This window comes from Tiliqua scincoides, chromosome 5, assembly GCF_035046505.1.
Source record: "Tiliqua scincoides isolate rTilSci1 chromosome 5, rTilSci1.hap2, whole genome shotgun sequence".
NCBI classification, from domain to species: Eukaryota; Metazoa; Chordata; class Lepidosauria; order Squamata; family Scincidae; genus Tiliqua; species Tiliqua scincoides.
In genome coordinates, this window is record NC_089825.1 from 123,511,821 (window position 1) to 123,571,956 (window position 60,136).

The window sequence follows — 60,136 nt, forward strand, 5'->3', positions numbered from 1 at the left end:
AACCATTTGACACGACCTGCAGTAGTAAATGTGTGTGGTTGGGAAGGGGCAATAGCTCAGGACTAGAACGGCTTCTTTACTCATGCGGTGCCAAAGCTGCAACTGTGGGCCTCTCCAGTTAAAAGGTCAGGTAGGAGGTGATGGGAAAGGTCTCTGCTGAACAGCTGATGCCATCAGAGTGGACAGTGCTGGGTTAGATAAGTGAATATCTACTTCCATGAAGGGGAACTGGATATGTGCAGATCCCAGATCCCTAACGATACTTCTCGCTGGACTCCAGACTCATTATGTTACATCTAGCATTCTACAGGTACACATACAATACTTTTGGGTGTATGTGTCTTATAAGGTGCACTGGGTATGAACCTGAGGTGCCAGACCAGGAGTGGGGCAGAGGTAGTCAGCAGCAAGTCAACAGAGGCAGGTTGGAAGAGCACCTAGGGATGACAGACACTACTCTGATGAAAGCCAGAGCCTGTGCCCGGTCCAATGATGCCCCAAGCTGTACCCCTCAGAGGCTCTTCAGAGAGATAGCATCCTGACCCAGAGCCTTTCATTACATGGCCATCGCTATCATCTGCCCGCATTGGAGAGAAGAAACAAGCTGAGTGGTGACTGGTTCAGAAGCTCAGCCAGTGAGGTCCACTGAGTTTCTCTTTTTGCAGATGGGGTGTTTGTAGTTAAGCCAAGCCAGGGTTTAGACTGCCCTGGGTTAACTGTAAAACCAAACAGACACAGAAGATTATGAAGGATTGGACAGAGCAATTTATGGCCACACACAAAGAACCTCAGCATTAAACCCTGCCTCTTGTCAAGACCACTCTCTGTTCCTCATCTTATTCTTACGAGTTCTTGACACTCTACTGCAGATGAGAAGACCTTGAGCATGATGAACAAGCCTCGCTGCTCCCTGCCTGACATTATCGGCACCTCTGAGCTGATGCGTCGCAGGAAGAGGCGTTATGCTCTCAGCGACTCTACCTGGAAAAAGAAGGCCTTGACATGGCAGTAAGTGAGCTCCCATCTGTCCCACCTCCAGTAAAAGATGGGGGCTGAGGGAGCAAAACCACAGTTCATTTCCTGTTACTCTGTCTCCCTGTGGTTTATGTTCCCACAAGCTCATTGTATTGTTCTATCTCATCTTTTCATTCATTTATTCTTTCCTCCTGTGTTACCCCCCTGTTTCTCATGTTGCAATTGGATACCTGGATGTGGTAACGTATCGTCTCCATTCTATCATTTTCCTGGTCTTGCTGCTCCCCTTGTTTGCACTCTCTCATAATTTTGTCTCTAATCCTCTTCTAACCCTTTCCCCTCATCAACTTCAATTTCCCTATGCCCTTTTTACTTTTTCTCATTGTAGTGTTCGTTCCTTCCCCCATTCCTCCCTCCTGAGTGCTGGCCATGTCCGGAACATTCTTTACTATGCCTTTCGGGCCTGGAGCAACGCCTCAGCCTTGACCTTCCATGAAGTGGGCCTCAAAGAAGCTGACATCGTGGTGGACTTTAGCCGCTCATATCATGAGGACAGTTATCCTTTTGATGGGCCTGGAGGCACCCTGGCCCACGCTTTTTTCCCTGGTGAACACCCAATCTCTGGAGACACCCATTTTGATGATGAAGAGACCTGGATCTATGACCCAGGGAATGAGTCACCAGGTATGTTCAGCACCAGAGAATCGGTGCTGGGGTGGGGGATACAGGGAGGCATTGAAGAAAAACTGTCATGGTTGAAATTCTCTTTTTCCTGGCATTAGGTCGTGGCACGGATCTCTTTGCTGTGGCAGTGCATGAGTTTGGCCATGCCTTGGGGTTGGCGCACTCATCTGTCAAGGAGTCCATCATGATGCCGTATTACCAGGGCCCTGTTGGGTTGCCTCATCAGTACCAGCTCCCTCTCGATGACATCATGGGGATTGAGCAAATCTATGGTGAGAGACATCCCTGTCAGGAAAGAGCTCCTTGTCTAATTTTCCTCTTGCCGCCTTTTCCTCTTCCCTTCTGTCAAAGCCTTGTCTTTCCCCAGCCAGATCATAGTGTTATATAACAGCCTGCACCAGTTGTCAGTTGGAGACTGTATGTGTTACAATAAAATAAATCACAAACTTCTTAAATCACCTCAGGAATGTCAGCAGATAAAAGCTGAGGAGGAACCCACACGTAAGGCACAATAGCAGTCTGCACTATTACAGGATTTTCTCCTATGTGCATTTTGGGGGCTTACTCATTCTTCTGCCTGAGGTTCTGCTTCAGTATTTCTGTGCTTGCTCAATTTTGTCAAGTTTTCTTTCAACATTTTAACTATAGAGTTGAAAAAGGCTGGGATGAGAACGCAACTCGGGATGACTCGGCTTGAGTTGCCCAAACGCGTGTTTTTGGATGACATGTGTGGACTTGAGTCATAGACATCACTGACCCTGACTCGACTCGCAACTCAGGGCCAGTGACACTAAAAACACATCTAGACTCAAAATGACTCAAGTACTACCACGAGTCCCTACCTTGTGTGTGCTCCAGCTAACTTTTTTTTCTTCCTTTCTTCCACATCACACCAAAGACCTAATGGCAATCTGGAAGCAAGCGTTCTGAAAGACTGCAGCAGATGTGGTGGGAGGGTAGGTTCCAGGAGGTGGGGGCTGGGATGATTGAGGGGAGGAAGAAGGCTTACATTTGGGGGGGGGGCTGTGAAGTTTTGCTCAGGGAAGTTCTTGACTCATGACTCAAAAGACTCTAAATTTCTCAAGGGTCAAGTCGTGATGGCTGCATGCTATGTCTCGTCTCAAGTTGAGTCGCGGGTCGCTAACTTGGATTGGGACTCGGGCTCAGTGACTCAAGCACTTCCCTGGGAAAAGGCCATTCCTAACTCCGCCTCTCAGTCTTAATTTTCTTGCTCTTTCACCCTTCCACATACATATTTATCTTCTCCAAGTCAGGGTATGTCTTTGGGCTGGGTGGGATTATTTGCTGCTGTTTTGACTTGCTCTTTCCTCATTATTCCTTGGCTGCAGGTAAGCGCCATTCTGATTCCCCTCCAGAGCGAGAGGGCCCGGTACTGCCAATCCCCACAGCACCTCGCATCCCCAGCCTGCCACCAAACAGGCCCACACATGGGTGAGTGCTGTTCTTGGTTGGATGGTTGGTTGGCAACCTTCAGTCTCGAAAGTCTATGGTATAAGCCTACAGCACCTGGTATTCTCAGGCGGTCTCCCATCCAAATACTAACCAGGCCTGACTCTGCTTAGCTTCCAAGATCAGAAAAGATCAGACATGTGAAGCTACCTTCTACAGGCTGACAATTCTGCAAACTCTCTCTCTTGTTAAATGCTTGAGCTGGGGGCTTACTGTATATATATATATATAATGCCAGTCACTGAGCCAAAATGGAAGCAGGGTGCAGGCCCAATCAGGACTAAGGAAACAACACAAGTTAATTAATGGTGAGCTGGTGGGAACTTGACCCCGTGATCAGAGGATCCCACTAGTTCCATCTGAAATAGAGACTCAAAAACCACTCCATCTAGATTGTCAGGAGACTCAGGAAGACGGGGGCACCAACCAATTGGTAAGAGCCTGACTCCTATCAGAAGCGTGTGACAAAATTCACCATAGACCAGTAATTATCTGGAAGGAAGGCTCATAGCCAGGGAGACAGACCAGGGACAGACTGCACTTGCTCCCGGTGTGGAAGGGATTGTCACTCCCGGATTGGCCTTTTCAGCCACACTAGACGCTGTGCCAGAACCACCTTTCAGAGCGCGATACCATAGTCTTTCGAGACTGAAGGTTGCCAATACATAGTAATTATCTGGGTAGTCGAAGATGCTTCAAGATTGACACATTGACAGAAACAAAATCTTGGGCCCCCCCAAATGTTTCTCTTTCTTTTCCTTTCAGGCCACACCTCCCATCACCTGATCGTTGCAAGGCCCAGTTTGATGCCATCGCAAACATCCGTGGGGAAGTTTTCTTCTTCAAGAGTAAGCAAAGCGAGGAAGGCTTTCCTTGTCTAGTGTGCTGGAAATTTGGACTCTGGACTCGTGCACCCAACCTAAACCTACTGATCAATTTTATCCAGCCTTTTGTTTTCTTGCTTTGCCATAAAGGATAGGCACCAGCTGTCACCCCCTCTCACTGTTCTTTGTGAGGCCCTGTTCCATTCTTGCTGTGATTTTTTTTTTAAATCAAATGCTTTGAGATTTATGCTGTAGCAAGATGTGGTAGCCCTCTTCAAATGGTGTCACCATACTGAGATTGCATGGAGGCAGGTGGGCGTACTTCATGTCTTGAGAGCCAAACCATATGTGTCTTGGAGATCTGTGATCTTTCTCTTTTCCTCAGAGCAGCTGTGGGGAGGGAGCTGCCAACTTGATCGGGTTAGAGGCTCCATGAGAGGGTCTGTTTAATAACTTCTCCTGCACCACATTCATGATTTTTAAATCAACCCCTGTAACTACCATTAGCAACAGCAAGGGGAAAGACAGGTACCTGTATTGTATTTGTCTCTTCAGTGAGCCTCATAGAAGCTCTTGGAAGGAAGTTTTTAGACTGGAGAAAGACTTTGTAGCATAATGAGTGGTTTGCATGCAGAGGGGTCCGCCATCAAACTCTGGCAGTAGGTCAGATGGCAGGCAATGGAAACAAAATTTCAGGCGCTGCTTGAAATCTTGGAGAGCATGTACCAGTTGGAGTAGATAACATTAGGCTAGGCTAGAATAATAGATCAGTTGTTTGACTTGGGACTGGCCAAGACTTCCTAGTGCCTGAGGCAGCATACCAAATACTGCTCCCTCTTAACTGGTGATGTTCCAACCTCTAGTCCTCCTACTCCGTGGATTAGAAAGGGAAGAGGGGGAAGGAGTGGAAGAGGAAGTGTGGAGGAGAGGAGAATGGTGGGCTAGAGCATCACACTTCCTGTTTTCAGTCCTCCTTTTCCAATCCAGTCAGTGTGAGGAGGAGAAGTGGGAGGATGGAATGGGGCCCTCCCTGCCAAGCTGCTGCCCAAGGCTGCCACTCACGGTTGGGTCGACCTTGGTGATCTGATTTGGTATGGCAGCTCTTTGTGTTCATAGTGGTTCATAAAAACCTTACAGTTTTGGAGTCCTTCGCCACTAGCAGCTGCCTGAGGTGCAATTGTTTGTTCTCCGTGGCAGGGCATCGTTTGAGTTGAAATTTGTTTCTCATGAGTTTGGGAGGGACAGGGTGTCCTTGAGTTTGGTTCCTGGTCCAGTTCACAAGGCAACGTAACTTTTTCACAGAGAAACACTTCTGGAGAATGCAGCCTGCCGGTAACCTGATTTCACTGGAGCCAGCACAGATCCTGCGGTTCTGGAATGGGCTACCCCCTGATTTCAAGGCCATTGATGCTGTTTATGAGCGCACCAATGACAGCCAGATTGTATTCTTCATTGGTAAGCACAGCAGAGTGGTGATGGTTGGGACTCCTGGCTTCATGGGAAGGAGAGGGCAGAGCACAATGAAAAGCTAATTTTTCCCCCATCAGTGTGATGTATGTGTTATGGACATTCTTTATATCAACCTGCTAGGCTTTCTTCACTTGCTCTTTTGCTCAGTGTCTTCCCTCTTTTTCCTCCTTGCAGGGTCCCACTACTGGGTTTTCACTGATACTCAGGTCAACCAAGGCTACCCCCATCCCATATCAGACCTTGGCCTCCCCCCTGGCACCATCATTGGTGCTGCATTTGTGTGGCCTCACAATGGCAAGACATATTTCTTAGCCAAGGATCAGTACTGGCGCTATGACGATCGGATGGGGCAGGTAGAAGCGGGATACCCCAAGCCTGTCACCCTTTGGAAAGGGGTTCCTAGTGAGCTGGATGACGTCACTCGCTGGAATGATGGTATGTTAGCCTGAAACCTTTTCTCTCTCAGAGAGACTAGATCCTCTCTAGACTTCTTATAACATTTATCAGTGTATAATAGCTCTAATTGTGAAGATTCAACCTAATCTGTGTGCGCATGGCAGAATGCAAAATCCGACACAGAATTCTTGAATCTCAGTTTTTCTAAAGGCAGCTCTCACAGTTGCACAAGGAAGTCTGAAAAGTTATTGCTGAACTTTGAAGAAAAGTTCACAAAAGAGTGGTGGCTACAGCCTTCTTCTGAGGAGCCAGCCTGACACCCACAGAATGACGTTCTAAATGGAATTCTGTGCTGGAATTTGACTTGTCACAGGCAGCCGGGCACATGGACCACTTCAAAGCCAGCCCTTCGGGCTTCACCCAGTCTCCAAAAGCCAGCCCAAAGAAGGTCCCATACCACAAACCTCTGGTAAAAGCAAACCGATCACCGGAAATTTTGTGGTGAAAGGGCTTTAGGGGTTCATTGAAGAGGCTGGCTAGGTGGAAAGTGGGGAAACCAGTGCAGAACAGTCAGACCTTAAAGATGAGGAGTGTGATGTGATAAAGTAATTATATCATGTTACCATGTTGGCAACCTTCAGTCTTGAAAGACTCTGGTATCGCGCTCTGAAAGGTGGTTCTGGAACAGCGTCTAGTGTGGCTGAAAAGGCCAATTTGGGAGTGACAATCCCCTCCACACCGGGAGCAAGTGCAGTCTGTCCCTGGCCTGTCTCCCTGGCTATGGGCCTTCCTTCTTTGCCTCTTAGCCTCAGACTGTTGGCCAAGTGTCTCTTCAAACTGGGAAAGGCCATGCTGCACAGCCTGCCTCCAAGCGGGCCGCTCAGAGGCCAGGGTTTCCCACTTGTTGAGGTCCCCTCCTAAGGCCTTCAGATCCCTCTTGCAGATGTCCTTGTACTGCAGCTGTGGTCTACCTGTCATTCCAATAAACATATAAATGAAAACTTAAATATGTGTTACTGTTTGAGTTTGAATATGTTGCTCATCCGATTTGCTTTTTCAAGATCTTGGACAGAGCACTGTCTGTCAGAGGCCGGTTTATGTCCACACCGAGCCATTGCGTAATTTCTTCCACATTTTTCCTTCTGTTCCCACGTATAAAAAGGCTGAAGTTTACTTTGGAATTTTCACTGAAAAAATCAGGAAAGGGGGTTGGTGTATTTCTGAGGGGGCCTGGCCTCCACCTGCTCCTCTGGGGCTCTGTTGCCAAGTCTAGAGAGGGAAGGGAATTTCGCAACTGAGGGACAGTCACTTACTCCCCAAGGTGGTTAGCTCAGGGACATTTACTATAGATGACTTTATTTTGAAAAGCACTTCACAGAGAGCAGGAGCCCCAATTTCCCAGCCTCTAGTAGTTTCCTTGTTTCCCAGTCTTGCACACATTGAGGATCGGGAATGGAATTTTAGCTTCCCAAATGGCTTTTTGAGGGTTGGGGCTCCCCTATTGGCTGCCACTAAGGCTGGATGCTTTCCTTCCAACTCCTTCGACACTTTGCCCCATACTTAACTTTTGTCTTTGTCTCCTCCTACAGGTAACACTTATTTTTTCAAGGGCACCAAGTACTGGCGTTTTACTGGTGGCAATGTGGAGGCGGATGCTGACTACCCCCGTTCTACCTCCCAGGACTGGATGTATTGCCAAGCCCCTGCTCCTGCCCCTACCCCTTCCTCACCACCTGCTCCTGGGGGGCGCGGAAAAGAAGGCATGTGCCTCTGTCGGGGGTCTGCCCTGAAGTTAGCACCCCTCTTGGCTTGGATTCTGGCTTTCGCGTGGGCCTTGTGCTGACCCCCTTGACCAGCTACAAACGAATGCACTTTATATACCAAAAGGAGAGGACTGGCTGGAAGAGGAATGCCACAGCCCCAGAAACTCCTGCAGAGTTGCCGCTTTCTCTCCTTCCTTTCTTTTTGTCCTCCATGGTGCTCTTCTGAAGTTCCCTCTCCTGCCTACTTGATCCCCTGAACTTTATCTCCCTCAGCCCTTTCTGTGTTTTCTAAAAAGAGAAATGCTGGGGCTTAAGCCTTCTTGCAAGCCATACTCCCATCACCTGGCCATCCCCTCCCAAATCTCAGGTGTGCAGCAGTAGGCTATTTATTTCTCAGGGGTGAAAGAAGGCACTCTGCTCATGTTCAGATGTACTGCCTTCTTTTATTACTGCCTGCATCACCAGACTGGGTCCAAGTCAAGCCTGGTGTGCTTGATAGTGCTTTAGCTATCCTGCATGGAGTACCTTCTTTCCTTAAAGAAATAGAAGGGGAGACCAGAAATTAATCCTGTGGATTTTCAGGAGGCTATCTGGCTAGCTTTTGTGGGAAGCAGGATGCTGAGGTAGCTAATGGGCCTTTCATCTGATCCAGGCCTCAGAACTTCCTCTGTTACAAGCAGATAAGCATTAGTGGAGGATGGGAGACAAGGAGGTCATTCTGTTCTACCTCTGAGTCAAATGTGCCCACACTTGGATACTCTATAACTGATCTGATGTATATTCAGTTGGACCACACAGGATCTTGCCTGGAGCAGCAGAAGGGCCATCAGAAAACCTCCAGGCCCCTTTCAGAGTCATGACTCCCAAGAAGGGACCAGGATGAAGAGACTGGTAACTGGAGTTTGTGTGATGCAGAACCTAGCCATAAGTGCAAATAAGAGGTGTGTTGTCCTTACTGTTTTTATAATGAAAGCCAAATGGAAACAGCCTTCCCTAACTCTCTCTTTTTGTATAGTCTTCTGCCCCTGGCCTTGGGAGTGGGGAAAAAAACAAGTGAAGATGATGTGATCAGCTTCAGCGTTCTATGCCACAACAAGGACTGCTTGTTTGGCCTTGCCTCTGGCCCCATAGACATTTTGTATGTGCCTGCTTAAAAAAAACACCAAACAAAGCCTGGGTGTGCCTTCACCAAGCTGGAAGGGGCACTTTCTTCTCCTGCCCCTTTGGATATCTTGCCTCTCCTTGGAGGCTGGGTTCTTCCCAGCTGCCTCTGCTGTGATTTAGCCGAGTTGTGCTGTTGTTACTAACCAAGATCAGGGTGCAGGCAAGTTTAACTCCCAAAAGAAACTTGCCTGTGTCCTTGCCTCATTTCCCCTGAGAAGGACAGGGCTTGGGAGCTCTGCAAAAATTACTACCTAACAAGCTGCTTATTAGTGACACTTTCATGCAGCCTGTCTTCCAAGGTGCTTGAGGCAGCAGCCAGGGTCTCAGTCCCTTCCCTTTATCCTCAAACAACCCTGTGTTGGTTGGTTGGTTGGCAACCTTCAGTCTCAAAAGACTATGCTATAAGCCTACAGCACCCGGTAATCTCAGGTAGTCTCCCATCCAAATACTAACTAGGCCTGACCCTGCTCAGCTTTCAAGATCAGACAAGATCGGGCATGTGCAGGGTAACAACTGCTGCTACCCTGTGTTAGGCTGACAAATGATGACTGGTTTAATGTCACCCAGTAAGCTTTGTGACTAAGTGAGGATTTGAACCAGAGTGTCCCTAGTCCAACTGCCTTATTTGCCCTTGCAAATATTGTGCAGTAGCCCATCCTCCTGATCTCAGTGGAAGTAGAGAAAGTGATTAACCCATTCCCCCCACCACAGTCCCTGTTCGGCTCACTGTGCATTTGGCTGCTGTTTACTTACATACAACCTGCCTCTGCTTAAGCTTAGCAGTCCCACTGGGTGGGAAGGAAAAGCAAGTCTCCTTGAAACCTGAAGAAAATCAGAGCTTGAAATTCAGCTGTTGAAGCAGGTACTACAAATTACAGGAAGATGTCAACACAAGATTGAATCATGTCCCTATGAATTTATGGGAACATGTTGTCAAGATGTACTGTGGCTCAACTTCCTCTATTTTGAAAGAGCAGCACTAAAATGTCATGGTAAGGAAAGACACTCTCGACTCATCTATTATCCCCCACTCCTACCCCTTCCCATCTTCTTCCTGGCTCAGACAAAAAGTAACTGCCTGCCTCAAATCAATCACACTTCTGCCAACAGTCATTTACGCATCTGACTGATCCATCAGCTAAATGGCCTCGTAGAAAGCTTGACATGCTGCTTTCAACACTAATGGACAGTTCAGGGGCATGATGCAAAATGCGTGAATTTTTGCTTTGAGCAAGAAATTGCATTGCTGCTAGCAAATTTTAGAAAATCCTGTAGCGAATAACTCACTTCCCTCCTTCTGCAAGCACGTATGCACACCCTTCACCGCAAGCCAAATAACGCAGCAAAAAGTGCTCTTTCGTTTCCATGTTAAAATTTGGGGCCATGCTGGGTCAGTACAGACTAGGACTGAGGTGACGGTAGTAGCATGTTTGTGTGGCTGCCCTGCTCATGGATAAAGCAATAGGCTAATTATAATCTGCAGGTAGGAAATCTTACACACCCCAGCCTGTATGGATGTAAACCCTTACATCCATTTATCTGGGCACTTTTCTCCGATATGGGAACTGAGCTGAACAAGAAGTGATGCCTTCCCTCTCTTCTACACCCTTCTTGATGCTAAAATGGGACCCAGCCAACCACTTTTTTCATGAACAGGGCAGGCACATGAATAAACTTGGCTGTGGTGGCCAGGTCTAGTGTGGTCCTTCCATGTAGCTCCCACTGAAGGGATAAACCTGTGTGCAGGCGGTACTATTTCCAGCTGCGGCAGAAGCGGATTGCTCTTCCACATAGAAAATGAAGACAAGCAGAGAAAAGGCTGCGTCAAAACCCTTCTTGACATCTGGTTTTCTATATGCAGGCTTTTGTTGGGGTGGGGGAAAGAGGGGCATCCACACATGCAAGCCCCCACCTACAGTTTTTCCTTGCGAGTCATGGTTTTGATGGGGATAAGGAAAGAAAGAAGACTGCTAGAATACATCTTCCTAGCATTGTATGAGCCTGAACTCAAGCATACAATCCACCTTCATTCAAAAGTGGTGCAGTTTTTTTGTTTATTTTATTTACTATATTACTACCCCACTTTATCTCCTCAAGGGGCAGTTCCAAGAGGACCATGCTGTGTGCTTTACTGGCTGCACAGATAGCCTTAGACAGAGTGGAGGGGGGCTCTCACTTACTTGGGGGGGGGTAAAGTGATGGCAGACTTTTCGATTTTCAGTCCAAAAACCTTTATTTTCATTGTGTGAGCTCCCACCCTCCATGCTGTTCTTTTTACTCACCCCCTCTTCCACTCTCCCTCCCCCCCAGGGAAGCCAGAGGTTGTTTCTCTCAGCCTGCCCTCCTCCACCTTCCTGTGCCGATAACCTTGTTCTCAAACCACCCCACCTCCATGGTTCCTCCTTTCCCATAGGAACTGTTTGGGGAGAGGGAAAAGACTGCCCAGCTGGCTCAATTGGGGGCTGCTGCTGCTGCTCCTGCTGGGTTTGTATCCATTTGGGGCACATGTTTGCGTTTAAAAAATCCAACCTGGGAGGGGGAGAGAGAAGAGGACTACTTAAACATTATGCACTCATATGCTGTTTATGTACAATGTACACAGAATGTTGTGCTGTATGCACATACAGTTATTCACACAATGCTCACTGTTTATGCAGCAGTATGCACTAACTGCATCCTACATTTGAGAGATCCAAACCCCTGGTTCCCTTCTAAAATGACTGCATGTGCAAGCATTCACACAAAAACCCAAGACAACGTAATGTGTGAAAACACACCAAGTGGGGAGAACCGATTGTATCTTCTCACATATTTTTTAGCACTTAGAAGCTGTGGTGGAACCAAATTTGTTTGGAGCAATGGCACCAGGAGGAGGGCTGTTTTTCCCATTAAAATCTACTCCTGAAGGCAGCTAAAAAGACAGCCTTAATTCTGATACCTGCTGTTATTGCCCTGCAAAGCTAATTAAAGCTTTGACTTGGGAGATTTTGATCAAGGAAACAGTGTAATCTCCCCCTCCACTGTTGCTGCCCAGAGCCAATCCCCACCCCCTGTTTCTGTTTTGGTCCTCAGTTTTTCATATAGTAAAAACTTAGAGGTGTTTACCTTATACAAAATTGCTGCCACAATTGCTAAGAGTAGAATGCCTCCGATGACACTACCAGCAATGATGGGAATGGAGTTGAACGGTGATATTAGCTCCACTTCGGTATTGATCTGTAAGGAGAGCGTTGAGGCTCAGGAATTCTTGCCCCTTAACCACTGTCTCCTCCAGTTCCCTTGGCCAAATTTGGCCTAGAAGATCATTTCACTGGCAAATTATATGGGATAAACTGGCAGATTAACAGAATGATTGCTCTCTCAAGAAAAAGAGAGGTGTTGGGGCTCAGGCCAGCCTGGATTCTCCCCCTCTGCATTCCAGAAGCCCATCTCCTGGATCCCAGAGTTAGGGAGGCAGACTGCAGTGAGGAAGTACATTGATGCGCTCAAAAACTTTGATTGCACAGAGGTTCACACAGGTTCTGGGCCCCACTGCAATTCTGTGCTAGGTGCCGACTACAGCATTTGCATAACGAGCTTCCCATAAGCTTTCAGCAACCCAGGAGTCCCACCCTCCAAGTTACCTGCTTGTATTGAAATTCCTCTGGCTCACTCAGGAAAAATTTGGTCTCATCAACCATCAGGGATGCCTCACTACGAAGATAGAGACTCTGGGACCCCAGCTGTAGGATTGACAAGCCAATTAAATGGATCAGTATATTATTCTCTAGGGAAGACAGCTAAACAAACACCTCTGTTTTATTTTCAGGATACTCTGGGAGAAACAAAAGGAAATGCCCTGAATCGATAACCTTTTCTATCAGGACACACAGATTTCTCACGTGTACAAAAGTTTAGACAGGAAAGAAAACACACAGCAGCTGAAAGCTGTAAAAACACACTTGGCACAACAAGAACACACAAACCCTGCTGGATTGGACTAAGGTGCAGCTAGTCCAGCTGGCCCAGCTTCCGGTTTCCCACAGTGACCAACCTGATGCTTCTGGGAAACCCATTAAGCAGGGCATGGCAGTCACAGCCTTCTCTCCACTGTATGCTCCCCAGTAGTGACTATGCAGTGACTGATGACCTCTTAACACAGAGGTTCCATGGAGCCATTGACAGACCTCTGTTCCCTGTGAATATGTCTAATACTCCTAAGTGTCTGCAGAACAGAGGGATTGAAAAAAGAGCATAAATGAGAGAGGCAGACAGGTGGGGAAATCTGAAGCTGAAGATTGCAACAAGAAGCTGATATAAAGAGAAGCAAGGCAGGGAACTAGTGGCAGCTCTTAAGGAAAAGAGCAATGCAGTCAGAGAGATGGGAGAGACAAGGTTTATCTCATGAATCTGCTACCATCAGTATAGTTTGGTTCTTTTCTCCCTGGTCCAGTTCCACAACTAACGCTCAAAATCTGCTGATCAAAAACAAGAGCTCTTCTCACTTTGAGAAGTCTGGAAAATGATAGAAAGATAACACGGGGTGTGGAAAATAATGAAAGAGCTCTTGTTTTTGATCAGCAGATTTTGAGTGTTGGTTGTGGAACTGGACCAGGGAGAAAAGAACCAAACTATACTGATGGTAGCAGATTCATCTTTCTATCATTTTCCAGACTTCTCAAAGTGCTTGCAGATTTCCTCTGTTTTGGAGGATGCTGATCCAAGAACAGAACCCTAAGCTAACTCTTTTATCCAGAGGCACCATCAACCCCATCCAATACACTGCAGTATTCCTTACCACTTACCTTGGGAGCATTTTTTGGTCTGTAAAACTCCCCAGAAAAAGTGAACTTGATTGACTCTCCCTGAGAGAGGCTGGGAATCAGGCACTGAACTCTGGTGCAGGCAGAGGCCCCTCTGCATCCTCTCTGTCAAAAAAACAAAACACAAAAAAAACCCCCAGATACATTGGTGTCAGTGCTCCTGTGTCCAAGAGAGCAGCAGCATTTCTGATTTGGGTTAGAGGAAACTTTACATAAACAAGTACTAAGTGCCCCAGAGATGACCATGTTCTTAATTTGGTTCTTACTGTGATGGGTTCTTTGAGGCCCTTATCCTGGATTCCCATTAGCCTGGATTCCCACTCAGTGCATGCGTACTGGAAGGAAAAATAAGAAACTGTGAGTCTGTGGAGTATATGAATCCTTTCATCATCATTCCCTGTCGCCCAAATCCATGCTTTCCACCTGCCATCCTTTACTTTCTACTCAGCCCCAGCAATCATTGCTCCAAACCACTCCCTGTCAGTGGTTCTACCTCACAGGATCATAGTCTACAAGCCCCTGTTATAGTGTCCCAATGTTGTTTTCACCTTATCATTTGGGTGGCTCGAGAGATTCCAGATGAAGCCCAGTTCAATCTGTGAGGGAAGCTCAAAGGTCACGTTGACTGGTATGACATTTGTGTCCAACTTCTTGACCTACCAGAACAGCAGAAGAGATGAATAAATGGGGTGGGGGGAGACAGACTGTCATGGCAAAAATCATTGATTCCCCTCTATTTTTGGAAATTGGCAGCCAAACCCTAACCTGCACTGGAATAGGCAGACCAACTGGCCTGTGCCATATCCAGCACAGGTTACGAGTTGGAAGGAGTGAAACTCAGAGTAAGGGAACTTTAGTCTGAGTAATGCCCCAGCCACCACAATGGGGCTACTTGGATCTGCACCAGCGAAATCGCACCAATTCAGTGTAATTCTGGGCTGCTCAGGAGGGAGGTTAGTATCCGGCCCAAGTGCTGGTCCCACCCCACCCCCCACCCGGGTCCAGTCTGCCCAGCAGCCTACTCACTGCCCACCCTTCCCTACCCAAAATACCCCCCGCCCAATCCCCTTTTAAAGACATCCAGGCCAGACGCAGCACCACGTCCTGTGGCAAGGAGTTTCACAGACTAACTACACACTGGGTAAAGAAACATTTTGTCTGTTTTTACTCTCCCAACACTCAATTTTAGTGTCCTGTTCTGGTGTTTTGTGAGAGGGAAAAGAAAATCCTTCTATCTATTCCATACAAAATTACCAAAGAGCCACATACCAAGGTTGCACCAACAGAATGTGGATGCCATTTTGTATCTAGAGCTCCCCAGAAACAAAGGATTCTGGCCAACTCTTCTGCTGAGGCTGGCATGTGCCCACCAACTGGCAGCCAAGTCCTCCTGGTAAGTTAAATGGGTGGGATGCAATGCCCAGGTGGTCTTAACGCATCCTATCAGATATGACATCAGCAGCCCTTGGCACTTTAAGTTCATGCACAGGGATGCTCTGGGCTTTTGCCTCTGCTTCTTTATTGATGCATCACATTCATGCATGAATGAAGGGCTCACCCACTTCTCGTAGGAGCAGATCAGGGAGACCGCTCTGAGTGGCTTCCCAGCCTTGGTAATCACAGAGGAGACCTACCAGATCCCCAAAGACCCTCTCAAACCATCTCATGGGAGAGGGAAGGGAAGAGCAGATTGGGTTCGTGTGGGGAGATGCTCCTTTTATGGCATCATGGCAGCAAAACAAACAAAAAAGAGCACCCTTGCGAATACTTTCAGGGGGCCCTACTGGAGGGCACTTTGTTGAGGACTGCCTCCCACTAAGAGCAGCCCTAATTTCACATAAATCAAATGCATCACTTACAAAAAGAGTATCTTGCAACTCCCACAAAAATGACAGCAGCTCATCTCATTCGGGAACTGGCTCCAGGGGGGTGGAATGGGTGTAGAGGGAAGTATCTACATTGGTTTCCCACAACACCTCCTTAAAGAAGGGAATTGATTCCCTCCCTCAGATCTTAAAGGGCCAATAGTCTCATACAGGGAGCAGCATTCCCTTAGCTAAAGCATAGTGGGAGACAATGAATGGAGGGTTTGAGTTGTGGTGTGGGGGGGGGGGCAAGTGAAAGGGGTTTTGTGCACCCAGAAATGGGTGGATAGGACAAGTACATTACCTTATAGGCATGTGTGAGTATCTTCTTCTCTGAGACCTCTGTAGAGAAATTGAGATGTTTTGTGGACGGAAGCCTGGAGAAGGACAAACGTTCATATGGGTCACCATGGGGGCCCAAGTTCCAAAGTTGGCCTTATTTGCTGCAATACATATTAAACTGAACATTTTGCCATTTGAATTGCCAGTGCAAGACATGTAGGGCTTGTGCCATCACAGTGTCAGCAGAAAGGGCAATGGCATCATGGAGAAACACAGCCAGCTGGCAGCTTCCCATTAAAACCAGGCATTCAGGGTATGTGTGACTCCAGTCCTTTCTCTCTCTTTTCAGCTCACTCAGGTTGATACTACACAATCAGCAGCCTCATGTGAAGCCGCCCCCCCCCCCCCACAACTCCCAGGTTTTAGATGGGTTCTATCGTCAGACCAGGGACACACTACACTTGCTCCCAGCGTGGAAGGGATTGTCACTCCCGAATCGGCCTTTTCAGCCACACTAGACGCTGTGCCAGAACCACCATTCAGAGTGTGATACCAGAGCCTTTCGAGACTGAAAGTTGCCAACTATTCTCAGAATAAACTGAGGTGGGAGACTCTCTTGGAATCAGTGGTGTCGCTGGGGGTATGTGGGGTGCAGGCCACACTAGGCGATGCACATGGTGGGGGGGGTGACACTGCTGCTTGCCAAAATTTTTAAAATCTTTGTGTTTTTGAATAGTTCCATCATGTTACATATCAATCAATGCATAAGTCATGCAGATTCAATGAAACAAACCATGTCAAAATATATCTATTCTATCAAAAGTTATAGCCAAAATACCAGCAGGGTGGGACAAAGGTACATTGCCACACCCACAGCCTGGGCGTTGCTCCACCCCACACATGGGAGGAGGTCCATCATAGGGGTGATGCACTGACCCTTGTGACACAAACCCTTGTGACACCACTGCTTGGGATTGGGTGTTGTTCTTTTAATTCCTCTGGCTTCTTTTGTTGATTATGCTTTACTGCATTTTGTAATTAGATTATATACTACTCCATATGGCCATATGGAGGAAAATGGCACATTAATTGAAATTATCTCATCAGGCTGAACCACTTCAGACTAAAGTTAGGGGGGACTAAAATGTTTGAATGGTACTGCACATAGAAAGATTCCTTGTGTTGATTTTTATTCCCCTGGATGTTCTGTTGTGCTGATGTACACCACTTCAGAGGACAGAAATCCAGCCTGGCAACAGTCCTGAGTGCATTGATTCCCTTGTCCTAGGGTGACATGGAGGGGTCTAGGAACTAGAACCTGTTCATCCAAATGGGGAGCCCTGATTGTACAGTCTGTGACCTTTATAACCTTCGCATCTATGGGAAAAGCTATAGATGGCTTGTGGCTAATGGTATAAGGTTCTGCTGTTAGTATAGATGCAGAAGAGCTGGGGCTTGTCAGGTCAGTTGGCTCATGGAATGCTTCTTTAGCAACAGCTTCTGTGCTGAGGGAACATCAGTCATTGGACTCATCCAGGAAGAAGGAAGGGGAGGGTCTCTTTCTGGTGGTAGCAACCACGCTTTCTGGCGGTGTCTGTCACAGCCACCCCAGAAGGCACCTGGACCAAGCTGTGATCCCACTGAAGTGGAGAATTGCCTTGGTCAGGCACACCCCTTGCTCTCCTAGAGCTTACTTTCCCTTTTTGCTCTTTCCAGGGGAGGCTTTGAAGGTACTGCAGTATGCACTGGCTGGGATACCAGCACATCTCCAAAGTCTCTGGCCAAAATTGGTCTTGGCCCTGACATTCTTCAGTGCAGCTGGCAGGGACTGGTCCTTTTTCAGGCAAAGAATGTGCTTTGCCCCTGAGATATGGCTCTACCCCCATACTTCACAGGTTGCTTATTGAGCATTCTTGGGAGAGGGGGCCAAAATTGGTGACTGGTCAATTGTTTTACAGGGCAAATTCCTGGGTATTACCTGGAAGGGGCAGCTGATGGGAATCAAAGAAAGCTAGAAATCTGTTTTAACAGGATGCCATTCAAGTTTGAGGAAGGGGGCAGACATGCATGTAGCAATGTGCGTGTGGTTGGTCTGTGGAACTCTTTGCCACAGGATGTGGTGATGGTGACTGGCCTGGACACCTTTAAAAGGGGATTGGACAAGTTTCTGGAGGAAAAATCCATTACAGGGTACAAGCCATGATGTGTAGGCACAACCTCCTGATTTTAGAAATGGGTTATGTCAGAATGCAAGATGCAAGGGAGGGCACCAGGATGAGGTCTCTTGTTATCTGGTGTGCTCCCTGGGGCATTTGGTGGGCCGCTGTGAGATACAGGAAGCTGGACTAGATGGGCCTGTGGCCTGATCCAGTGGGGCTGTTCTTATGTTCTTATGAGGAATCAGCAGTCTCCAGTCTGAAGTGGAGAGAAAGCTGAAGGGGGCTGAAAGCACCTTTGTAGCAGAGGACCACTTTCTGGGGATTGGACTTAGGGTGGTGGGTCTGCTGCTTTGTAGGAGAATACCCTGCTAGTCTCCACTCATCTTCTGCTTGTGTATTTGTAAATAAAGCAGTTATTACACAAGCCCCAGAATAATTCTCCAGGACACTCTCTCTCATTCAAAGGAACCAAACCCAATGATACTGTCCCTGCAACGCCTCACTGCTCGGGGAAGTGGCTGCACAGAGCAATGGCCCCCTCTTGCTCCCTCATTCTTGGGTTTCCAGGGAAATCAGGCTCTGAAGGAAGAGGATGGAAATGGGAGAGAGAGAAAAAATCAGGGAGGGGTGGGAGTACCTCTCCAGAATGATGTCGACTGGACGCAACACGGGCAGCTGCTCCGTGGCCTCGTTGTCGCTCAGCGTGTCCTTCTCATTTTGACTGGAAGGCAAAGGATGAAAGTGGAGCCAGGGATACTGAGTCCAAAACCACAGAGCCAAATGGAGAAGCTGCAGTTCCCCCTACCTGTGTGCCTGGATAGTGAAGTACACAAAATTGTTGCTCCAATTGCCACTGGAAGAACGGAAGGAGAGCTGAAGGAAGGCCTGGAGGGAACAGACATGAGAAACACTTGAGGCCATCCACTTGGGCTTTCCTGAACACATTCACCCTTTGCTGTCTTGTTCACTCTTATTCACATGCCTTTTTTTAAATTAAAAAACCAACCCAAGAAACAGCAAATGCCTATTTTCACCCTAGTGATAGGCAGGGGAAATTTTGTCGAGATGGCCAACTGAGAGCCCAATCCTACCAACAATGAGCGTTAGTGCAATGACCGCTGTGCTGATGCTGGGTGTCATAAAAGCACTGTAAAGCACTTTTCAACACCCAGAGAGTAAGCAGCACTGGCAGGAAGGCCTGTGCTATCCAGCGGTAAGTGTGGGAGGAGGCGGAAGGGCTGGGGCAGGGTGGTCGGGAGGAGGTGTAACAGGGAAGGTGGGAAGGAGGCACTTCAGACCCAGGAGGGGAGAGGGGATGGCAGAGAAGGCCTCCACTGTTTCCTAACCCCTGTCCTGGGCGTGAAAGCACTACATGGGGCTGCTTAGTTCTGTACCAGCGATTTAGCTGGCATAGATCTGAGTAGCCCCATTGTGCAGGCTGGAGCTCTACACAGGGAAAGGGAAAAAATGTTCCCTTATCCCAAGGAGACCGCCAGCATGTCCCATTTCAGCTCTGGATACAGCAGGGGCCCTGTGGCTCTGCTGCGCCAGCGCTGAATAGAATTGGGCTGTGAGTAAGGCATAGGGAGGGGGAAGAAGCTATGAATGTACTGTATCGCTTCCCTGGGGCCACGAGAGTGGTGTGTGCCCATACACACGAGCATGTGACGTACAGCATTCATGCCACAACCTCTAACAACTGTCCCAAGCATCTCCCTGAGATTTCACTGCACACATCCAGGTGCTTTTGAGCTTATTTTCACAGTCATGTGGACAACAAACTTGTGTTGTTTAAAAAAGCTTCTTTTAAAACTAGTCAGGATGCTGAGCTCATGCTCTGCTTATGTTCTATGAAAGATGCTTTATGAAATTCTGAGCAGAGCCAGGGCACAGTCCTGCTTATGATTTACTTTGTATCACAACCACCACCCCATCCTCACATTTCTCCAGTGGCATTGCTAGAGGGGGCGTAAAGCACTAAGTTTTGTAGGGAGCCTCACTGCGGTGTACAAGCGGCCCCTCCCCACCCCTTTGGGGCCATTCCGGGTGGTGGGAGCAAAATGGAGGCATTCACTTCTGTTTTGCTCCCACTACCCGAAATGGCTCCGAAAGGGAGGGGGAGGGGCCACTTGCACACTGCGGTGAGGCTCCCTGCAAAATTGTGCTCCTACTGCCCAGAATGGCTCCAAAAGGAAGGGTCGCTTGCACACCCTGGTGAGGCTCCTTGCAAAACTTAGTGCTTTGCACCCCCTCTAGCTACACCACTGCATTTCTCTTTCCCATATCTGACTTAGGGCCCAATCCTAACCAATTTTCCAGTGCTGGTGCAGGTGTGCCAATGGGGTGCGCACTGCATCCTGTGGTGGAGGGGCAGTCACTGGGGAGCATGTGTTCCCTTACTATGGGGCTGCATTGTGGCTACACCGGAGCTAGAAAGTTGGATAGGATTAGGCTCTTAGTTGCTCTCATTTTGTCATTCATGTCAAAACTCTGTGCTTTCACTTCCATGCTAATTTCTTAGTCTCTCACTTCCATTTCTTACCTGGGTGCCTCCCTTAAGGACTGGCGGGTTGAACCGGCAGGAGCTGTGATAAACAGATGCATTTCCGGATGCATTTCCTTGGGATCCATGCATTTTACAAGTCGGTGACAGGCGCCAATTGGACTTGAAGGTGTGGGGGGGATATAAAATCACAGGTTGATTGAAATGAATTAATTGAGCTGTTATTTACCCTGAACAAGCAGAAAGCAACTAAAAAATTAACAAAGACTTAAGAGAGGAGATGGTTCCCCCCCCCCAATACAAAGAATGGTTAAGCTGCTGCCTCTGCTTACAGCTCTCTGCTGTAAGTAGTTCTAATGGCCTATTTGTAGAGCCCATTTGTGGTTGGGGCTGCCAACATAACCTGAAAACCTCTGGCTCCAAGCATAGATAGAGACAGAAGCTTGAGTTTTTACACAGACTATTGATCAGATTCCCTTTTTTTCAAAATGGCAATATGACAATACCATTATAAGTCTGCTGGCTGACCCTGCCTTTGTCAGGCAGCTTACTGGCTAACAGTCCAGAATGGCCTGCTGAGGTTTTATTAGTGGGAATGAATGGCTTGGAGATGCTGACTTGATTGCTGGGGGAACCAACCTCTCTGGGTCTGTCAGGGCTTGGGGAAGGTGACACCGCTAAGGGGAGGGTTTGTGCTCTGTGTAGGTAAGAAACAGCAATTTTGGCATTTGGAATGGGACTGGGTGCAAACAGAGAGTTTCCAACTGAAATTGGGGGGCGGGGATGTCAGCTGCCTCTCTCTCTCTCTCTCTCTCTCTCTCTCTCTCATGCAAAGGAAACTAAACTAGTGCTGGCACTGGAATCTCTCATTGAACAAGGAAATGGGGAATGCAACTATGGTATACTGAAATGGAGCAGCACTGGGTACTCTAAATCACTCACTGGGCCCTCGGCCTGACCCAGTTTGGCAGATAAATTAACCTCAGGTGTGCACTTTCCAATCTTTCCTATCCTTCCTCTCCTTACCCTGCCCCCCAAATCATTCCTCCTACTCACCTGAAGCACTGAAGCCCTCCTGAAGGACACAACAGGGGAATAGTGAAAGGAAAGTTCTGAGTTGTTCGCCATCTCTCCCACATTTTCTAGTTTCAATGTTATGTTCAGTATGAAATTTGGACTCAGTTTAAGACCCTTTGACCTGAAATGCAATGAGGGAAGTATTTGCTTCAGGCATACCCTCAGTGGGCCTTGGGCAAGATCCTATCTCTTTACCTCAGTTCCCCACTCTGTAAAATGAGGGTGGTCATCAATACCTACAGCACAGGACTTACAAGAAAAAGGATTTCAAAGCACTTGGTCAATTAACTGGGTAGTCAGCTGCATCAGCGTTCAGAGTGAGTGCTAGCAGCACCAAAACTCTTAAAATGCAGGAAAATTTTTAAACATTAATTAAAGCAATAAAAGCACTTTGGAGTGACATGTGTCAGGAACTACAATACATCATCATCATCCATAAATAACGTTACAAAAACCACACAGTCAAGCAACAGCAACTGATCTACTTACATGAAAAGCTTTCTCAAAAGCCATGTTTCAGCCCAGCAATGAAAGGTTACCAAGTAGGAGCCTGCCTGAACAGGCAAGATGTTCCAAGGAAGCAATACAACCATCAAAGGGGAGAGAAGCTTCTGAAACTGAATGCCAATTGAGGGGAGGTATATACAGGAGATGGTCCTTCACATTCCCAAGTCTACTAGAGACACCAAAGTGTGTATCACAGGAGGGGATCACTCCTTGCGATGTTACAAGGGATTTGGACCCACCACTTGGCTAGCGCAATCCAATCCAGTACCTGCCAATCCATGCCAGTTACACCCCAGAATTCCCTGCCTACAACATCATAATGGGTAACTGCAGAGCACCAATTGTTTCCTGTACCACTTGGCACCTCTGCAAGGGATCGCGGGGCACCACTGATAGGGGCTGCAAAATGTTCTGCAATAGCAATTGTAGGTGTTGAAGACGTTGCTCACCCAGAGAAGTTGAAAGAGACCCGAAGATCAGGCACACAAACATCATCGGGCCCGCAGTTTTGTTTGAAGGGAACCTGAGAACAGAAGAAAGAGCAACAGAAGTCAAATGGAACGTGTAGGAAGGAGTTCACACCTGAGGGACATGTGGAAGGAGACTGATGGAGGCTTGAATGGGTCTATGAACAGACAGGGCCAAATCTGCACTGCAGATCTCAGTATGGTTTTATTGGGGGGGGGGTGTCTTTCATTGTTGTTAAACACAGCACAACATTCAAGTAATTGGTATCTATCACAATGCTGCATCTGGACATATATGAATTGCATTTGTGTTTCACTTTTCCTCTGTGGACCTCAAGGCAGCATACGCAATGTTCCCAGGCACTCTCCGGTCTAGGCATTGACCAGACCTAGGCCCTGTGGTGCCCTGGCAAACCTGAGAGTGCAAAAACCACACACCCCCCATGGCCACGTCCCTACCCCAGTTTTTCTTCCATTTGTCCTTCTGTGCATTGAGTCTGCCCAAATCCAGGTTGGTTTTTTTTTCCACCTCAGTAGACAGAGCCCCAACAGGTTTTCTGTCTGCATCTGATTGTCCTTCTCATCCTGGCTCCCTCCACCCCTGTCCCTTTCTTACTTTTGGACAGTGGCAACAATTGTTGCAGCTTTCACTGAACTCCTCTCTTGGTCATCTGTACTGAAAAGTTGGAGGGCAGGCCAGGGATCAAAACGCAGGAGAAGACGTGGATGGCTTGAGAAGCCGCTTTACTCCTTCCCTGTTCTGATCCCTGGTCCCACTCTCTGCCTGGTCCCACCCTCTGAGCAGCTGAGAGAGGGGATTGGAGAGAGGAGCAGGCAATGGGGGAGGCAGGCCAGTCCTGGGTTGTGGGGAAAGGCATGGATGCTCCTGGGGACAGGACGCTGCCTGATGACATCATCGCTTTGTCACCACTAGTTCTGGCTTCATTACACCACTCAACCTCATTGTCTCTTCAATAAGGCTTAGGTGCCTTCACACCAGGCTCGCAGCCCCAATTTCCTATATTCCTGAGAAATCATTAACCTGCTGCTGTGTGTGGAAAGAGATAGCTCTTTAACAGGTCTTCTCCCAAGCCAAACCAGCTAGGGTTGGGCACAAGCGAAGGAAGTGTGTTATGGTAAACCAGTGTGATGGCTGGGGGAGTAGACAAGGTGTTGGACTGGACTTGCAGAGGCCTGGATTCAGGTCTCTGTTTGGCCACAACACTCACCAGGTGGTTTTGAGCCAATCTCTCTCAGTATCAATAGGTCTTGTGAAACTAGAAATGAGATCACTTGCATATACACACACACACCCCAAGCTGTTGGAGAAAAGATATGATAAAAATGGAGTGGATTCAATTGGTGTGAAACTCCCAACTGCTCAGAGCTGGCCTGTCCCTTTGGTGGAGGAGATGTTTGTCCCAAGTGACGGAATGACAGTAAGAGATTTGGAAGGAATACCTTGATCTCAATGGGCAAGTTAGGTCCAAGGTCATAGTAGGGTCTTAGGTTCCTGGCAGAGGCGATTGGTTGTTCCTGAACTGAGAAGTTTGCTCGCACCACAAGTGGTGAGAATGTGTCATCCAGGCAAAGCTGAAGGACATTAAGAAGTACATTATGTCATAGATTGAAAAAGTACTTTATGTCATAGATTGAGTAGTAGAACTCATGTCTATTCCATGGGTTCAGAGCAGCTTACAGTGCTTTTTCCAAATGCAAAGATGTCTGCCCTAAAGGGGACTCACAAACCCAATTGTGAGCCAAATGAAATTAAAAATGCCTTTTTTAGACATAAGCTTAAAAAAAACCTTTAAAAAAGTTATAAAAAAAAACTAATATGCTGCCCATAACCAGTCCCAACAGGAACTTCCTACAGATGGCCGCTTAACTAGGTTTTTGTCAAAAAGTTGCTGCAGAGTGGAATTGGATAGTGTCATGAATAAGTGCATGTTAGGCCTAGGTTAGCATGTGAAGCCTGAACCAAACTAAGTCAGTAACAGAGAAGTTGCTAGCAGTTCTTAGCTGCAAGAATGTGGGTAAATAAAGCTGCATGTGAGTAAATAAACAAAAGGATTGTTGTCTCTCCTTTGCTGGCCAGAAAGGACAGATAACAAGAATTACAACCCATTGGAATGTTTAGCACCTTAGTAGACAGAGAGGCGCCTGATCAAGTGTGATGGAGTGCAGCTATGGATCTCCATTTGGGAGGGGTAAGAACTAGGAGGAGTTAGCAACCAGGTTAAATTCAAGAAGGTTCCATTCTCAAAAGTTTCTGATTGGACAGTCTAAATAGTATGAAGTCACCTCAGTACTATTAGCATGAGAAGTATAATAGTGAGTGCCCAAGGGGTATGTCCGGTTCCTTTTTGGACAGAGTTTCGGGTACAATATCCTGCATGCGTGTGAGCTCCATTGTCCACCATGGGCACCTGGCCTCATAGGTAGCCCTGGAGCTAAAAGATCTACAAGAGATGCTGACCCAGGTGAGAGATAGGGATTAATAGAGATAGCCAGCTAGCTTTATTATTTTATTGCTGATATGTTTCCTAGATGTTTATGCCTCTAGCATTTGCTGCCTTATGTAACCTTATGTACTTAATAAACTAAAATATCTTTTACTAAGCTGTTTCATTGTCTGTTGGGGACAAAGGTTCAGAATCCTGCCTAGCCGTTCAGCAAGCTACCAAGTGCTCATTGAGGTCTAGTAACTTGAGGACTGAAGCTTTAATTGGAGAAAGCGCTCAGTGCCTGCAAGGGACAGAATTAAGCCTAGAGAGTCTCAGTGTCCCTGGACTGAGGCACTGGCACATACAGGGTGGTGGCAGTACTACTGAACAGAGGGCCCTTGAGGGCTTTAGGGTTCGAGAACCAAGAACTCTGAGTACCCCAAACCCCCCTAAGTTTATGACAGATAGGTGAAGCAGGGCTCACTCCCAGAAGTGATGGTGATGGTCTCTGGAGTTCCACCCAGGAAGTAGGTAGATCTTTGCTTACCAAATCCTGGAGTACTTCTTTCAATCAGCAGCACCAACTGTCAAAGTTTACTTTGAAAAGGGTGCTGCAGAGTGGGTGAGCTGGATGGGGAGCAGAGCTTAGCTCAGTCCAAGTTGTGATGCTCAAGGAGCCTCAGGAAACCTGAAGTCTACTCTACTCCAGGGGTCTCCAAACCTTTCAGTACAAGGGTCACACCATACACCTTTTCACAGGCCCCCCCCCCCCAAAAAAAAATCAAGTTTGTAAATGTATGAATGAAATTTAAATGAATGAATAAGGTTTAGTTGGATATTTTTTGTAATCAGAATGATATGATTCAGAGCAAAATAGAAATGTGATCATTACAAAGAAACAATGCCATGCTTAAACTGAGAAATGATATATAATAAATAAAAATGTCAAATGTCAGCAAAAGAAAAAAAAGCAGTAAAAATATTTTAAGTTACTGTGGCCCAGATAAATCTTGTGGGGGACCAGATGTGGCCCCCGGGCCATAGTTTAGAAACTCCTGCTCTACTCAAACATTTCCCCCCATGGGTGGATGCTAGCACTATGAGGTGTTCTAATGTGAGGTTCTATCAAGCTGTGCTTTCCCAACTGGCTGTCTGCTCTGCAAAGTTGAAAAAAAGTTTTATATCACCTGAACTGCCACAGATTCCCCCAAAGAATCCAGGAAATTATAGTTTGGTCAAACTACAATTCCCAGGATTCCGTGGGATGCCTTGGATGGAGACCTACCTGAGCATGAATGACCTTTGTGATACAAACTCGCTCAGTTCCAACCTGGATGGTTTCTGAAAGGCTGTGTGCCTCATTCTCTAGCGTCAGGCGTGGCAGGGACTGGTTAGCATCAATCCAGAGATCGTAAGAGACTGGGGCTTTGAGAACACCTAGAAAAAAATAAATAACCAAATAAAATGAATCAAAGGAGCAGAATGTACGTGGATAAATGAAATCATGGAGGAACGCAGCAAATGATTCACAGAATGAGCAAGTTAACATCCGGAGTGACTACAAATGAAGAAGGGAATCACTGAGAAAAAGGAATGAGACAAAAAGGGTTGGTCGACAGAATTTAAAATGCAGAACAAAATGAATATGGGAAACAGTTTTTTTTTTAAAAACACAAATGAATGCAAGAAACAACAGCTCAGGAAAAAATGACAGATGAAAAAAGAGGGGAAATAAGAAATGAGAAAGCCAAGGAGCGAGTAAGTGAATAGACAAATACATGAAAAAGATAACATTTGATTCAAACATCAATAAAAGAGATAGAAAAATCACTGAGCAAAAGGAGGAATGAATTCAACGCCTGAATGAAGGACTTTACCGAGGTTCCATTTTGTGGTAAGGAGTTTCAGACTGATGCAAAGATGGACGCTGCCACGAGAGCCAACTCCTGAAACCATCCCATTTGCACAGTTAGGATCATCCATGGGGACCAACGGGAATGAGAAATTCAGCAAAGAGATAATAGTGAAAATGGGCCGGGACCTGAAAAGCCGGAGAGCCGATTTGTGATTCTTCCAAACAAAATGTGAGCAGCACCTCGAAACAGTGATCGGATCCAGTCCTGAAGCTCAAGCCCCTTCCTACCCCAGCTCTACCGAGGCTGACATATTCACATGCACGGGTGTGGCAGAGAGAAGGCAAACCTATTAAGTGTTCCCAGTTATCTCTGCTTGATATTCAACAGGCTTCTCCCTTTCCAAGTACACTCAGTTAGGCGCCAATTAAGAAATCCACACTCATAGCAGACTGGCATGGCAACCACGGATTTCCCACCCCACTTTCTACCACATGACCAAAAGATCCAGTCATTGTCTCAACACCCCCTGCAGGTTCAATGTCAGCTGGACACTGTGCTACAAGCCAGGCTGTGCCAAGGTAATGCAAGTGTCTTGGCCATGTCAGTTACAAGCATTTTACAGGGGATGCAAATTGGCTTAATTTAATTCAAGATGCAGAATTTGGATCAGCGTTTCTCAAACTGTGGGTCAGGACTCACTAGGTGGGTTGTGGGTCCCTATTTGTTGAATGAGTATTTTATTTTTAATATAATATACTTGATGCTACCATGGTAGGTGACTTTATTTGGGGAAATGTTACAGATCTGTACTTTTAACTGGTCCTCTGTATATGGTTTTAAGAATATATGGGGCTTACTCCCTGGTAAGTGTGCATAGGATTGCAGCCTTTGGGATGTTTGGGGAATTTATTTTAAACAGATTAGCATCTGCTTGGGAGGGTTAGGAGGGTTCTCCTTTATTTTAAATAAATTTTTTAACATATTTATTGTACACTTTTAATTTATTTACTTAATTTAATTCAACTGGGTAGTATGAAGGGCATTAAAATTATCCTCTTGGTGATGTCACCTGAAGTCATGATATCACTTTCAGGTTAATGACATCACTTCCGGTGGGTCCTGACAGATTGTCATTCTAAAAAGTTTGAGAACCAGTGATCTAGAATTTGGGGATGCAGAGTGAAGAGAGCTCTAATCATGTCTAAAACCCATTTTTGTGGCCCCCCCCCAATCCACTGCCCCATTCTTACCGAAGGAGCACGGCATTTCCTAGTGCCCCAACAGCCAGGTCAGTCAAGGCATCCCCGCTCAGGTCCAGCTTTCCTTGAATGGACTGACCAAAAAATTGGAGCTTGGGAAAGTGCTCAGCAGCAGGAATCCGCTACCCAGATGGAGTGGGGAGAGAAAGACGAGTGAGGTTAGGGCACATCCAAAGATTATACAGAAGCATCCTCAGCTTGGTTTGTTCCTTCCCCCATTTCTTAAATGCCATGTTGGCAACCTTCAGTCTCGAAAGACAATGGTATCGCGCCCTGAAAGGTAGTTCTGGAACAGCATCTAGTGTGGCTGAAAAGGCCAATTCGGGAGTGACAATCCCTTCCACACCGGGAGCAAGTGCAGTCTGTCCCTGGCCTGTCTCCCTGGCTATGGGCCTTCCTTCTTTGCCTCTTAGCCTCAGACTGTTGGCCAAGTGTCTCTTCAAACTGGGAAAGGCCATGCTGCACAGCCTGCCTCCAAGCGGGCAGCTCAGAGGCCAGGGTTTCCCACTTGTTGAGGTCCACTCCTAAGGCCTTCAGATCCCTCTTGCATTTCTTGCAAGAATCCCTCTTCAGATCCCTCTTGCATTTCTTAAATACACACACACATTCTTTAAACAAAAATACATGTACATGTTTCTCTAAGCAGCATTCATCACTTAGAAAAAGGTTCCCTGTGCCCCCCCCCCCAAGAAGTTTAGGGAAAGAGAGTGCATGCTCTCTGCTAAGCTGCTGCAAGGAAGGGAAGAGGAATTCCTCAAACACATTCCTCACCCCCAGCAAAATCCATCCAAATAGCAGGAGGAGAATGCATGGTGCAACCCACCTGCCTGCCATTCAACCTGCAAGTGGAATGGCTTTCACTTTGTCTCCAACTCTTCCTATTTCCTGTGTTTTCACAGATGAGACATACAGACATACTCCTTAAAATGCAAAACGGTGCTCCTAGTACTATAAGAATCCATTTTTGGGCCAGGGGTGGCAAGATGTTTTCTGACTGCTGTACTATATTTTCACAGGTATTCAGTACTACAAAAATGGGGAGAACCCAATAAGGCAGCAATGAAATGGCAACAGGAAGGGGGAATGTAACATCTTTTAGGCCTGAATGCATTTGCCTTCCCAGCAACCTTGTGAAGTCGGTCACCATATTATTCCCACTTCACAGATGAGGCTGAGATGTCACAGATGTTGACTTGATGAGGAATCCATGGCAAGAAGTGGGATTTGTCCTGGGTCTCCTAGGTTCAAGGCTTGTTTTCTAACTCCTGAACTACGCTGCTTCTCTTAGCTTAAGCAGACTATTCACAATACTCCCCCCTTCTTAAATGCCAATCAGACCTGGCTGTGCTTTTCCTTCAGCCTGTCCATTTCTCCCAGGAAGATGTAAACAGCCCCACGATTGTCATCCTCCAGAGGGGCTCCAATTGCCACATCCACAAGGCCATCCCCGCTCACATCCCCCAAAGAGGAAAGTGCTGCTCCAAAACGGCCCAGCCGGTTGCCAAAGTTCCCACGAAGCGTCTGAAGGTGAACAAGACGACCCTAGAATGAAGCATGTTTTACAAGTAATTGCCTTGTGAGCTGGTAGAGTAGAGGGTCAGCACAACTGCTGGGAGAGGCTTCCTACTTGGACCAAAATCAGGGAGAGATCTGCAGTGGGATCCACAGTCTAAGAAGAAGAAGGAACTAAGAAAGATGGTGATCCCAAGTTAAGAAAGCTCACTCAGTTAAACCAAAGAGCTGTAATTGGTTAAACAATTAAATTGGCATAAATGTGTATATGACTAAAAAACGTTTTGCAGGGAAAAAAAAATCTCTTTTTTATTTTTAGATGATGAATGTGTATTCTGTAGCTGACACCTTCTTAGGGGCAAGCTAGACATTTGAAGCAACCTGCATTATGTTAGACATGGGTGTCTCATTTCCTTACTAATTTGAGGGAGGAAGAGGTCATTTCTACTTTTTACACCAGAAGGATCACAAGGGGGATGATATGAACCCCACCCAGCTCCCTTACAACACTTTCTTCCAGCTCCAGCAGCTTAACTGAGTCAGGCAGGGAGAAGACTGCTCAAACCAACTGCTCAAACCAGCCAAGCACAACTAGGTATGGTTGGAAAGTAGGACAGATTTAATCCCTTCCTCTACATTATACCTGTTGGTATAAAAGGTAGACCCACTTTACAGGTGATGGGCAAGCACATATTTAACATGCGTGCAGTTGCCCCAAATATCTTATTTGATCCTTAAAAGAGGCATTTCCCTTCCACGTGTGACTAAACGCAAAACATCTTAAAAAATTTTTGAGATGCTTTGCTATTTTAAAAGTACGTAAGAACATCAGAACAGCCCCGTTGGGTCAGGCCATAGGCCCATCTAGTCCAGCTTCCTGTATCTCACAGTGGCCCACCAAATGCCCCAAGGAGCACACAAGACAACTGCATCCTGGTGCCCTCCCTCGTATCTGGCATTCTGACATAGCCCATTTCTGAAATCAGGAGGTTGCACATACACATCATGGCTTGTAAGCAGTGATGGGTTTTTTCTCCAGAGGTTTGTCCAATCCCCTATTAAAGGCATCTAGGCTAGATGCCATCACCACAACCCGTGGCAAGGAGTTCCACAGATTAACTGAGTAAAGAAATATTTTCTTTTGTCTGTTCTAACTCTTCCAACACTCAATTTTAGTGGATGTCCCCTGGTTCTGGTGTTGTGTGTACTTATATTAAAATAGCTTTATTTAATGTTTACCAATAAGTTTTTCATTTCATTTTTGTCACAATAAAAATCTCCTCTCCATCTCCTACCCTCTTATGCAGTTGTTATATAACACTGACAAACAGGTCCTTCTTCATATCTTGTTGCTCCCCTCCCTTCCTACCACCCTTCAGGGTGTTGACAGATAATTCAATAAGAGAGGAAAAGCTAATTGGGGATGCCTTATTAGTCAATTCAAGAGGGGTTTAATGGATTCGTCAAACTAATTAAGTAATTGAGTGTTTTGGTCCAAAGAGACACTAGGAAAAAAGGTAGGAAATGGAAAGGGCAGAGGAAATCAATTATATGGAGGAGCAAAGTAACCTTTGACATGTTTATGGAAGACAATAAAAGATACATTTATTGAATGGGGTGGGGTAGAGCTCTTGCTACACTATAACATGATACAAGAAAAGGAGAATAGAAAGGATTTTTATAAAATGGCCTGAGATAGAGATTTGGGGAGATGCTTCTCTGTCCTGATCTAGTTTAGCATCCATAACCATATCAGGATATCATCAGTCTACTACAGTCTATTACACATGAGATTCTGTACCACTAGTAGATGACAGAATGAACAGAATTTGTCCGACCAACAAGTTTAACTGCTTGAAGTGTTCAACAACCCAGTGGTGTTGCTAGGGGGTGCAGGCCGCACCAGGTGACACATACCGGGGGGGGGGTTGACACCACTACTGGACAAAATTGATAAAATCTTCATATTTTTCGAATGCCATCATTTGAATAATACCATCATGCCGAATGCAATGAAACAAACCACATTGAAATATTTCTATTCTATCAAAAGTTATACCCAAAAACCGGGTGCGACAATGGTACATCACCACACCCACCACCGAGGGCATTGCCCCTCCTGCTGCATGGGAGGATGTCCATCATGGGGGTGACATGCTGGCCTCCCACACGGGGAGATGCAAACCTAGTGACGCCACTGCGTCAAGATCTTATCCACCTTTAATGGAGATGTGACCCAAAGCATTGCACGCAGGTTGTTTGGGGGGGGGGATCATTGCACAGACTATTAGCATTCTTATCAACTCACAAACATCAGTTGCACTGGTGAATAATTTACCAATAGGGTACAAATGTCTGTAAGATCTCTGATAACCAAATATTGGCTGCTCTGACACCAGAAAATAGTGATGTGACTGAAATCAAACAATAGCTGATTAGAGATTGTCTGGAGACTGCTGAGATGGATTAATTAACAGGTAACACCTGCTAGAGAAAGGGGGAAACTGGAACCTCATATTCAACAGGCATGGGGCCAACACTAATATATCTTTGAAATTTGTGATGGTTGGCAACCTTCAGTCTCGAAAGACTATGGTATAAGCCTACAGCAACCGGTATTCCCAGGCGGTCTCCCATCCAAGTACTAACCAGGCCTAACCCTGCTTAGCTTCCAAGATCAGACGAGATCAGGCATGTACAGGGTAACAGTTGCTGTTTGAAATTTGTATTGCAATTTTATTTCCTGGCATTGAAACCTCTTTAATTATGCATATAGTATCATTTCCAATTAAAATAATTTATTTTTAAAAGATGGTTATGAGGGTGAACAGATGATCAAGGCATCCGTTTTACCATGTCTGAAAAATGCTCGTAATTCCTCCCCTCCCATCCACAGGCTCACCATGTTATTGATGGAGCAGACCTCAACAAGTCCACCTTGACTCCCATTGTAATAAAGGGGCGACCCAATCAAAAGGAGGTCAGTGTCACCATCCACATTTAGATCCACGGTGCAGAGTTCGGCACCAAAGTAAGATCCCACCTGAAAAGACAAGAGAAACATACTCTGTGCATGGTGAAGGTGAAGGGCCATGACATGAGGAACAATTAGATTCAAGTCTTTTTCTACCAAAGCTCATCAGAGCACTATCTGTTTTCGATGTCAGGGCTTAACCTTTGAACAGCAATTTTCAACGGGTGTGATGTGGGAGTTTGGGTTGTGAACTGCTGAAAACTCTTCTGGGTTCTGCGGCTCTATTTCTAGGGCAACTGTTTGTAGTAACAAATTGTTGCAGGCAGACGAAGAGGAACAGTCAATGTGCTCATATAGGCAGTTGCCCTAGAGTAGCAACAAATTGTTATGACAGATTTGTTCCTAGTAAACAAATTGTCACAAATTGTTGCTGGCAGAGGAAGACAATTTTCCAGCAACAGTTTGTTACTACTGACAATTGCCCTACAAAACAGAGCCACAGAACCCGGAAGAGTCTCCCAGAAGCTGGAAGTGACATCGCAAGAGGTGAAGACCATAAACCATAGAGGTAAGTGTGCCAGGATAAGAAATCATTGAAAATCGCTGCCTTAGAACATGTGAAGGGAGAAAAGGACTAAAGCTTCCCTGATGCAGAGTGCATTTCGCTTATCATCAGGCACTTGTGTATGTGGTCTTAGATTGGTGGGTTTCTGTCTCAGATGGTTTTGTTTCACAAAGTTTATTTTATTAAATACATTTTGATTCCTGCCCTTCCTCCAAGGAACACAGGGTGGCACACTTGGTTCTCGACTGCTGCCCATTTTTCCCTCTCAACAACCTTGTGCAGTAGGTTAGGCTGAGAATGAATGACTTAGCTAGAGTCACTCGGTGGGACTCATGGCTGGGATGCGTTTGGAGTTGAATCCTAGTCTTTCAAGTCCTATTCCAATAGGTGAAAAACAGGCCAACAATTGAGAAAGATCCGGGATTTTCACCACAGGGAGCTTCAGTCTTTTACTCCTGCTGTGGCTCTGATCCTGATCACATGCTAGCTCCAGGTGAACTTTTTCTCAGTCAAAACAGAGTGATGGTGGGGAATGGAAACTGAAGTGGGGGCAAAATACTACAAACCCCTGCCCCCGCACCTCCTTTAAAGGTCTGCCACACTTTAACACCCACATGTTATTTATAAAAGAAACAAAACTCCCACCAGGTCATATTGTGCATTTAGTGTGGGGTAGTTTGGCCCTTGGAGTTTGTGTGAGGGAAGAGAGGTTAACTGGAGTAAGGAGAGAGCTAAATGGATAAATGGAGAGCAAGAATAAAGGCTTTGCAGTGCTTTATAGTTCAGGATATTGTTGGCAACCTTCAGTCTCGAAAGACTATGGTATCGCGCTCTGAATGGTATACCATTACCACATTATAGGGAGCACTGGTTATTATATAAGATAATGTCTATGCCTTATTCAGTTCTCTTCACTCAGTTCTCTTCAGTTCACTCTTGAGCAGGGACATTTGTGACAACTGTCTCTGCCTCCACAACATGTCTGAAGCAAAGTGTCTATCTCTGTCTGAATTTCGGCTGGGTTTTGACAACAGCGCTTTGGCGACAGCTATACAATTGGTTTTTTACATATTTAAAATGCAATAGCACACCCTGTAATTTTTAACTGTTTTAGGCGATCCACTGGGATCTGCTCTGCATTTATTGTTTCAACCGTTTTAATTGTTTTAATGTTTCGTTACTCTTTTTAATATTGTAAGCCACCTTGATTGCCCTCATCAGGAGAAAGATGGGATATAAATTCTTTAAACAAACAAGGAAACAAGGAAACCTAAACTTCCAGGGTAACTTACAATGTATCCACTCAATAGGAACAAGAAATTTATCCACATCACCAATCTCCCCCCTTACCTGCGTACCCCCAATGTACCCTGTTAACCGCTTGCTCAGCCTTTCGAAGACTATGACCCTTCCAACGTGCTGGTACCGTGGAGCCCCTGCTGCATAAAACTGCCGCGAGCCCCGATGAGCCAGCGCCACTGCATATCCTGCCGCAAGACAGAGGACAGAAAATTGCTGGTGACTGTTGGGTTTGGAAAATTCAGCCCAACAGAACATGTAGGAACATAGGGTGGAACAAAAGTCGGCCCTGCCTCACTCACCCAGGTAGGACGTCTGTAAATCAACACTGGACAAAGACAAGTTCAAGAATCTGGTTTGGGAAGGGTCTCCCAAGGACTCTTCCTCCAGACCACCAGCCCAGCCATGAGCACCAACAGCTCCAGACACCACTTGGTTCTGGGTGGAAAAAAAGCATAAGGAAAAGGGATGGAAGCCTGAGAACACATATTGACCAAATCTGAAACCCACATGTGGTGAAAGAGAAAAAGAGGAGGAGAGAATGGGCACAGTGGCTCGTGGTTAGTAAAAGCCCTTGCTCCCCGCTTAGGGCAGTCCTATGCATGTCTACTCAGAAGTAAGTCCTATTGTGTTCAATGGCGCTTACTCCCAGGAATGTGTGTATAGGATTGCAGCCTTAACCTCCTTACTAAGCAGACTGGGATTGGGGTAGGTGTCACTTCACTGCCACCACTCAAAGTTTAGATGTCCAGACAGGAAAAGGTTGCCTTGGAAAAGACTCTCATGCAGGGTAAGAAAAAGCTCCTAAAACCAGGAAGCAGAGGCATAACTAGAAGCCCAGGTGCCTGGGGCAGTGACATCATGATGTCACGTGACATTGTGATGTCACTTCGGGTTCTCCCTGGAGGAGGTTGGCAGCTTGCCCCCCTCCGGTTCCTTCTCCTGTAAAGGCTCCCCTTTGGGGCACAAAGGGGGGAGCAAATCCCTCAGTGAAGGTGGTGAAAAGCCAACTCCTCCTCCAGGGAAAATCCAGAAGTGATTGCCTTGCACATTGCTCCCCCCCTCCGGTGTATGTGTGCCATGAATATGTACAGTTTAGGCCTAGTAGCATGTAGAACCTGAACCAAACTAAACCAGTAACAGAGAAGTGGCTTGCAGTTCCTAGCTACAAGGATGTGAGTAACAACAGCCAACGAAATTAACATTTCAATGGAAGGTAATAATGTAGCACCTATGCAGACAGAAAGGCGCCCATCAGGGATGGAATGCAGCTGTGGATCTCCAGTGGGGAGGGGAAGAACTAAGAGGGCTAGCATCCAGCCCCACTTCGGGAAGATTCTGTCCCCAAGAGCTTCTGATTGGACAGTTTAAATAAGTACAGAGTCACCTCCATCCTGTTAGCCTGAGAAGAACAAAGCCCAAGGGGTGTGTCGGGGTCTTGGGTGGAAAAGGTTGTGGGTGCAACATCCTTCAGGTTGAGAGCCTGATCCACCAGGGCCATGTGGCCTCATACAGGTAACCTGGAGCTGAAAGATCTACAAAAGAAAGCTGACCCAGGTGAGAGTTGGGGAATAATAGAGATAGCCAGTTAGCTTTTTTATTTTAATGCTGATATGTTTCCTAGAAGTTTTATGCCTCTAGCATTTGCTGCCTTTTGTAACTTTATGTAACCCTATGTACTTAATCAAGTAAAAATCCTTTTACTAAGTTGTTTCATTGTCTGTTGGGGACAAAGGTTCAGAATCCTGCCTAGCCGTTCAGCAAGCTACCAAATACTCATTGCGGACTAGTAACTTGAGGACTGAGTCTTTAATTAAAGAAAGTGCTCAGTGCCTGCAAGGGATAGGATTAAGCCTAGAGGGTCTCAGTGTCCCTGGACTGAGACACTGGCACATACAGGGTGATGGCAGTACTACTGAACAGGGGTCCTTGAGGGCTCTAGGGTTCGAGAACCAAGAACTCCGAGCACCCCAAACCCCAGGAGTTTATGACAATGTGCCCCTCAGGCTCCACCCTATTTACACTTCTACCAGGAAGTCCCCTTAGACAACAAGCAGCAACAGAATATAACTGTCTGGAAAGTGCAGCAATCCACCTCCTCCTGAATAAGACTAGGAAAGTAAAGCAGTAGAAATGATAGGCAGTCCATTACAAAAATTAAAGAAACAAAACACAAAGTGGGGAGGATTCGTAAAGGGATCACTAAAAAAATGCATACTGAACCAAGCAGGCAAATTCCAAGGTAGGAAGGTGGAAGGTAAAGGGTTGGCCCAGAGAGTAAAAGACAAGTGACAAAAATAAAGCCAGTTCCCCTGCCCTTGTTCTAGTCCTCTCATGCTCTTCCGGGGTCTGGCCCATGGCTGGTCCATCCTTGGGGTACTTCTTAATCCCCCCCCCCCAGGGAATTCCATAATTGTGAAAGTCCATGATTTATTAGGACCAACCAAAATGTCACATTGTAGTAAGCAAGTTTTGGAGTTTTTCCAAATCCTTTCTTAAGCTGAATGTTATGTAAACAACACACTCTGCTTTCCATCACCAGCTATGACAGTCGGTGATGGACACCTACATAAATGCACCCCCGAACCCAAGATAAGTAGTGTGTGTATGTTGGCATGGGTGAGGTATGACTGGAACTGTCTTGAACCCCAAAGAGAGACACACAGAGGAGCATGACGGAATCCTAGATGGAGCTTTCTACTCACTGAAGAAAGGAGGGTGCTGAATCCTCCTTGTGAAAGTTCCAACTGGAATGAAGCTCCAGGAGAGGCTCCAGAGGTCCCTTTTTGGATAAGAAAACCATTAAGACAAACAAGCGATAAAGAATTGGGGAGAGATATAAAGGGGCTTCAAAATCTGCCATCTTAACAGCCTCTCCAAATGGTCATGTCATAACACAATTAACACCCAGTTCCTTGGGGGGGATGGGACACAGGTGGTGTTTCGATTGTGGAGATAACACAACAAAAGGGTGAGCAAGTAAGATCACAACAGACTCAGATGTCTGGGAAAAGACCATTCTGCTGTCTTCACCAGCTGGTGCTTCTATCTATCACAATTATCACTGCAGGATGACTGAGCCTCACTGCATAGGTATTGTGAAACCTATTGGGTAGTGTCAGTGATATCATGAATGACACAGCTCTCTCCCCTTTCCTGTGCCAGCCGACAGAGGAAGAGGGACAGACAATTCATTACTACATCCCTAGAAACTGAACTGCAGAACCCAGAAGAGTTTTTTAGCTATTTTCAACGCTGTACTCCGAACTCCCACAGGATACCTCCAGACCTTTTGAGGCACAATTGTCTATGCTGCAGGGACCTTTGGAGGCCCTGGCACATGTCTGGATAGGTCCATCTCCTCCTGACAAAGCTCCTGATTTTAAGAGCAGTCTGCACCTGATCTGTGTAAATATCAGCCATGTGTTAAAGAAAAAGATCTACATTTTAAAAAAAAATTATTTGAAAAGATCCCAAAGGGGCCACCAGAAAAGGAGTGTTAACACAATTTCAAACCTTCAATGGCAAAGATGGTTTCCTTCAGCTGATCTTGAAGGTTATGGAGTCCATCAAAGCTCTTCACAGGGAATACATTGGCAGATGATGAAGCAATTAGGTGCAACTCATCTCGAGCTTTTGGATTGTTAAAGAAGGGGAGGCCAACCTGGAAGACACAAGAGGGCGATTCCCTGGAGTAAGGCATGTGTACTATCATTTCTGGAGCCATGCACGCCCTTCCAGAAGCTTCCACTTTCCCTCATTCCAAAGGGGTTAATTTAGTCCAGAATACTACAATCTAATCCTCAACTATGCAAGGGGTTTCCTAGGAATCCCAGCATTCTTCTGCAGGTCCTGCAGAAGGCGCATGAGGCCACAGATCTGGGGTTGCCCTTTTTCCACTAAAGCTTATCAGGAGTTTCTTGAAAACACATTTTCCTGCAGCTCACAGTCACAGAGCAATGCTGGTTGCATCCTTGACCAGTCTCCCAAGTTTAAGAGTAGCCCTTCCAATCCCCTTTGGTTGCAATGGAAGCTTCCCACCTGGGACAAATAGCAGCCATTGGTGGGAGGAAGGGTCTTGATCAGGGATCACAGCAAGGGCACAGGGTAAAAAAAAACATTCCCCCCGCACTATGGCGCTGGCCATTATGGAACAAACGTGTAAGCCCCTGTGATGCAATCATCTAGTTCAGCCTCAAAATCACTCTGCACTCTGCACAAAATCTACTTCCCACTAGATTTCCTCACATATTTTCATTGAAAGAATTGTTGCCATCCCAGGTCTTGAAAAACCTTTAGAAATGCTTCCCAGGTGTCTGAGATTCTACCAGGTACTCTTCAAACTCTTCCAAGCCTGCCTTTGCAGCCTGAAGGATGAGAAATACGACTTTTCAAAAAGTTATCTCTGGATGTTAACATCTGTGTCCAAGATACCAAGTTCTGTGCTTATCTGAACCACAGTCCCAGAGTACACATAACCACGCTTGTAGTCCATAGTACCAGGGATGACCCTTTCCATAACCCATGCCTCCACGCCCTTCACCATACCCCAATAGCATAGCGGATGATGCCTTTTCTCTCTGCTGCCACTCTGGCTTCTTCTAACGTCATGGTCTTGTCATTGGATTCCCCATCTGTCAGGACAATGAGGAGTTTCTTGGTGTGGGCTCGCATGCCACGCTCAGGTGTGAAGATTGTATCCCTGCAGAGAAAGCAGCAATTGGGTTGAGTGCGAAGAAGCCTCAACCCTCAGCCCACATCCATCTCTTTGATACTCACACAACATAGCGAATGGCAGTGGGGGTGTGGGTGTCTCCACGGGTGTGCGGTGCGGAAAGGATGATGTTCCTCACCTGGCCTCCAGTTTTATTATAGTGGGCAAAATCAAAGTTGATAATGGGTTCGGAAGAGAACTGAACAACGGCAAACTGCATAGAGAAGGAGGAAAAATACTGATGACAACCAGATATTACCCTCCTTTTTTCCGGTGTAGTCGGGAATTCAGTCACTCATACAGATTCAGCATCCTGCATAATTATGCAGGGGATGGACAGAGTGGATAGGGAGATGCTCTTTACACTCTCACATAACACCAGAACCAGGGGACATCCACTAAAACTGAGTGTTGGGAGAGTTAGAACAGACAAAAGAAAATATTTCTTTACTCAGTGTATGGTTGGTCTGTGGAACTCCTTGCCACAGGATGTGGTGATGGTGTCTAGCCTGGACGCCTTTAAAAGGGGATTGGACAAGTTTCTGGAGGAAAAATCCATTACGGGGTACAAGCCACGATGTGTGTGTGCAACCTCCTGATTTTAGAAATGGGTTATGTCAGAATGCCAGATGCAAGGGAGGGCACCAGGATGAGGTCTCTTGTTATCTGGTGTGCTCCCTGGGGCATTTGGTGGGCCGCTGTGAGATACAGGAAGCTGGACTAGATGGGCCTGTGGCCTGATCCAGTGGGGCTGTTCTTATATTCTTATGTCCTTTGGGGAACTCTGGAGCCATATTTATTTCTTCATTTTAAAAAAAAAAACACATTATGTTTTTCTTCCAGATGCAACTCAAAAGCAGCAACCATTCAAAGAAACAGAAGCAACTCCAGAAACATGCTCTTCCATAACACCTTTCATACCATTATAATCCGAGAACTGTGAAGAAGCTAGCATTCAGGCGTTGCCCTGAAGCAAAGACTGGCTGGCCAGCATGCCTGGGAAGCCAATCAAGGAATTAACAACTCTTGAATTGTCCAGAATGTGCTCCTGAATGAGCACTCTTGGTTGCAAGGCCCTCAAGAAGGAGGAGAACAAAGCAACAGCAAAACCTGGCTGCCAGTGAAATTTCCTTTGAATAACTGTTTCTAGTTCTGCTTGGCTAACATGAGTTAAAGGTCTGGCAACTGCTTTCGGCAGATGCCTGCCAAACAGTCTTTGCGGTATACTCTTGACAGTATTTGCAAGAGTACAGATGAGGTATTATGGGGTGCTGCAGGAAGCCAAGCCAGTATGCTGTTTTCTTTTCAAAAATGTGCAGATTTTACAATGCCCTGCTGTGGTACATTGGGCTGCTCTCTTAATCAAAGAGAGATTTTTGCTTGAAATCCCAATATACAGTCATTCCACAGAGGCCAATCAGACCCATTGATCTGAAGGGCTGCCCTCAAAGACACACCTCCCTCTCACCTGAACATCCATCCCTGCCACAGAATCCATCAGCTTCAGAATGAAGTCCTTCATGATTGCGAAGTCTGGATTCCCAATACTTCCCGAATCATCATATAAGATTACAGCATCCACACCGTAGATGCACTCTGGGTGGACAAGAGATACAATTTGTGTAGTAAAGTGAGTTATACACACCCAGTGGAGGGAAATTCCAGATAGGGCAGCATCTCAAATACTAGATCTCAAGTGCATTTGTCTGCTTTCCAGAAACCTGCTTAGACATTATGCTGAAGGACAGTGAACACATTTTTAGACTACATAAATTCTGCCTGTGCTAGAGAGGCATATGAAGCTTCCCTTTAAATCTCACCTTGGAAAGTTGGATGGATTTCTTTCACTGTTTGGTCGGGGTTGCTCATGATATAGCAGATGCCATTCACGTAATCAAATCCTCCACACCGGCGCTCCCAAGTTGGACCACAGGCCTGGAGGAAAGGAAGGATTAAAAGCCATGGGCTCCTCTAGCCCTTCAGCTGATTCACCCTTTCTGAATTATGGGCTTGGGCTCTCTGCAAACCCAGGCAGAACCCTGCTGGTCAAAATTGGGCTCTTTGTTTCTATTCCAGTCTTACTTACGATTATTTTGGAATCAGATGTTTCATCGGCAGCCAGTGAGAGACCCAACGATATTCCAGAGATGTCTTTGTTGCACAGAAAGATGGTTGTGTGTAGGAGAGATAGGCACAAGGGGGGAAAAAGGGAGAATGAGACTTTTCAAAAAAAGTGTGTGAATGTGTCACTCTTTGTGTACATCTATACAATTTCTGGTTTCGTTTGGCTTTCTTAATCAAGATTTTTTTATCAGGGTACTTCACTTCACATTGGAGTTCATTCTAATGACAAAATAGATGCAACTCAAAGATATTCAACAGAAGTTACCATTTGGTTAGGGCCCAATCCTATGCACCCCTACCACTGACACTGGATGCCACAACTGTGCCATAAGACATGTTCACGGCACCTGGAGAGGAGGGGCCACTGGCACTGCACCTCAGCACCACCAGTGCTCCTGCAGCACCAGCCATTGATGAGCATTTTTGGGGCGGTGGGGAGGTGGGGAGCGGGCAGGGGGAGGAACCAATGCAGGAGGAGGGTGGAACCAGAGGTGCTCCGCTCTAGAAGCCCCATTGTGAGTCCCTCAAGGAAAGGGAAGGAAGTTCCTTTCCCCCAAGGAAACTTCTGGTGGTCTTAGCAGACGCACTGTATGCAGTGGTAGCCATTTTGGCACCATTGCACCCAGCAGAGCCACCGGGATAGGACTGAGCTGCCCAGCAGGAGGGAGGGTTAAGAAGCAGTGCTGTGGCACTTTGTGTCCATGCGTATGCATTTATGTGCATGTACACAGCACACCAGATGCATCCAAGATGCATCCAACCTTATTGGAAGATTTTAGTTTTTTTCTCTGAGTAGACATACATGTATAAGATTGTGCTGTTACGCTGGTTTAATAGTCATTCCGTCCTCTTCGCAGGGGGCAAGTGCTGTACAGTGAGAAAGGTTAGGCTGGGATGTCTGACAGAGATTTTTCACCAAACTGCAGTTCCCAGCATTCTTTGGGGGAAAGCCATGACAGCTAAACCGGCATTAAACCAGGATAAGTGTGGAGGGTAGATACACCAGCAAGAGGAGTTGTTCTCTTCTTTGCGGGAATAACGGTCAGACATACAATTCTTACCTTCCAGTACACAAATTTATTTGATGCTGCACTTACTGGTCTGTAGCATTGGTTGGCACGTCCCTGTATCATAGGAGCAGCGGAAAAGTGACCCCGTTCGATTGTGTGACAGTGGGGCACTCACGACCAACCTGCAAGAGGGCAATGTTTTAGCATTCTTTCAGCTCACCTGCACAGGCAAGGGGTTAAATGAAACTGAATGTCATCACAGATTTGGTTTGGATCTCACCAGGGCACACCATTCCATTTCGCCTGGACCACACGATAGCCGAACTGAGCAGACAGATCACCTTCAAAAACCACCGAAGTCTTTGTATCAATACTAAAAGCCAAATACAATGGGAAGCCTGGCATGGAGAAGAAAGGGAAGGCCTTACAGGTGAGAAAATGTGGTGGCAGCAAGAGTTCACAGCGCCAAATCTTTCACGAATAAAATAAAGGTTTAAAATCAAGGTTGGTTTTTTACCATTTTAAGTAAATATTATTTTACATAAATGGTGTACCTCAAAAATCAGCATCAGGAAAATATCACAATTACTATTTATTGATTTGATTTCTATTTCACTTTTCTCCCAAAAGGGCACTCAAAGAGGCTTAATTAAAATACATAGAATGTAGACATTAAAACATTATAACATACAAACCATATACATGCCACATAAAATACAAACATTAAAAAAAACAAAAACTAAAAGACTCACAGCCAGCAGCAAACAGCCACAACAAAAAATAGCAGGAGGGCATATTGGATCACATGTAAGAAATCTACGTCATAAGTTTATATCAATTAAACAGTTGTTGTTGGCATCCTTCAGTCTCGGAGGACTATGGTGTCACGCTCTGAATGGTGGTTCTGGAACAGAGTGTCCTCTCCAGTGCATGAAGCCTGGGTAAAGTAGGTATGGAGGATAGGCTGTTTCCCATGCAGCAAATCCCCCCCTCTCCACGTCGCTGAAATGGTCCAATGGAAAGGCAGAGGCCAATACGGTTGGTTCCAGCGGCGTCGCAAGAGTTGCCAGAACGTGACTGTGTTCAGCCACAAACTGTCTCAGGGACTCCAGCTCCGGATTTTGCCTTGAGGTTGACTCCTGAAGCCTTTTCCATAACTGGATGTAGCCACAAGGCAGTGGAGGTTTGGGATGAGAGTTTTCCTTCTCTCAGATGAGCTGCCTTCCCAGGCTGACGAGTCCCATCTACCCAGTGGCTGTTTAGTCACCTCTTACGACAAGTACAGCCAAACTAAATTGGCTAGTCTCCTCTTACGACAAGTACAGCCAAATTAAACAGTTAAGGCAGCTTTTTTCAACGTTTTTCTTCTCATGGCATGTTGATGCCATGAGAATGGCATCTTGTGATGTTACTTCCAGTTTTTGGGAGACTCTTTTGGGTTCTGCAGCTCTTTATCTAGGGCAACGGCCTGTAGTAACAAAAGAAAGAGGAACAATTTGTCGCTACAGACTATTGCCCTAGACACAGAGCCACAGAACCCAGAAGTTTTTCAGTTATTTTCAACCTCAGTACACCAAACTGCTGCGACACACATTTCACAGCACACCAATGTGCTGTGGCACACCAGCTGAAAATCGTTGACGTAAGAGCTCAATAGATGTAGCACTGGAAGCCAAAAGTGGCTTAAGTGCCCAGCTTAACACAAGCAAATGAGCCAGGAAGTTCTTCCCAGGAAAAACGGGGTAGTGATGTTAGCTTTTTGCAGCCAACACAACAAGGGATCTTGAAGCACTTTGACTTCCAGGATTTTGTGGCTTCATCAGCTTGGTGCAACATCATAGCCTGTAGCTAGTGAGAAGGGGAAATAAACGGCTTGCTGACATTGTGAATTTGGGCGGGGAGAGTCAGACATCAAGACTGGAAGTTTTAGCTGAGGTTAGCTAGATGAGATACAGCCCTGGAGGAGGAAGTGGGGGAGTTCATCTTATTGCTTTTAGGGAACCAAGAGCACAATGTACGGTTGTTCTGCCACCTGTTTTAGGACTCTGCTTGCTTCCAGTGTGTTCTGCTTGTACATCTTTAAATAGATAAATATTACAAAGCCTTCAGTCTCCCCCCCCCCCATTATAAGAAAAGTGACCTTGCCAACAGGCCACCCCTACAACTCCAGCCACCTGGGGAAGTGAGACATCCCATCTCTTCTTCAGTAACTGTGGATTATGTGCAACATGACATTCTAGCCTCACTGGATCTATGGGACTGATAGCGTTGAACACAGGAACCACCCTGGTGGATCAGATCTCAAGCCTTGTCAGAAATCTGTCCACCTTGGAGAGATTCCACACTCCATTCCATCTTGGAGTGTGGCCTTGGAGAAACCCCCATATGTGGGGTGGAGGAGGCTACAAAGGGGAGGAAAATACAATGGGGCCAAATAAAGGTTATTCCATGCTGTGCTGCATTAAAAGATTTTGTGATGGGCAATGGGGGTGACATTCCTGGTGGAAACTGCCTATGCTGACTGCTAAATGTTAAGCAGGCAGAAGAGTCTCTGGCTGCCTTGACTGGGTTTCTGTGATCTCACAGAGAGGCAAGAAGGAGTGCGAAGAAAAAACAGGAAAGGGAATTTGGATCAGGATCCTGGCATACAGCAGGGATTTAGTTTTAACCTGGTTCAAACCATTCCTTTGCCGAACAATCACCTTAGTGATTCCCAACTGAGGTTCCCAAACTGTGGGTTGGGACCCACCAGTGGGACGCAACCCAATTTTTGGTGGATCACAAAACTGACAAGGACCCTATAGAAAGTGAAACTGAGGCATACATGCTTGTTTACTTGTGAAGGAGCTTTCATGAAAGGCCAGGCAAAGGGGAACGTTAGGCCACTATAAGTGTCCTGATCTGATGAACATGGAGCTCAGCAAATGCTCCAGAAGGTAGTCCCCCACCCCAGCATAGTTAAAAGGATAAAAACAGAAGAGGGACTGGTAAACTTTTGTTTAGTCTCATAAAGATAGGTGGGTCCCAACAGTGGGTCCCAGTGTTAAAAAGTTTGGGAACCCCTGTCTTACTGAGAAAGTCACTCTCAATGCCATCTCCAGTCATGATATCAGATATCTAGCTTACAGGGTTGTTGTTAAGAGTTTCAATAAATACATGCACTTTGGACACACAGGTGCTAATGATTATGACGAGTGGGATTGTAACTTGACCTAGCTGACGTAAGTTTGGGTTGAGGAGCAGAGCGTTCTGCTTTCACTTTCCCTTGCAAATTTTACACTCTTACATAACACCAGAACCAGGGGACATCCACTAAAACTGAGTGTTGGGAGAGTTAGAACAGACAAAAGAAAATATTTCTTTACTCAGTGTGTGGTTGGTCTGTGGAACTCCTTGCCACAGGATGTGGTGATGGCGTCTAGCCTGGACGCCTTTAAAAGGGGATTGGACAAGTTTCTGGAGGAAAAATCCATTATGAGGTACAAGCCACGATGTGTATGCGCAACCTCCTGATTTTAGAAATGGGTTTTGTCAGAATGCCAGATGCAAGGGAGGGCACCAGGATGAGGTCTCTTGTTATCTGGTGTGCTCCCTGGGGCATTTGGTGGGCCGCTGTGAGATACAGGAAGCTGGACTAGATGGGCCTGTGGCCTGATACAGTGGGGCTGTTCTTATGTTCTTAACTACAATTCCCAGGATGCCTTGCAGGTCTCTTGTTATCTGGTGTGCTCCCTGGGGCATTTGGTGGGCCGCTGTGAGATACAGGAAGCTGGACTAGATGGGCCTATGGCCTGATCCAGTGGGGCTGTTCTTATGTTCTTATGATTTTTTTCTTCATTTCTGTCTGGGAGTAAGCCACACAAGAACCTGCCCTCCTTCACCCCTGCCAGCTAAGAAATTTGCTAAGAAAGTTGCTCTTCTTGCTACCATCTCCCCTGCTCACCACCGTCAGAGCACAGCCTCCAAACCATGGAGTTCGATACTGGAAGAATGTTTTCCATAACCCCAACATTATACTTCCCAGCATTATTGTCCTCACCACACTGAGGTGTCTGTGTGAATGCACCCTGCTTCAGAAATTGTCTCACACGAAAACCGAAACAGAGGGCAAAGGGTTCAGGCCTCTGAGATAGCCTGGTATTTCCTTCAAAACTCATTAGAACCCTTTCCCCTGATGAGGGGGAGGGCAATGACTCTGCAGTTTGTCACAGTTCAATGAAAAGGCACATGCAAGCTTTGGAAACAAATCACCAAAGGGCCAGAAGCTGTGCAGCCTCTAGACCAGGGGGTGCCCTTGAGAAAGATGCTGTCAGTGACCCTCCTCTCCTGTGGTACGTTCCCCCCACCCAGTGCGCATCCTGGTACTGGCCTGAGAATGTTAACCACTGACCTTAAGGATGGTTCATACACCCCTTCTTCTCCCTTGCTCACATTGAAAATTGTTCTTTTATCTAGCTAGGGTTGTCAGCTCTGACCAGAGTTGTTTCTGGAGATTGATTTCCCAGCATTGCGAAATGCTGGACATTTCTGGAGGCCTTATTAAAAAGTCAAGGAGATGGATGCCAGTTCCTGGAGACTCCAAGTCAGACCTGATGGTTGGCAACCCAAAACTGTGGACCTCAGTGCTCACAGGACTGTATTCAATGTGATGTTCAGTGCTAAAAAGCTGATGTAGCAACAGCACAAGCCTACTATATGCATGTCTTCACAAAAGCAAGGTCCACTGAGTTCAGTTCAATGGAACTTGCTCCCAGGAAAGGCTGCAATCCTATATGGGCTTTCCTGGGAGCAAGTTCCATTGAACTCCATGGGGCTTGCTTTTGTGCAGACGTGCATAGGCTTATACTACTAGTGTAGGAAAGGGGGGGGAGTTCCACAGTTCAAACTTCACCTCAATCCCAACCTTACCAGATAGCTTTCAGCAAGCTGCTATCATTCAGACACCATTGGAAGTATCAAACAGGGCAGGAGGTCTGGTCTAGAGGGTAGAGCCTCCGTTAGCCCGAAGATAACATCAGAAGGTCGCCGGTTTGAGGACACCGGCAGCTCCCTGAACGGCTGAGAATGGCGAGACCTTGAAGCAGCTGACAAGCCCAGCTGAGTGATTCCACCTGCTCTTGGTGTGAGCAAAAAGCATCTTGGCTGCCCTCCATGTGAGAGATGGAGCTGCTTGCCAGCCTGTGTGGGAGAACTGGAGGCCAGAAGTGAGACCAAACCAGGAAGTTCCATTCTGAAATGTTGTTGGTTCTTGAAAGAGAGAACCTCTATGATTGTAGAAATCCCCTTGAGGGATTTAGAAATGCCTGCCTATGTAAACCGCCTTGAATAAAGTCAGGAGTAATCCGATGACCAGAAAGGCGGTATATAAATACTGAGTTATTAATTATTATTGTTGTTATTATTATTATTAAACACATCTGCAGCATGTGGGCATGAAACAATGACCTATTTTACTGGACTGTCCTAAAGTTTACCGTGGACAGATGTGAAGAACGCAGAACACAGGTTGAATACATGATGAACGAGATTATTACTGGAGTACTTAACCCATTTTTGCCGGGCCCACAGGTGTACACATTTGATCCCTGTTGCGTATATGCCAACATTGGGCAGAAATGAGTTAAAATGGCGAGAGACCACACAAAATATTGAAAGTATGGCGTTGAGCTCAGTAAAAATCCACTGTTAATTTGCAGGCCTTTTCCAATACTGCCCACATCCTTTGCTCCACTTTAGCTTTGTCCAGTGCCCAAACACTGCAGCCTTGCACCTTGGTAGCTGAGACCCAGCAGCCCAACCAGGCCCCTTTATTCCTAAGCACTGGAAACTCACCCATCCCCATCCCCCATGCACAGAAGCCCACATCTTTAAAATCAGCTTGATTTGCAGGAGGTGATTGTGCATTTAGCTCCGTGTTGCTGGCCAATTCAGATCATGCTGTCGTTAATGGCAAAGGAGCAATAATTAATAAGCATTTATATGACACTGAGTGCAAAATGCCCTTCACGTTTACTATTTTGAAGCTGAACTTACAACAACCCCATAAAGCGAGCATTAGTTCCCCACATTGCAGCTGAAGCTGAAAGGAAGTAACTTGCCCAAGGCCAACTCCTGAGTTCAGGGCAGCGTGGAGATTTGAAGGAGGAAACCCCAGTTACCAGCTCCGTCCTTTAACCGCTGCACCCAAGCTCAACCAGCCCTTCTCCTGACTGACAAGCAAAAACAGAACTGTACCTACACCAGGCAGTGCAGAGAAGGAACACAGCTTTGCAGGTCAGCACCATTGTAGTGGCTGGTTGCACGTTGTTACCTCAGCTGTCTGTGGCCACCTCACAGAAGGGCCCCGTTGCAGAATATGTGCACCACTCCAAGTCATTTCCTGTTAGCATTGCCACACTGGTGTCCTTTCCCTCCCAATATTCTTTCTCCTTCTGCTTTATTAATTTGCACCACATGTGAAACCATTTCAACTCTGTCAGACTAGGGCTTTCCCCACTTTTCACAGGCAGAGGCTCTGTGCCTCTCAAAGCTCACACAAGGAAATCAAAAGGTGAAACTTTTCTCATCATTGCACCCACACCGGTTATGCTTACGGAAAATTGATAGGGGACAGGAAAATCAATGGCTATAGGACATAACATCTAAGGTGAACACCCATGTTCAGAGATGCTGTACAGGTCCAGCCTCCTAATCAGCAGATTCGGGACCCATGAATTTAACTCACCACAGGTTCTGAACCTGTGGTGGACACAACTGGAAGCTTTCTGAGCTGAAACCCACAGAGAGCATGTGCAGCCTCTACAAGACACTGGAGAAAACCATATGTGCTCTTTAAACACCTCCACAAGGCTTTCTGAGGCCTGTAGAGGCCACACACAGCCCCCACGGGCCTTAGAACAGCTCCAGATGTGACTGGAACAAAGTCTGGAGCCCTATTGGACCGCATCCTGTGGATTTAACTATCCGCAGATTTCAGTATCAACAGGGGGTCCAGGAACAGATCCTCCACAATACCAAGGCCCAACTATATACCAAAATCCCAGAGGATGACACAAACACAAAGGGTGACTAACATCAGCATGGTTGGCTTATGAGCTTCCCAGAGTCATCTGGCTACCTGGGAGGCTGAAAGCTGGGCTGAATGGGCTTCTGGTCTGGTCCAATAACTCCTATAGTCCTAATGAAGCAGAACGTCTTCCCATTAAAAAGGGGCGAAGTTTGCAGATGACCCCAAACTATTCAGGGTGGTTAAACCAAAAGATTGTGCAGAGCTCCGAAAGGCTCTCTCCAGACTGTGCATAAGGGCCACCAATGGAAACACGGTTCAATATCAGCAAGGGCATGGTGATGTACAACTGGTACAAAATATCCCAACTCCACATATACATGAGGCCTGAACTGTAGTTACAAACCAGGATAGAGATCCTGGGCGCGTGCAGGATAATTCTGTGAAAATGTGTCTTCCATGCCAGGGATCATTAGGAAAGGGATCAAGAATAAGGCTGCTAAAGTTATATTGCCCCTATTTAAATTAGTGGTGCATTCATATTTGGAATCCTGTACTGTGTACAGTTCAGTCACCGCAGGCCAAGAAGGATAGCAGAGTTGGAAAAGTTGCAAAAGAAGCCAAGCAAAATTATCAGATTGGAAGAAATTCCTTAGGTTGACAACATTTAGGGCTTCTCAGTTTGGAAAAAAAAGTGGTAAAGGACAGTTACATGACTGATAAAATTATGCATGGTGTAGGGAGGTTTTTCTTTCTAACAATATCAGGACCAGAAGTCATCCAGTGGTACTGATTAGTGGAAGACTTAGGCTGGGCCAAAGGAGGTGCTCCTTTACACAGCACATTCCTAGCTTGTGGAATTCATTGCCACAAGATGTGGTGAGGGCTACCAGCTTGGATAGCTTTAAAGGGGGATTTGACAAATTCATGGAGGACAGGTCTATCAATCGCTACTAGTTGGATGGCTTTACACCTCCTCCAGCCACATATCAATGGCAGGTGAGCTGTGGCAGTCTGCTTTTGTCTCCTACTTGTGGACTTCCCAGGAGTAGGTTGGGGGGCACTGTGGGGAACAGGATGCTGGACAAGATAAGCCTCTGGTCCAATCCTGCAGGGCTTTTCTTATGCCCACCCTCTAACAAAGCAAAGCTCAGGAGGTATAATTAGACCCCACTCCTTCCCAGCAAAATTAGGATGTTTGGTTCCAAGCAGTATCTCTTGCTCACCTCTCAGAGACTGAAGAAGTCCTTCCCTAATTCTCAGCAAACAGCAACAGTGGAGGTAGATTTGTTTCTGACTTGTGTAACTTCAGCTTGCAGCCGAGGGTTCATATTAATATTCAGTACAAAATGAAAGTCTCTGCACACAGAAAATTAATCTTTCAGGGAGAAGAGTGGGATAGAACCCTTTCCCCCAACTTGTGGTTTTCTACACACAGGGAATTTTTCTGTCTAGAGAAACATTCAGGCACATGACACACACACTGACCCTGTGATAGTTTCCTTCCTTTTCAGCTTATGAGAACCAGTTGTTATGAGCTGTTTAATTGCCACCTCTAGTAGAAGTACAAACCTGAGCAGCAGGAAACTGAATTTCTGTTCCTCTCTCCAAGATAAAAATTTTGAAGCAGACAGCGAGACGAGGGTCTGGCCATTCACCTCCTTTGTCAGGAGGGCTACTTTTGACTATTTAACCATTTCATGGTTTGTTGGCGTGTCCTCTGCAGAGGTGGAGAGGTGGAGAGTATTTTGAAAACAAGAGCCAAAATCCAGAGATTGGAGGACTCCTGCCAGCCAAGGGGAAGGGCTGATATATGTAAAACAGAGCTTGCAGCCTTGAAATAGGAGTTGGCAAGAGCTGTGTGTTGGTTAAAACCACTTTGGGGGTAGAAGGCCTCCATTAGGGGTCTGACATGGAGGAGTAGTTCTGCAGGAATGCCTACTGATTCCCTCTTCTTGTGCTCTGCTGATATACTTGTAAATAAAGCAAGATAAATATATCTCACATTATAAAGAACAACTTTCTCCAATGGCGTAGCTAGAGGGGGTGCAAAGCACTAGGTTTTGCAAGGAGCCTCACTGCAGTGTGCAAGGGTCCCCCCTCAGAGAGTACGTTTCCATTTTGCTCCCCTGCCTAGAATGGCTCTGGAGGGGCTCCTTGAACATTGCAGTGAGGCTCCCTACAAAACTTAATGCTTTGCACCCCCTTCAGCTACGCCACTGACTTTCTCCAGTATCCTGAACCCTGATAAGAGGTCAGTAGCACTACTCCGACCTTATCCTGATCCACCTTATGGAGCTGCACTGTAGTTGAATACTTCTAGAGAGGGCAAATAGTGAGGGTGGGCTGTTGTGGTCTTAAATATGTTGAATGCTTGTGTGTTACTGAGATACATTCCACAACTTTGGGAACTATGAAGCAGGCACAAAGCCTGGCTTCAGAGAGCAGTGTTGCAGATCTGAAAGTCACAAGCAGAATCTGAAGTTGAGCAACAGCTACAAGACTTGTTACATCTGGCAAAGAGGGAGAGAGAAAGCAGATATATCAGGTAGACTTGGCTCAAGAAATTTCATGATTACTTGGCAGGAATTCCTAACTCTTTGGAGCAACTAAATGGAAAACAACCCCACCTGGCAACCGGCAGAGGACATCATTTACAGCGAGGGCTGATTTTATTATTTCTTTCCTGCCTTTCTGCTCTGTGTCTAGAGCAGAGCGGCCTGCTTGGAGGCAAGCTGTGCAGCATGGCCTTTCCCAGTTTGAAGAGACACTTTGCCAACAGTCTGAGGCAAAGAGGCAAAGAAGGAAGGCCCATAGCCAGGGAGACAGACCAGGGACAGACTGCACTTGCTGCCGGTGTGGAAGGGATTGTCACTCCCGGATTGGCCTTTTCAGCCACACTAGACACTGTGCCAGAACCACCTTTCAGAGTGCGATACCATAGTCTCTCGAGACTGAAGGTTGCCAATACAATGCTCTGTGTCTCATGTTCTCAATTCTTCAATATCTTGGCTTTCCAGGAGCAGGTAAGACAGGAAAAGGAGATGTATATTTGCTGTTCAATTACCCGTCCAGTACTGTTTTATCATGTTTCATTTCATGTTCAGAATAAAAACAGCAACAAAAATTACAAACACACTAGAGGTCTCCAATGGACTGTCATCTACAAAAAGAAATCAAACTCGTTAGTGCTGTACATGGAAGCAAAGCACCACCTGCTGGACAAAGGCAGTTCTTACTGGCAGTGGGTGTGTAGCATACAAAGCCAAACTCAGCAATACAATCCATTCTACCACCTTGTGCTGAAGGATGTGTAGATTCTGTTAACTGTTAACATTAACTGCGTCAATTTCTCCACCAAATATTGTGGAGGACAGCAGAACAATGAACTATGATCTCCTGGGTCATGGTCAGAAACATTTGTTCCAAGTCTACTCCTCCCTGCATGCACCTCTCTCTTGCTTGCTCCCTCCAAGATGTTGCTGGAAGCACAGGAAGGCAGGAGAGAACTGGGAGCAGACACTGCAGCTTGAAAATCACCAGTTACCAATCCCGATCTTGAAAGAGAATATCTGAACTGATTACCAGCAGGGAAACTACACACTTGACCAATTGACACAATTTAAGGTTGATTTTATTTTATTTCTCACAAAAGCAAAAACAACCTCAGATGTAGATGATAAGCTAGGCTTCACCCTCATCACTGCAACAAACACACTCACACACGCACGCCCCTCCCCAACCTGGCCCCCACTCCCAAAAGTTCGGCTAGTTGTTTCAGTCTGCCACTGAACTAGAGTTGAATCTCTGGCACCCTCTGGGGCAGGAGAAGGGTTCCAATCACGTGTAGAGATCAAAATCAATGCGCTTGGAATTGTAAAACTGGCCCTCGGGATTATCTGCCTTCCGACAGTACACTCCATCAGGAAAATAGCCCTGGGAGACCCAGTCCTGGGGATGCAGAAAGAGAAAACAATGAGGGAGAATGGAAATGAGTGGCAAACTGAAGAAGAAAAAAACGGGGCCAAGAAGTGTTAAAGACAATGATTGACAAAACCAGCCAGTGGTGGATTCAATCAATGCTAATTGCAGCAAATTAAGAAGCCCAACCAAAGATTAACAGAAGACATACTGAGAATCAGCAAGAAGCTGAAGCCAGCAAAGGCAGCCAGTGAATGTCAATATCACTATGGGTGTTTCATTGCTTAATCAATGTGCAGCTTTCTTGGAAAGCTTTTGGGGATGCTGCTTATTTTGTTTTAAAATTGCTGCCATGATGCAATAGGAAGGGGTTTCTAAATGCTGTCGTATGTATTGCTGGGCTGTCACGGCTGCCATTGTCCATTTTATTTGCAGTGTTTACTGCTTGTTCTGATCGCTATATATTTTTTTACCATTAGCTGTTTTTACTTCCTTTAATTTGATCTTGGCCTATGAAGTCATCAAGAATTGGATATGACTAAATGGATAACACACACACAATTTAAGATGAGAAGCAAGACAGAACTCCCCCCCCCCCTTTTCACTTAACAGAATGGGAAAGGTGGGTGTATATTCAGCAACCAAGAAATGGATGGAACGGGGGGGGGGGGGGGAGACTAACAAATGAGATTAGAAGCAAACAAAGATGATATGCAAAGCAAGGGAATTACAGGTGGAAAGAAGGCGTAAGGACGTGAACAGGAATGAAACAACAGGACCTTAAGATGAGAAAGTGGGATGGTCTCACATCTGGAGAAAGTTCAACAGCATTTAAGGTGCTCCACCTGCCATCTCTTACCTGCATCTGGGAGCTGCTGAAGGGGCCATAGAGTTCAGATGTGTTTGTATTTTCCCATTTATATTCCCACATCACCTCAGAAAGAGCATCATCATCACCCCGCCGTTGCTCCTCACTTCCTGCTGGTGGAAAACGTTAGAAGTCAGGTTGCAAGTTCCACACAAACCTCAACAACACACCATTAAGACAATCACTTGGTGCAGTTCCACTTAGGCTGTGCCACTTCTGATGCTGGATGTGCAAATGCTTTGTTACCCCGCAAACACCCTGTCCAATAAGAATCAGAGGAAACACTACACTGGAGCACTCCTCCACCCTGTCCTCTGATACATTCAATTTCTACTTGAAGGGAAAAGCATTCAAACGTATGATCTCTCTCCTACAGTGATACAGCCCAGAAACAGCTGCAACATGCAATTGTCCTGATGATGCATTTCAGCAACAAGGCTTCCCGTTCTGTTCCCTCTCCAGATCCACACAATCTTTGGCTCCTTGTAGCCTCCCACCTGCCGGTGCCTTCTCTCCCAGCTTTGCTTCATCAATATCTTCAGCAAACATGTCAAGTTCTGGTTCAGCTGTAGTGGATGCTGTGGGAGGGTGCTCCAATGCCCGGAGCCTCAGGGCCAGCTTCTCCCGGGTCTCCTGGTAGATTTCATACACTCCTCGCGCCACCATCTGGTCGGCAAGCCCCGACAGGCGCTCCAGTTGCTCTTTCCGTTCAGGTGATCCAGGCTTCTGGGGCTCATTTTCCTCTGCTGGTTCTGCTTCCTCTGCCTTGAGGCGGCTCCAGGTCCTCCGCTGACGCCCACTGCTCTTGGGCCCGCCCTTGTCTCCAAGCCTTTGGATGGCTCTAGCCACCGTCTCGCCAGGAAGCACTAAATCCACCATCCCCTCCAGAAGGGCCTTCTTATCCAAAGGCGTTCGGCCAATTTCAAGGTTGTCATCATCCTCCTCATCATTATCATCTGCAGAATCTACCTCAGGTTTCTTACGGCTAGGAGGTTGTTCCTTTATCTTGACCTGGTAGGAAAAAAGAAAAGAGTAAGCCCATAAAAAGAAAGTTGCGTGCCATTCAAAATGAATTATCAGTTCCAGGTAGGGACAAAGAGCTCCAGAAACAGAAGACAGAAAAAAACCCAAGGCAGAAAAAACACCAAATTTTGAGTTATTTGTATTACTGTTCCTCTCTTAATATTTCCAAGGATCACATTTGTCCTGTTTGATGCTATGTTATGCCACTGGATAATCAGTCCTATAGTAATGGAGGAGAGGACATGAAAGCATTATTTCTAATTATGTAACTCTGCTACACCCAGTCTTATTTTCAACAACTAAAGATGACTTTCAAAAGGCAGTAAAATACTGAAATATTTTACTCATTTTCAGGCTCTCTCCCCAACATTCAAACCCAGTTTTCCATCTCAAATATCCTCACACCTATCTTTGCACTTCTTCACATTGTATACAGTGCTGTGGGTAGTGCTGGGTTCAAATGTGGATGCCCCACTTTCAGAACCATGTTAGCCATGGAGCTCAATGGGATCCTTGAACAAACTACCATCTCTCACCCCTCAGAGTTGCTCTGAGGACCAGAAGTCTCTGAGAATCAAGCAGAAAGAGAAAAAATAATCTATATAAATTCATTTTACAGAGCCGAAAGCAACTGAGGTTTATTCCTGATTACTCAAGCAATTCAGTTGAAATTTGGTTTGAACTCAGTTCTCTCAAGGCCCAATCCACAGGGCTACCTAATCCAATAGGGTTCAGTTGTTCCTCCACAGTTCCACCCTCTGCAGGCCTCCAGAATATCTCCACAAAACCTTTACGTGTATCCTATTATCATGCCACACAAGTATGAGCAACTGGTATTCTGTACCCAGTGGGAATTTCTGCACCTTTACAGTGCAGTATGGGAATCCACACCATCTCTCTTATAACATATTCTCTACATAGTGCATAACAGCCAAGACACTATGTGCCAAGGGCAAAAAGACCTTGCTCTCTCTGGTTGCCCTCCCTCTACCCAGCCCAGAGATGTGGAATTGTTTGGGTAGTCTCACCCAGTCTATGTTGTCCAGCCAGTTGTCCCGAATCACTGCCTCTTTTTTCAAGAAGTAGTTGCCCTCTGAATCAAAATGGCCTTCCTCCATCTCTTCCTGCAGATTAAATGGGGTGATCCGGACTCCATCTTCATAGTCAATGGTGGCAGATTCCTGCCCTGCAAGGGTAAAAAAAAAACAAGAAAATGATTTATGATACAGCAACTCCTTATGAGACTGGACCTATAAGTCCTCCAAGTGCAGCATTTTAATAGTTCCCCACCCCCACTACCATTTACATACTGGTCTACTTCACTGGAATGGTGTAAGGACTTTGAACACTTTTAGGAACCACTCTGTGTAAACACTAAGTATTAAAACATTCATTCAGTTGCACCATTTCCTTTCAGGCCATCATGTCCACACTGCTGCATCACAAACACAATCAGTCCTTATCTTTTCAGTCATGAGGTCTAGAAACTTGTTATTTGTTTAAAACAAACAAATCTCAAAACACTGGCTTCCGTTATCAAAATCTGCATTTGTCAGTCCTCACTCCCAACCTCATACTTACCCTCCACATCATCTGATGCAAGGATGTCATATTTACTGCCTCGTCCTTCATCTTCCTCATCGTCATCCTCCTCATCACTATCCAATGAGTGCTTGCCCTTAAAGCGGCTGCCTGGCCCTCCAACTGCAGGTTCCACCAGCTGCTCAAGAGACAGAAAAGTGGTGCAGAATTTCTGCATTTAGAGGCTGAAGTCTCTGGTCCATTCCCTCCATGTAACCAGTTTATAGCTTTTACCTGCTGTAAGCTTCCCTATACCTTCAGAACAAGGCAGAATATTTATGTAAATAATTAATCAGGCAGTTCTTATATGTTAAAAAATGGCACAAACAGTTTCCTATTTGCTTTGTTCCCTGAATACAGGGGGAAAATCTCCCCTTCCCTACACACACACCTTCTGAAATTCATTTCTCACCTTCTTTTTAGGCAAGCTCATTTCCTCTTCATCCTCATCCCCTTGATCCTCGAAAGTCACTTTGCGTTTTGACATTATGGCCCTACAGAAAACAACCTAGATTAAAGGATGGATATTGAGGACTCCGAACACCCAAGACCTGTCTGCATGCTGCGCAGCTTTCGTCCATTGGCTTTAGTAGAACATGTGCTCCCTTGCTGATAAAGCCCTTATCTCCACCCTGCAGGTCTTGGGGAAAGTTTGCAAACAGGACCTGTCAACAGCACCCTTACTGCCTGTACTGGCATGAGGGAGGGCTTTTATATGTGTCAGTTAACTCCTACCACAGGAGTTAAGTACCATAACACAATGCCACCAGTCATGTTGTTTCAAAGCACAAGAATAAACTACACAGAAATATAGTGAATTAGAAGTTCTGTACATAACTCTGTCACAATCATTTTTTAATAAGCTATACTAAGAAACCACAAATTTACTGGTGAGAGTTACACATACTTGTCTTTTTTTATATATATAATTTGACTTTCATGAGCAAAGCTTTTAGGGTAATTTAAGACATTGGCAAAAAAACGAAGACCAAGAATACACCACAAAAATACCAGCCATCAAAAGAAAAAAGACAGAAGCCCCAACCTTTCTTCACACATTAGCTGTTGAACATTATCCAAAATACCTAGGGAAGTTTTCAAGTTTTTATTTAAGTCCATAAGGACCAGAAATCAACCTTTTTAAAGAGATTCTCATCCAAATTCACACAATAAATTGCCATCCTTCACGTAGACTTTGCCAAAACCTCCTATATAAATAAATGGCAAAATAACCTGCAGAACTGAAAAAAATCACATATTCTTCCACTATGAATCCTGATTCTTCATTTCTGATCCCTTTCTCTGTTGTTCCCTCTATGTCAGCATTTCTTGTTTGTCCCCTACTGCGGTTCTCAAACGTTTTAGCCCAGAGCCCACTTTTTTAGAATGACAATCTATTGCAACCCACTGGAAGTGATGTCATTAACCTGGAACTGACATCATGGCTGGAACAGACATCAACAGGCAGGAAAAATTTTTAACAATCCTAGCCTGAAAGCCTATCTACGCTTACCCAGGACACATCAAGTCTAATATACTAAAAATAAAATGTTGAAATGAACCCACCTGAAATTGGCTTGTGACCCACCCAGTGGGTCCTGACCCACAGTTTGAGAAACAGTGCCCTACTGTGTCACTTCATAAGGTCCAGTGGCGAGTATGTCATGGCTAGTTACCTCTGGATTGGGGAGCCAGATGCAAACACTGGTAGGAGGCTCAGGGGCGATGGGGGTTTTTCAAGCGCACAAAAAGTGTACACCGGAGCTCTCCCTGCTGTGCCAAACTGCGCTTCAGTGCCGCTTGTCCTGTGGCACTGCCGGTCTTGCTGCCAGGAGGCAGGGTCTAGGGTCCGCAAGCCCCACCAGACCCCCTCAAGTGCCACTGGTGGGGCGGGACCAGCGGCTGAGAAGCTCTGCAGACTGCACAGAGATCACAGACTGCAGTCACCTCGGGGCAGAGGCCTCTGCAAAGCACAGGCTCCTACGCAAGGCAGCGCTCCCTGCCGGCAGCAGAAGCACGCAGCGCCCGCACACCGGCCACAGCACAGCACAGCACAGCACCAGCGCTCCGGCAGCACGCAGAGCAGCCCCCCCCTAAGCCCCCAGCGCAGTCACCTCCCAGCTTCGCAGCTACCACGGCGGAGCAAACAACATCCGGGGCCCGCCGCAACTCGAGGCGGATGTGACTGCAGGCGGGCAGCAGAGGCCGTGCCCGCACGCGCCGGAAGTGACGTCAACTCCTGGCAAGCCTGGCTTCACTGCCACTGGTTAGCACAGTGGGGAGAACTGTGGGCAGAGCCAGAGGCTCTGCCTCCCCCCCAGCACTGTAGGCACAAGGGTGGAAAATATTCTTCTGTTTTATTATACGTATCTTTATATATTTTACATGAAATGTTTATATTTAAAATATATATCTGCATATTTTATATTATAATTATAGTGTGTGTGTGTGTGTGTGTATATATATATATATATATATATATATATATATATATATATATATATAGTATGTATATAGTATAACATAATGTATATTATATATAATGTATATTTTTATATGCATTATATATTTTTATATTTTATATATAATGTATATTTTTACATTATATGTAGAATGTATATATTATATGTATTTTTCTTATTTTCCATTTTATATATAAAATAAATCTTTGTATAATATTTATATGTTTTATATTTATATCTTTATATATTGTATTTATATTTTTATATTTTATATGCATTACATAATATTTATATATATAATGTATGTATATTTATATATAGGATATATTTATTTTTACATATTTTTCTATCTTTATATATTTTATATATAAAATTTTATATATATATAAAATACACATCTTTATATATTATATATCCCCTGGGGGCTGTGGATAAGAATAGGCCCTCAGTTTGGCTGTACTTGTCATAAGAGGCGACTGAACAGCCACCGGGTAGATGGGACTCGTTAGCCTGGGAAGGCAGCTCATCTGAGAGAAGGAAAACTCTGATCCCAAACCTCCACTGCCTTGTGGCTACATCCAGTTATGGAAAAGGCTTCAGGAGTCAACCTCAAGGCAAAATCCGGAGTCGGAGTCCCTGAGGCAGTTTGTGGCTGAACAGAGTCACGTTCTGGCAACTCCGGCGACGCCGCTGGAACCAACTGTATTGGCCTCTGCCTTTCCATTGGATCATTTCAGCGACATGGAGAGGGGGGATTTGCTGCATGGGTAACAGCCTATCCTCCATACCTACTTTACCCAGGCTTCACGCACTGGAGAGGACACTCTGTTCCAGAACCACCATTCAGAGCGTGACACCATAGTCTTCCGAGACTGAAGGATGCCAACAATGATATATTATATTTATATCTTTCAAACCTCTTCAGCTAACAAGTATTATTATCCCTCAGCCCACTGTTTCTAAAACTTGTTGCAGTCCATTCCCCCCCCCCCAAAAGTTTCCACACATTCATTCATTCGCTAACACAGGATGTGGTGTGGGCCACTGGTTAAGGTTTGAAGAGATTTAAAAGGGGGGAAAGGGAAATTCATGAAGGAAAGTTCAATC

General features: G+C 46.0%; 3 protein-coding genes and 1 pseudogene across 9 annotated transcripts in view; 1 reads left to right on the top strand and 3 right to left on the bottom strand.

Moving 5' to 3' along the window:
• Positions 1–8,570, top strand: part of MMP25 (matrix metallopeptidase 25) — a 13,769-nt gene extending 5,199 nt beyond the window's left edge. Inside the window, exons 3-10 of one of the 2 annotated variants that reach the window (XM_066628058.1) lie at positions 870–1,008; positions 1,364–1,659; positions 1,758–1,931; positions 3,009–3,111; positions 3,895–3,977; positions 5,256–5,408; positions 5,598–5,858; positions 7,409–8,570. In XM_066628058.1, coding sequence (XP_066484155.1) covers positions 870–1,008; positions 1,364–1,659; positions 1,758–1,931; positions 3,009–3,111; positions 3,895–3,977; positions 5,256–5,408; positions 5,598–5,858; positions 7,409–7,662 — 1,463 coding nt within the window. In that variant the 3' untranslated portion in view covers positions 7,663–8,570. The remainder of the gene's footprint in view (positions 1–869; positions 1,009–1,363; positions 1,660–1,757; positions 1,932–3,008; positions 3,112–3,894; positions 3,978–5,255; positions 5,409–5,597; positions 5,859–7,408) is intronic. The other variant, XM_066628059.1, reaches the window with a different exon arrangement.
• Positions 8,571–10,916: 2,346 nt separating this feature from the next.
• On the bottom strand, positions 10,917–48,474 carry LOC136651549 (integrin alpha-X-like). 2 transcript variants are annotated; one of them, XM_066628056.1, is made up of 30 exons: positions 48,407–48,474; positions 42,449–42,566; positions 42,256–42,350; positions 41,121–41,185; positions 40,855–40,969; positions 40,503–40,630; positions 39,100–39,248; positions 38,869–39,022; positions 37,837–37,984; positions 37,026–37,102; positions 34,623–34,758; positions 34,372–34,508; positions 32,385–32,525; positions 29,309–29,512; positions 27,962–28,092; positions 26,733–26,896; positions 26,141–26,292; positions 23,870–24,001; positions 22,391–22,464; positions 21,414–21,555; positions 20,397–20,519; positions 18,660–18,739; positions 18,492–18,575; positions 15,718–15,790; positions 14,097–14,204; positions 13,815–13,883; positions 13,531–13,653; positions 12,370–12,468; positions 11,852–11,962; positions 10,917–11,275 (listed from the first exon to the last, which is right to left on the bottom strand). In XM_066628056.1, the coding sequence occupies exons 1-30, from the start codon at positions 48,450–48,452 to the stop codon at positions 11,198–11,200; spliced, it is 3,456 nt and encodes a 1,151-aa protein (XP_066484153.1). In that variant the 5' UTR covers positions 48,453–48,474; the 3' UTR covers positions 10,917–11,197. The 2 variants fall into 2 exon arrangements, with proteins under 2 accessions (XP_066484153.1, XP_066484154.1); XM_066628057.1 differs by lacking the exon at positions 13,531–13,653.
• On the bottom strand, positions 32,084–32,201 carry LOC136654927 (5S ribosomal RNA; annotated as a pseudogene).
• A 4,309-nt stretch (positions 48,475–52,783) lies between the features above and the next one.
• CD2BP2 (CD2 cytoplasmic tail binding protein 2) lies at positions 52,784–58,749 on the bottom strand. 5 transcript variants are annotated; one of them, XM_066627717.1, is made up of 7 exons: positions 58,682–58,749; positions 56,980–57,061; positions 56,568–56,706; positions 56,015–56,172; positions 54,461–54,974; positions 53,955–54,076; positions 52,784–53,125 (listed from the first exon to the last, which is right to left on the bottom strand). In XM_066627717.1, exons 2-7 carry the CDS (start codon positions 57,052–57,054, stop codon positions 53,015–53,017), a joined length of 1,119 nt encoding a protein of 372 aa, XP_066483814.1. In that variant the 5' UTR covers positions 57,055–57,061; positions 58,682–58,749; the 3' UTR covers positions 52,784–53,014. The 5 variants fall into 5 exon arrangements, with proteins under 5 accessions (XP_066483814.1, XP_066483813.1, XP_066483816.1 ...); XM_066627716.1 differs by lacking the exon at positions 58,682–58,749 and adding an exon at positions 58,244–58,485; XM_066627719.1 differs by lacking the exon at positions 58,682–58,749 and adding an exon at positions 58,134–58,485 and having other exon boundaries at positions 53,955–54,073.
• Between the last annotated feature and the right edge of the window lie 1,387 nt (positions 58,750–60,136).

Coding starts and splice junctions, on each gene's coding strand:
- LOC136651549 (XM_066628056.1), bottom strand. CDS start 48,452: ATGGTGCTGACCTGCAAAGCTGTGTTCCTTCTCTGCACTGCCTGGT. Junction 42,351..42,448: donor AAATGGAATGGTGTGCCCTG/GTGAGATCCAAA, acceptor GCCCTCTTGCAG/GTTGGTCGTGAGTGCCCCAC. Junction 24,002..26,140: donor CAAAGGTCATTCATGCTCAG/GTAGGTCTCCAT, acceptor AATGTCCTTCAG/CTTTGCCTGGATGACACATT.
- CD2BP2 (XM_066627717.1), bottom strand. CDS start 57,054: ATGTCAAAACGCAAAGTGACTTTCGAGGATCAAGGGGATGAGGATGAA. Junction 54,975..56,014: donor GGCTGGACAACATAGACTGG/GTGAGACTACCC, acceptor TTTTCCTACCAG/GTCAAGATAAAGGAACAACC. Junction 53,126..53,954: donor TCAGCAGCTCCCAGATGCAG/GTAAGAGATGGC, acceptor CTGCATCCCCAG/GACTGGGTCTCCCAGGGCTA.